The sequence below is a fragment of the Lonchura striata genome, chromosome 2, assembly GCF_050655825.1.
Source record: "Lonchura striata isolate lonStrDom1 chromosome 2, ASM5065582v1, whole genome shotgun sequence".
NCBI classification, from domain to species: Eukaryota; Metazoa; Chordata; class Aves; order Passeriformes; family Estrildidae; genus Lonchura; species Lonchura striata.
The window spans coordinates 86470574-86531521 of NC_140704.1; the positions used below are offsets into that span (position 1 = coordinate 86470574).

Sequence of the window (60948 nt, forward strand, 5' to 3'; positions counted from 1 at the left end):
AAAAAGCATATGACTTCCCATGCAAAGAAATAGGACCAAAAACTATTCCTCTGATGCTCTTCTGCAGAAATATCTCCCACAAGCTAGTGGTTGATTTTAAAATATTTGCTTGCAAAAGATTGCAGTCCTGTTAAGAGCTAAGATGAAGCTCTTACAATGTTACTGAAGACAGACCAAATAGCCATGCCCAACAGGGCAGAGGGATTCAGACTACAATCTCATGCAGATCACACTTCTTTATTACTGAAAATGTGGAAATAGACATTGTGGGTAAATTTGTTCTCCCCTGTGTGGGAACAGGAGAGGTGGCCATGGTTTATTTTTACTAAATGAAGGTCAGTGACTGATGGCTGACTTATTTCCCCCTCTGTTTCTGAAGTAATCACACTGAAAATTATGATCTTGCCAAGTGAAAAGGCTGCACCCCTGTATTCACCTTAGATGAGTCAGGGCAGACTAGTCCAGTACTGAAGGAACTCCAGGCAGTTTTATGCAGAACTTCATGCAGTACATGGCTGACTCTGATAGGGCAGTCTGGAGGAAAATTGATGTATGGCTCCGGAAGCACCTAATGCTGAAGATGGAATAAGTAACATTTTTTGTTCCCTGAAGACTTAATACCAACTCACTGACTCTACATCACAGAGGTTTGATTTTTGCATATATTTGCATACATTTCTATGTATATACATATATTTCTGTGTGACTATGCCTAATGGGCTCCTACTACCTAGGACCCAAAGCAAGTACTTCGTAGAGTAATAATGTTAACAGGTAAGTACTTAATAAGAAGTAAGATTTATACCATCCTTAAACCCCAGCCAAACAAAGATTATCAGAAAACCTGTTTATTTCATTACTTTTTTCTCCTGAAATAACAAAAATAATTAGGCCAATTACCATACAGAATATCTGGTATTTAACTGTTGGTATTTTCCAGTTTACCTAGTGGAATGGTTCAAATTCCAGCCCTCAGGGGCAGTAACAAAATTAGCAATTTTTATGCAAAGGATAAACTTCCCTGGGGTAGAATCTGAGGACACTTTGCTTCAATAACAAAATGAATATTCAGTCTTTTCATTGTTACCTGTGATCTGAAGAGTTGAACACGGGTGCTGACCAGCTTTGCCTTACGCAGTGCCCACTGCACGGGCAGCACCCCAGAGCTGCTTGTCTTCATGCAAAGATAAACAGAAGCTCAGAAGTGAAACACAAAAAATTAGTTGTTTATTCAATTTCATACCTTACATTTTCCCCTCATATTTTTTGTTTCCCAAAGATTAAGACAAAAACCTTGAAAAGCCAGGCAAATTGTCTTCCTCATTTAAAGAAAATTATATTACCAGTTTGTAAGATGGGTTTTATCTACCCAGCTGTGCATCCTTACTGACAGGATTCAAAAAACCAAAGCAACACTTTTTATTATCTCTCACAAAAGAAGCAATAGATGTAGACAAACAGATTTAAGTTTGAGCATTCAAATGCTTTTGTGCAGCAGGTACATGTTTTTTTTTTACTCACAGCTGGTCTCATGCCTGGTTGTTCTGCCTCAGTGCAATCCTGCAAGCACGTATCACACATGATACAGACAGTCTGTAGCTGCCTAATGGCATTCAGGATGCATTCTAGAGTGTATCCAAATTGATTTGCTTTGGTAGTTTGGAATTCCCTACAGGTGATCTGTGAAGAAACAATGCTTGGCTTAGGTAGTAACATATCCACGCTCTTCAGCAAACCATTCTCCTCTTAGTGAAAGAAAAATCATGGCTAATTCCATGTACTTATATCCTGATACAGATCTAAAGTCACCTACATCCTGCTGGTTTTTAGTTGGTTTTTTTTTTTTTTTTTTTGGTTGGTTAGTTTGTTTTTGCTGATCTTAAGTATGAGGCAGTTCCTATTAAGTCCCCCTAATACAGTCATTCCTGAATTAAGTGACCAAAACTGGACACAACATTCTAGATGTGCTCTTAAAAGTGCTGAGTAATGGGTTGCTTCCCTGTCATGGTTTGTCATGGAAAAAAAAAAATTTCCGGAAGGAAGAGGTCAATATGGATATTGACCAATTGAAGGTGGACACGCCTCTGAGAACACAGAGGGGTTAAAAGCAGAATTCCCAGGAGAACTCACTCTCTTTGGTTCCGGTCAGTGCGCAGTGCAAAACTCTCCCCTGCCTGGCCATGGCTGGGTGGGGAGGGGAAGCCCCATGGCCTTACTGAGGTGGGCCCAAGGGTGGAGGGACTGGAACCCCCTGCAGATGGAAGGGTGGAGAATTCTGGGATGTCTCCGTTTCCCCCAAGAGTCTCTCTCTCAAGAGAGGGAGAGAGAAAGAGACAGTGGCAGTTTTATCAGCAATTCACCGCAAGGTGCCCAGTGCGTGGGAGCTAGAGCCGGAGTCTGGGCATCGAGCCATCTAGGGAGTCCAGACTTTTAACCCTTCCTTGAGAAATGAGAGCTTTATGAATTTTTTTTTCCCCTCCTCAGTTTGAAAAAGAAAAAGAGAGACACCTTAGACCCTGAGATGTTAGAAAAAGAAATTCTAGATGGGAGGGGGACAAAGAGTGGCTTTTGGCTGGACTTTTCCATGTTGGCCACAAACTAAACCAATCCTCTCCTTCAAGAGAAACTATATTTTAAGAAGATGCCAGTGAGCCAAAAGACCTGCTTCGGCTGAGAAAAAACAGAAGTAGAGCAAACAAAAAAAAATTAAGGAGTTTATGGTAGTGCCCCCTGTCCTCAGAAAAAGAGAAGAGAAAAAAATCTCTGTTCTTAGACCCTCAGCCCAAAGGAGAAATAGGAGGGAACTGTAGTCCCAAAAAATAAAAAACTGAACTGTTGTTTTCTCCCCTCTTAACAAGACATCCTTAAAAAAAAATTCTAAAAGCAGTCTGTCCATCCATGCATTAGTAGTAAAAGCACTGGGCATAAAAAAGAAAAGGATCATCATAACAAACTTTTTCTATGGGCGGTGCCATGTGTGACATAGAAGCACATGATGTGCCAACTGTGTTTTCCTAAGGGGTCTGTGGCACAAGAGAGACTCTGTCTCCCTCAATAAACTGAATATCAATTATCTGGGGGGTAGAAACCTAATTAAGGTCCAGATTGTGTCTCACTGTAGTTTGTTAAAATTAGGTAGTAAGAAGAAAAATGCTTTGCAAGGTTTTCATTTTGATCTTTGTGTGTATTTTTTTCCTTCCTTTCTTTCTTTCATAAAAGCATTCATTTAAAAAATTACATTTTCATAGAAGCACTGGCATTGTGCCAGTGTCAAACCATAACATTCCCTCAACCTACTGTCTGTTAATACAATCCAGGAAATGGACCTTTGTTACCAGAGTACACTGATATATTCAGCTGGGGTCTAATAAGACCTCTGTGTCTTCCTCTGTAGAGCTGCTCTCCACACACTGAGTTTTCTGAGGCAGCTGTTATTCGGAGGCCTGAGAGACATTGCTGAGCTGGGGGAAGGTGATGAGTAATTGCCTTTGCACCATTGCTGTGGGGATGGTTTACCCACTTCTTTCCTTCACTTGTAAAACTGTTGATCTTAATTGATTAATTTCTTCACTTTTGTTCTTGCTGTTCTCTCTCCAGTCCTGCTGGGGAAGAAGTATTGTGTGGTGCTTAGCAGCTGACCAGGGTCAACTCATAGCAATTAGATACAGAAATACTGTGGATGGCAGTGCCAAAAGCCTTGCTGAACATCTACTGCTCCCTCCTTATCTACAAACTCAATTAGGTTATTCTAAAAGGAAATCACATGCCATACCTTTGTTAAATTCATGCTGACTTTCCCAAGCTTCTGCTCATAAGTGCATGCCAAGGAGACTCACTCCATTATTTTTGCAGAGAGAGGCTGATCAGTCTGTCACTTCTCTAGTTTTTCTTTCAGTTTGAAATGAAGCCAGCTCTCCTTCAGCCCATCTTTCCCACTCTATTCAGTACATCAAAGGCAAGAAAGAGTATCTCAGTATGATGCACGCCAACCAGTTCTCTAAGTACTTTTGCACGCAGCCTGTCCAGTCTTCTGGGTCTGAATGAATTGATCTCAGGCAATTCCTGATCTCATTTGATCTACGCCCACTGTTGGCAGCTCCTTCTCTTTAAGGAGAGAGTCCTGGAAGACATCGCTGCTGAAGACTGAGGCAAAACAGCAACTGAGTAACTGAGTACCTCCCACCAGTGCAGTTCAAATGGCACTAGAGCACCTGCTCTACTCAGCAATGTTTTCTTTGATCAGCCTTTTGCTATTGATTTAGAGTTTCCTCGATGGCCTCACTATCATTTGCAAGTGTTAATTCCTCATGTTCTTTGATGTCCTGTATAGCATTCTTACATGAGTGGGCAAGGTCTCTAAAATCCTCCTTTGTTCTTTGTTTTTGCTGAAAACCAAATCTAGCACATATTTTAACAGATAAAGGCAATGAGAAAGAGTGGGTGGGAAAGGAGAGTGAAAGAAAACCAAATAAGCTCAAATGCTAAAATACTAAGGACAGGTTCAATCTTTTATGTGCATCCAAGAAAATTTGAAGTGTAAATAATTAAGTTGACTTGAAAAATCTTTTGAACTTCTGATATGTATTTATTTTTGGGAGAGCAGAAGGACCAATGTTCATAGAAGTTCCAGCATTCCAGTTCCCAGACTCTTTCACTGCCTAGATTTTGAGTCATTGTCCCCAGTGTTAAATGGCCATTGTTAAACATTACAATTAAGCCATACAAAGAAGCATAAATCCGCATTTGGATAAAAATGACCAGTCTTGGAAAATAAGTTGCTGCTCAAAAACATTTTCAAAATAATTGATTATTTTTTTCACCTTATTAACAGCAGTATCACTACAAAATATTACATCTCTTAAAAAATAAACAGAGCATCAAGATTGATGAATCTTTATAAGATGTGACTTAGTGGCTACATGAGGAATTTGCCTTACCTTCTGTTGGAGATAAGCCACTCATAGATCAATATATAAGACTTCTGCTACAAGGGTTTTAAAGAAGCTATTTCAGGCCTCACCTGAAATACATCATAAATCAAGAAGTCCATCTGTCATTGCTTCTGAAATGAAGCTAATTCTACCAGCCAAAAATGATAAATAGAAATGCTTGAGGTTAAATTTCTTAAATAGTCTCTAGGCTTGCAATCATTTTCAGCTCTTCTAAAATGGTTCCGAACTTAAATCAATGGACAACCTCATTTTGCCTTTGCTCCTACTGTTTCACTTTAAAGCAATCTTTTACTTACTTTTGGACATTGTCATGATACTTTCAACTTTCCTTACAAAAGTCATCCCAATGGATATCTCTTAATTTGCTCTCTCTCTGTATGATACAGATATTACTGAGGCATGTCCACAGGAGCAGAAGAATAAAACAAAAAAAATTAAGAAGAGAAAAACTACCTGTGTTCTTTCTCTGACCCACTCAGGAAAAATAAAACTGTGACAAAAACGTAAAGAGTATAAAGCTAATGACAAGTAAGTAGAACAGATTGAATATAAAAATTTGCAGAAATTAGGTATCAGGTATCAGCTAGAATAGAACATAGACAAAAATGGATCACAGTAATAATTATTCATCGTGACACAATGAGGCTGGCACACTGCAAATAATATATTTAATCATCTGTAATTAAGACACAATGGATTTAGTTTATGCTTCACCCTTAACATTATAATTTTTTCACCAGTGATTTCACAAAAAGACTCAAGTTACGGAGAGGTTGTGCCACCCACTCATGATCTTATTTAGGACATAAGAACTGCATGCTGGTGTCCAAGTACAAATTTCTGCTCGTTGACAGTAGTATTTGTTCAGAGATTCCATATCTGTTCACTTCTTATATTCATATTTTGCCTTATTTTGAGTAACAATTTCCTCTAAAGCAATTAGAATTTCCCCCCCTAGCAAATCTGTGCTTTGCTTAGTTTTTTTTTTTTTCTTTCTACAAAATAAAGTCAGACAACTCATTTTAACATCACACAGGCTGCTATTTCCAGAAGCATTTTTCCCTTTTCATCATTCCCCACCTTAAAGGCAGCAGGCATTATAAATACCATCAAAATATTTTCTCTGGTGCTGAAACTGCCCACGGTCACAGGCAGTTATGCCATGGGCTACAAATACAATGTGTAACATCTTTAGAGTGTTTGAGAAATGCAGGAAGATGTTGATATCCTCAGTAGCATATGACACAGGGACACACTCTCCCGAAGAGGTCACAGAAATCACTGAAGGCAGATGTGCACAGCACTTCCCAAAACAGATCTCACCAGGAACTGTGAAGAAGAAACTGGCCAGAAAGTATGCATCCTTCAAAGCAGGTGACTGACCGTGTTAGTTCAGCACATTTCCCATATTGCTGACTTTGGTGGAATTTTTATCTAACTTCAGCCACAAATTAAAGCTGATTGCAAGACAGCAGAGTCTGCAGCACCTGACAGCAGTGAAAGCATCCTCTGCATCCTCAGAGAGTAAGTCCACCTGTGGCAGAACTGCCTTCATTGTATTCCTCTGCTGCAGTTTGCCAGCAGAGATAAACTGGGCTGTCTGCCTTAGTAAAGCCACTGTATTTACTCTGAACAACCCAGGCAATGAATCACAGGCACCCTGTCAAGGAATCATCTCAGCCCTACCATGCAGTAAGGAGACAAAAATCTGAGAATGAAAACCATGTACACTGAAAACCAATACTCATTACACCTGCTTTAATGATCCTTCTCCTCCTTTCCTAAAAAAAATAAAGACTGATGAAAATGCCAAGGGCAGATTCACAGCAAGAAAAATCTGTGTATGCTACATTGATCATTGATTGCTTATTTTCTGGCTTGCCTGAGGAATGATTTACATACACACTTCCCTGCATGGGTCATGATAAGAGGATGCACAAACGTTTTCCTGTTATCTTCCTCATGACTGGTGCTGGAGTGTGTATATCATGCATGTGTATATTCTGTTTCCCTTGACAGGGCATTATTTGAACCTGGAATTAAACAAAGCCAAAAGATGACATGGCTACCTCCATCATATTCACTTGGTGTTTACCAGTATCAGTGCTAAAGAAAACAATAGTATTCTATCCTTTTATTCTGAATGCTCTGTCAGAGAAAGAGAAGGGCATATCCTCTGCAGAGGTCAACCCAGAGTCCACATAAATTGCCCAGTATGAGTTCAGAAACAAAATAATTAAGAGACAAATAGAATATTCTATTAAAAATAGGATTTTATAGCAATTATTTCTGAAATACACAGAAAAAGGTTTTTTTATTGCTGACTCCTGGCTGCTTGACACTTTATTGCAACGAAAGTGCCAGAAAAGAAAGACAAAATTCCAGCCTTGACGATGCCTTTGGAATTATTGCCATAAAACAGAAAAAAATATTGTCTACCCCGCACATCAATGTTACACGCAAGTATCAACTATTCTCTTCAGATGTCTTAGAAATATAAGTGATCATCTGAAACTCACAATTACCTGGATCTCTTTTCAGACCAAAGCTGACTATTCTCCAGTGCTGCAGAGCCGCAATAAATGACTCAAAAAATAGCAATGTAATCATTCCTTGCACAAGCCCAGCAGTAAAAGTATAAAACAAAATGTGGTTTATTAGGCCAGCTGGCATGTATACTTTGTCTTTCTGAAGCCTGCATGCACCCTTTTTTTTGCAGCCTGACTCACAGTCAACCAGTTTATTTTTAATTTAGCTCTGCTGGGGACGAACTTCCCCAGATGTACTGAATTGCAGAAGTTCATACCATGCCTTGAATATTTTCTTTTAGGAGATTAATCTGGCTTTGGACCAAAACAAAGCAGGAGCACAAATCACATGTAGTCACATACCAGTGCTTAAGATGCTATGCTGAAAATCTTATAATGGAAAAATACTGTTGAATTTCAACCTAGAAGTTTTATTAGGAAAAAAAATTGTAATTTTTAAAGCAAACATCAGGGAAAAGGCTCTACTGGATAGATGGCAGAAGTGGTACATTAAATCCCCTCCCCCAATTCATCTCTTCCAAATATGTGTAATGTCGAACATCTGAGAAAGCACAAAGTGTCAGGAAAGCAAGAGACCACCGACACCACATAATGCTGTAGATACCAGAGGCATAAACAGCTCAGACTCCCCAGTGTGCAAGATTTGGGTAACCTCTACAGGACTCCCTCCTTATTTGCAGATTTCCTGGGGGAGTATCTTCTCCATGTCTGAAGCCTGTGTCCAAAGCCATCTTACACTCCATGTAAGAGAGTTGCTAGCTGATGTAAACTGGAGACAAACACATGCAAAGGTCACTTGCAAGGGAGATTCCTGTTGGCTCTGTGCTCCATTCAGAGCCCCCTACTATATGGCAGCAGACTCCTCTATCAAACAGCACTGCACTCCCAGTTCTCCATCATCTGTCAGCTTCCTGAAACCTGCACTTGCCCCATCGTCCTGAGCATTGAAGGAGGTGCTGAACAGGACTGGACCCAATACTGTCCCCTGGGCCACTTTAGCATGCAGCTAAGCTAATCTCAGAAGATCAGCAGTTCAGCCAGTTTTCAAGCCACACCACTGTTATTTCTTTAGAGCCGATTTCTTCAGTAGGGCAGTGGTAAAATCCATATCACAATTCAGCTCCAAGGCTTTCCACTGTTCTACCCTGAGTCAGGAAGGCTATTAGACCAGTCAGTTGCTATTTCCTCACCATCCATGGAGACTAATCAGATCACCAATATCCCCTTAGAAATGGTTTCCAGGAGGATTTCTTCTATCACCTTCCCAAGGAACAAGGCAAAGCTGACTTTATTCAGATCTTCCTTGTGGTTCATCTTGAAGTGATATTTTCTTTCCTCCAGCCTTCAGGAATCTCTCCTGGTTGTCATGACCTTTCAGAGATAATCTAGAGTAGACTCACAATCTACATGTTGAATACATAAATAGAAACAGTGGATAATAACGTACTCACAGAATACAGATTCCCTCATTCCCCTAAATTTTGACAGCCTTGTCAGTTGATTAAATGAAACTCTACAAAAGTCTTTATAGTTAGTGAGATTAATATGAACAAGATCAGTTGTGTTTCTTCATGTGTTTGAAAGCCCCTAGCATGCCACAGGCACTGTAAGAAATGATGAATGAGAGAAATAAATACCATATCTATACAGCAGTTTACAGATTTATGCCCTCATTCTTATTTACCGTTTGTGCATTCATAAGTTTCTTTTTCTCTAGAAAAAAAAAAAAAAGCCTACATTCTTTTGATGCCAATAAATGGAGGAAACTACCTGGAAGCTATTTTTTCATGGAAGCATTCATTTGACCTTTTCTGAATTAGTTTGCATATATTTTATTAGTATATATAGCTGTGTAAACTGAAGGACAGAGTTATCCAGACAGGCATTTCAAAATATATCTTACCTGTAACGCAAAGACAAAAGCTGTATGCAGATCTTAGCAATGCATAAATAAAAGATATATATTTATATTTGAAGATATATATTTATTTATATTTATTTTATATACTTGGATATACACATGCATGTCTACAAAGACAAAAAAACCATGCTTTATACACCCAATTAAAAAAAGAAAAAGCAAAACAACTACAAACTGCTGAGAGAATTATTATTCCCATGGCCTATGGGAAATGAAAGTTCTGAATGGACTTTGGTAGGAAGCTTTACAAGCCTGAAAAATGTTTGCATTTACCTTAAAATGTAATACTCTCTGTGTGCAAATTTGTAAGAGCCTTAACAAACTTGCCCATGGGTAAATAAATATAGCCATTTCTACTTAGGAATTACCTTTCTGTTCTGGAATTTTTCAAAAACAGCTTTAAAAAATATCCATGTGTTCTGCTTCTCACGGAAACAGATCTTTTAAAAATTAATGTGTGGGAAATTATTGGGCATCAAATAATTTATTTTAAAAATATTACAGTGTTCATCTCTCCCTCTCCCACTTGTGTTTGCCCTAGCTGTTTTAGGCAAGGAAAATATAAAAATTTTACTACCATTAAGCTGTGCCTCTGGGGCATCCATTGCAACACCTACCCTTCCCAACAAGCTTAGGAACTGTAACATGAAAAAAAAGGAGAGATTCTGCCTTTAAAACAGTGTCTTGCAAATCCTACAAGCTGATACTTGACTGCAGTTTTGGTAGCTCATATACTGCTCCTTTCTCCTCCTTGCAGAACAAAAAAAGGGTGACATAAAGAGAGGTTTATCTACAGGAACCTATTCCCACCATAAGGAAGAGAGTGCAGTATTACCTTAGTCTCAAAATAGTGATCTGTAAGAATCACAAGAAGGGAGCTGGCATTAATCTGGAAAACAGAGGAGTTTTTGCAGACACACAGGATGTACAGATGTACACATAAGTGCCTATTTCAACATCTGCCTCCAACCAAAAACAGAGTAGTTACAGGCCCATAATTCTGCTTTGGTCTGGTTTGGTGTTCATAAATCAAGGGCAAGTGACACCACTTTATCACAACATGTGAAAACATTGAGGAGTAAGTACTGGAAGTAGCTCTGCTGATCTTCCTGCAAGTTACCTACAATGCATTAAAAAAGAAAATAAGGAAACTTAATCAATCATCCATGCAACTGAGTTAAAAGCAGATTAGTAATGAATATTCCTGACTGATGGAGCTCTACAAAACTGCTGTTTTCAAACCAACAGTAGAACCTCTTTTAATAAGCACAATTGTCTTGGAGTGCTTTGTCAATGTGACAAACCTTTTCCACCAGAAGTAAAGCATTTATTCAAATGATAATGAAAGTGAATGTAATTTGTAGTAGTGCTGAATCAACTTTTCAAGACTGTAATTTGCATTTCTATAAAACTCTGATTCTTTCAATATGAAATATATTTGAACAGACTTTTCAGACTAAACAAATTGATACAGTGTTTTTTCCATCAATTCAAAAGCATTTTGATTTCTTTATGTGAAGTAATTCTAATAATACTGAGTAGCTTTTTATATTTACATTTTCTTCAACTAGAGAACAGACTCAAAATTAATTGTCTATAACTCTTATATTAAACCATTGTTGTCAAATAGCACCATTTTAGCAAATCAATTTTTCATATTATTCTGCTAATATACATTTATCTCTTATTTACCATAACTGGCAAGGGCCTCTAGATTGTAACTTTCAGTGATGTAATATTCCTCCCATAATCACTAGCAGGCACACAGATGCCAAATTCTCCCATTTTCATTCCTCCATGACACTCCAAAACCCATAGAAGAATATAAAATTATATTGAAAATATTGTTGCTATTTATTATCTTAATAATTTTTTTTTTTATATTTTGCAGACTGCCATGTCTGAAACTGGAGTACTGGATTCAGTGTTGGTATTTCCAATTCAGATGATGCATATTAAAAGGATTAAAAGGATCCAGAGTTGGAGGCATAAATTTTTCCATTTGAGGAGCAGGGATAAATCTGAAGCTGTCAGATTAAGATACAGAATGAGAGCTACTCAGAAAAGAAAAAAAAAGTCCCTTTTATACAAAGGAAATCCAGTGAAACTGAGCCACTAATAAATTGGTTGTGCAAAGCTATCAACACACCAAACTGCTAAATGTATAAATATGCAACGAGAACATAAATTTTTACATTATAGAAAATAAAAGTTGCAAGCATACGACTTTGTGGGAGCCATAAAACTCAAAGTTGAGTTACAAGCAGGTCATCTCATATCTGCTGCTGTAAGTGTTCTTTTATTCTTTTTAAAAACTCAGCTACAGAATAATGGACCAAATCAGTCTATTTAGTACAATTCATCACTACCTAGACCTGAATTTGTCCATTTAAACAGGGTATTTGTGAGTCAGATACATTTAAAATTATCTCTGGCATAGTATTAACCAAGGTTTTAAAAAGCATGAAGTCTTCAGATATAGGCATCTGATATGCTATCTGCTGTAGACACTACTTTAGCCAAGCATGGAGCCTGACAAAGTGTTTCTATCCTCAACAGCACAGAAGTATTATCTTCTGGGAAACAGCATCAGCAAAGGTACAGCATAACAGTCAGAAAAAAATGCAGTGTGCATTTTTTGTACGGTTTACATGACAACACATCCTTGTATAGTAACAGTAATTGTTATTAGGCTGCATAAAATATTAGTGCTGGAAAAGAATTTGCATTACATTCAGTGCAGTTTTCAAAAAGATGGCATTTTCAGAGTATGAAATACAATAAAGTAACTAAGAGCAGTGAGACACTGGTTAATGGAAGAGTTACATCAAACCTGCATCAGTGCCAAAAACTGCAGCATTCCATGCAATCCCCTGCCCTGTGCAGCAATATGAATGAGAGTGAAGAACAAGCAGGAAACTGAAGAACACCTAACAAGCAGATTTTTTTTTTAATATATTGGAATAAATACCCTCCTTAAGTTTAGAAAATTTAGTAAAACCCACCCTGTACGCTTTTCTAAAAGAAACACTGAGTCATAAATCAGCATTATCTAATTACAGAGATAATTACAATTAACAAAAAAACAGCCTTTACTGTAAGCCTTTTCCATCTCCATGATTCCCGTATCTCAGAAGCCCTCCACATTCAGTGTCACCCAAAGAAACTTCCTCCTCAGGTAACACACAGTGATGTTTGCTGGGGTTATTTGAGCTTTGGGCTTTGCACCATGCAGTTATAAATTTAATAACCTGCAATCATTTTTGGTGGTCCTAAGATATCATAATAAAGCTCACATGCTTAACTAAGGATTAACTAAATCATCCAAATATTTTAATTATGGAGATTGATAAAGGAGAGGAGAAATGCATGGATACCAGCTGTATTATTGACCCAAATGCAACACACACAATCAGAAAATGACACTCAGCTATCAGTATCCCAGAGGGTGCCACATAGTAACCTGCAGTATAACCAAAATGCTCACTGCAACTCCTGGACTGTGGGATGTAAGCCTGAAAATGAATACCTGTAAGACATATGGGGAAAGCTGAAACTAGCAGTCAGAAAATCATTGCTTTTCCTGTAATCTCCAAGCATTTTTGAGTGGAACAGAAAACCCTAAGCTGAGAATGCACATGATATAGTAAGTGCTTTTTCCAAACAAACTCCAGCCAACAGAAGGTAGTTAAAGATTTATCTTTACTATTCCAAAACTAGTAGATTTTACTTTCATTAATAGTTTTCAAAAATATGTAAAGCTGATTTATTGATATAAAATATTGACATTTGCATTGTGTTCATCATTTCCATGAGTTTAAAATTTGAGTACTTTTGAAAAAGCAGCATTTCTGTTCTTTTTTTATGTGCTAAAGATTAAAAAATGTAGCTTACAATTACTATAAGCCACCTCTCTCTATGGAGTTTTTTTCTGTAGAGATTACATGACAGAAATTGATATAATCACTCTGCTGAAGAACTCCTGCACAAAATTTCAGTTGGTATCTTCCAAGGTTACTTAAATTTAATTATTGCACAGGTTATATCATAACCTTATTTCCAGGAACTTCACTGGAATGTTTTTTCTTTAAAAATATGATTTTATTCTAACTGATCATCCTAAATTTTCAATTTTTGAAATTTACCTACGAGTTAACTAATAATCACTAGAAAACAACAAAAGTTGCAGCAAGTGATGTGCTCCTGATTATGTGTAAGTCAAAACACAACAATTCCCCCCAGGAAATAATGATTTGTCTAAAACATTCAGTCACGCTTTGTGTTTATTTTAAAGGTCTAAGCATGACTTGGAATTGAGGAGATAACATGGATATTTAAGAAGTTAGAAAAAACAGAGGGAAGATAGTAGAGCTCTGAAGAGAAGCATGAGTGACTTACTTTTACTTTTCCACCTATCTGTACTCCAGATGTCCCTTGTTAGAAAGACAACCAGACACTTCACTAATTTGCTTTCAGCCACTTTATTTTGCAGTGAGTGGCCCTATATAAGGGCAACTAATTCCAAAACACTGTATTTTCTGTCTTTAACTTAAGGAGATTAATTTAGTAATCTGCGAAAGTATTTACCAAGCAATATTCTTCCATCAACCAAATTCAATGCAATTGGTGGGTTTTATCATAAACCACAAACATTTCAGAGATGGGAATGAAAACAATTTCAAAAGAATTATGCAGGAAGATCTAATAAGCATTAGAATGGCGTGTTGCAAATTTTGAGACATGATGTAATGCTGTGATGGAAAAGCTAATTATTTAAAGACAACTTTGGAGCTGAAAATTTTCAGTAACCTTTCTGTGCAACATTGTGGACATTCATTCCTTTTGGCAGTTACTGTCATTGTGCAAGAAGAAAAAATGCCAGCAGTCTCAGCAAGTATCTAGGAAGTGTTCAAGTAAATCTTGGCAAGTCAGTAATGTATTTCAAGATGCACAGATCAGTGTGTAACATATTTACGCTGTAGCTTCTTTATGTATATATTACAGGAAAAGATACATGATGAAATGTCAGCATACAATTATGCTCGTACAAGTGCAGAAGTTTTTAGTTTATACATCAACCTAATCTTAAGATGAGAAAATCAAGCACTGAGACAGTCCATTATGAAACTTCTCCAAAAAAACATACACTTCAAAGGCCAGCCTGGCTTGTTGTCATTTAAAAGGTTTCATGTTCCTGTTGGAAAGGTCAATAGAGAAAGTTAACCTTTGTGTGACTACTGACAGATTTTTTGGCAGTAACTTTTAGTCAAAACAGATGCGTAAAAGGAAGTATTTTGTATTACAAAGATATAAGAAAAGCTAAATATTTAGCTCCAAACATCCTGCAAATATCGTTTTGCTTCTCGAAGCATGGCCAGGATTTTCATTGCTTCCAATTTGTCAGCTTCCATTTCCATGCTTAAAATGTCTACTATGGCTTCACTTACATCATCAGCCATGTGCTTCTTATCTCTGAAAAATAAAAAATAGAGGAGGAAAATTGTGATTGTGTATTTTCCCATTTATCAATAGCTTCAGATGCAGGACAATATAGGAAAGAATCATTAAAAAAATCCCAAACAAAAATACAACTTTTATATTGTACAGCATGATTCTGAGTTTTCCTGTAGCTGAGCATTGACATTAACTAGGGTTTCCCTCAATCAAACACTACATAGTTTTCAGCATGCTATAATTCATAAGTAAAAAACCTTGCAACCCTAGTTGAGCTGGCAGGGAATAATAGTTTCTTTAAGGAAGAATTGGAGCGGCTGAATGAGTTTTGATTCCTATGTCACTACAAAGTTCCAATATTAAAGACAAAAACACCCAAAAATTGGTACCAAACCCCTCACCTATTAATAATGCTATTTTCAATATGAATAGCTGGCATTTATACCTGCAGGAGAGTGCATTAACATTGGGCCCTACAGTCAAAGAGTTTGTCCATTTATCAACAAACTTTCTAAAAATCTTGAACCTCCAGGTAAGTTAGCATCCGCAAACAAAACCTCCCATCATAAAATTTATTACTATGACTAAGCTTTAGCATTCTTGAGCACCTAAACCTGGAACACAGAAGACTGCTATTGTCTCACAGATGAGCAGTTTCTCATCACATCTATGCATATATGTCATTTTTTAAAGAGAAATCTACTGGCTTGAAATATCTTATAATTTAATTGAATACTGAACAAAAAAAGGAAAATAAAATAATAAGCAACTAAAGCAATCCGTGGAACTGTGTGGTTACTAGCTGTATTTCAAGCTTATCCTGGAAAACAGTGGACACAGAGATAACTGTCTAGCCCTCCAGGAAGGCTCTTTCAGCATCATACTGGTCTTTTCCTTCAAACTTTCCAAAGCCTCAAACTTCTGAACAGTCAATTTCCACTCTACTCACCCACATATATAGAAGTAACCTTTCTCTTTCAGCAGGACTCTGGCAACTTCCTTAGCACAAAGCCTAAGGACATCTTGCACATATTTAGGTGGGGCCACTTCCGCAGTTGAAGAGTCTCTTGAGAAACAAACCTTAAGATGAGTTAAGGTTCCATTTTCAAGAAAACATTGGAGCTCATCTCTGAAAGGTAATAAAAGCCTGTTAGCAATGGCTCAGAGATAAGCATTCCCTCATGAACACAAAATGGATGTTAAATAGTGAACTTGCTTGAACAAATAGTCTCGATCCTGATGCCGACAACCAAAGAACAGCCATGTTTCTCCAAATTTCCAGTCTGCATGTTGTTCTCTGAGCTTCTGCCTAAAGAAAAAAAAATCCAATCCTTTTTTATCAACTGCAAAATCAGAAATATACATAACCTAATTTTCATTTAAAGTAATATTTTTAAAAAACTCTGTATCGGCAGAAACGTGAAACAATTTAGGTAAATCAAAGTCAAACCCTCATTTCATTTTCTTGACTACTCACTTTCAGAACAGCTCAAGATCAATCAATTTCAATTTTTTTTTTTTTGCCACAGTTTCATATTGGAATAGTCAAGACTGACACATCCAAACATCTTAAAAAATAATCCAGACTGCTGAATAAGGTAATCACTACCTTTTATCCTTCATTGGAAACTATGTAAAACCACCTGGGAAAACTTAGCAGTTTTAGAAGGCTTTCCATTTAGCTGTAGATACCTGCTAGATATTATGAATAACAATTTATTAACTACCACATCATCAGAAAAATTATTTCATTTTCTTGAAATAATGCTGGAAATATTAGTTTAAAGGGGTTTTAGGTGCCATTTTCTAGTTACACTAAGAAAGAAATATTTCATTTATACTTCAAAAAAATGCAAAATACTTTTGAGAGGTAAAGGTATATTTGAGAATCAAAATTAAGGAGTACACAATGATTTGGCTAAAGCAAAGCATGGAGTTAGAAACATCATATCAAAATTTCAATTTTCTCTCAAATAAAATATTTTGAAAATTCCTATAGGACCCAAGAAACTCCATTACCTTGCTGGAACTAATGAATATGTCACACTAGAATATGTGTTGGTTACCTTTAAAACTTAGAACCATTCCCACCCAAATACTTCACTCCTGCTCTTCCTTTCCTCAGAATGATCAAGGTTTTACATATTCTTGGTGATGTGCTGTCACTTTTTGAACAAGCATCTCTGCCTTGCAAAATGATGCTGCTGTAGTTGGAGAGGGAAAATAAGAGATCCACCTTCCCTCACACACAAAATCCCAAACACCAAGACTACTGCTGAGTTGAAGGCTCTGGTGCCAAGCTCCTTATTTTAAAACACCAAAATGTAAATCACACAGAAATAAGAGAATACGGGAGAAAACTTGACATTCACTATGCCTTTTAATACAGATGTCATTTCTCAAAGAGGTGGATTGAACAACAAATTAAGCCTATCAATACTTCATAAAAACTATCATACTCTTACAGGACTTCCACCAGCAACACAAACAGATAAAGGATTTAATTCCTTATTACTATTTCTGCAATTCACCCAACTTCTCATATATCTGCTATGAACAGTAAATATAGTCAGATGAAAATGTAAGTTTTACACTTTGAAAAACAAATAAATACACAAACAATGCTTGTTCAAAATTATTAAGACTCCTTGTAATCAGACTACCACCATTACAAGAAGAAAAAAAAAATAACTGCATTAATACTAAAACCCTCAGGCTGTATTTCTCCTCAACATAAAGGCTGCTCTCCAGCTAACAACTTCGTACATACCTATGTTGTAAGAAACCAATAAATGGTGCAATTCCTGTTCCTGGACCAACCATAACGAACGGCACAGATGGGTCTGCAGGTAAGTGGAAAGCATTGTTTGGACGAGGAAAAATAGAGATCTAAAATAAAATTAGGTAAAATATGGGTATTCTTAAGCAGTAAAAACACCATGACATTTTTAGAACCTTCAGAATATTTACACAGCATATGTACCCACACACCCTTTTAAATCCTGAGCTTCAGAGTTCATCTTTAATGCCACACAGACATTTAGAATAAAATCTCACAGAAGTCTCTGGAGGAAAAAAAAAACAAAAAACCAAAACAACAAAACCACACCATATTGACAAACATATTAATCCATCTGGAGGACTGATGGAACCACACACACATGAGGTGCTGAATATGAAAATTGATTGCACCACAAAACTGGGGAATAGTGTTACAGAATGCATGGAAAGTTTGGTGTTGGCATTCGAATGGAAGTAAAGCTAGTTTATAGCTATCAAAGCAACTCAACCTTTTTTCACATTTGGGAGGATTTGATTATAGTGAATTGAATTTGTTTATAGTGAATTGAAGCCTACTGATAAAGAGCCTGCTTTCTTAATTTTCATGAAAGTTTTACATGATTTCCAAAAGTATATGGGTGAGGGGAGGGACATAACAGCTCAAAGATCTTGGAAAATGTTTTATATAATCCCAGTGATAAACAGTAATTCTAATTTTCATATCTGTGTCAGAAAGGAAGTAGTATTTTCATAAGAGCTCCATTCCTATCCTCTGAGACACATTCAACGTAATCTATAGAAAATAAGAGATTACTATTTTAATTTTGAAAGATTATTCAAGACTCAGCAGCAGCCATGGCAGAGCTTCATACATTAAAGTCATAGCAAATATCTAATTTGTTTTGCACATTAAATATGAAAGGATTTGAATTTACTTTCAAGTTTAAAAAAGAAGACGGGCACTAGACCAAGTTATTTAAGCACTGCTGTGTAAATCTAAATGGTTTAGCACTGCTAATTTATTTTTTTATACTTTAATTCACTACAGACATAACAATGTTGAAGAGCATTATTTTTCTAGGTCCATGATGATAAAAAAATAGAATAATTCTCGCTGGTGGGGAACAATACTTATATATATACACACACACACATATATATACACTTCACACCACATTTGAGTAAGGCATTTATTTACCCTATTAATGATTCCAAACTGGTCATTCTTTTAAAACAGACTGCAAATGGTAAACACATTTATACTCTAAAGTATATTCAATTAATCTAATATATTTTTGCATAAGATAACATTCATCTGTTTTGTATGGTTATCCCATATATTTCTGCAATCTATTGCTGCCCATTTGTCTATGCTGAATTCTAGTTTGTGCAGTAGACAAAATCATTTCTAAACTTTTTCCACACTCATTTTGTAATAGTATTTTTTTTCTTTTTAGCCACCTCTTTGTCTTGTTTGATCTTTAATTAATTTCAAATCAATTATATTTTAAATAAAGAGCAGACGTGAACACTGGAATAAGATATAGGATGCACATATTAATCTTTGCATTAGTTTTAAAAAATGAAGATTACTTGTATGGTGTTTTCCCCCATTTTGTTTGACTGACACCTTGAATTATTGGCACAGTTTTCTTTCAACCAAATTATATTCTTGTTTCCATTTTTCATAATCAAATATAGATTAGGCTGCCAGTAGTTCTTTTAGAGAAAAGATATGTATATCACACATATCAATTATATAGTAGAATTGCTATTTTTTTAATAATTAGATTAGATCTAGTGACTTTGATATCAATTAATTACACAGAATCTCTGCCACAAAATGAAATGCGGGGAAAAAAAAATAAAGTACCTTCTCTCTGTAATATAAACTGTGGCAAACAATCACTGATACACATCAGAAAAAAGCACAGAGGACTGGCCCCTGTGTGATATTCAATAATTTGGCCTTTGCAAACTCTGCAAGACCTGACAAGAAGTGTGAATTTTACAGTTTGTCCCCTATTACCTGCCACTGTTTCCTGGAAATGACCAAGTGCCTCTCTCTTGTGATGCAAACAGTCATGACCATTTAATTACACAGAAGTAGTTTAGTCCATGTAAACATCCTTCAAGATACACTTAGGACTACAGAGGAGTGGAAAACAATTTTGGCCTTTCCGTAATGGGAAATTTCACAATTTAGGTTTGCATAGATAAAGTAAAATTTAACTTTAGTGTTTAGGAATCAAGTTCAGGACATGTTATACAGAAGTAGGGTAGAACTGCAAAATGAAGGTGCATGTTCCAAAGCACATGCACTGCATCACAGCAGCGAACAAAAAAACCTGCAGTTGTTTCAGACATGCATTGATTTAACAGTTAATGTCTCTAGAACTAATATTCATACCTTTTCAGTTAAAGAGCTTTCTCCTTTTGTATTCTGAGAGTTTTTACTGGGGTGCAGTAGAGGTGCAACTAACTCAGCAAGCCACCCTGTACATACTCCTTTCCGTGAGACTGGTCTACAGGGACTGGCAGGGAAATCCACAACATTAAATACAAAGCACAGCCTTCCTGGTTGATATAAGTTTGAACTGCAAAGACAAAAATATTAAAAACCAACCTCAAACCTGAGAGACAGCTGTACAATCTTGCAGCAGATCTGTCTGCAGCCCAAACTATTTAAACTGAATCAAGATTCTCAATGTTCAGCTAACTGCATAATACTTATATTTAGTTAGAAATTGTTTTAAGGCTGGACTCAAAGGCCAGTGTCTACAGAAGGAAATCCAAATTCCTACCAGATTTACCTGTGTGTGAACTTGTTCTTGAGAGCTTTACCAAAGCCCTGCCATACACCCAAAACAATATTCTTTGAAATAGGCAATGTGTTTTGCAACAGGGTCACAACTACATTTTCTCCTTCACTCCTCTCCTTCTTCCTCAGATTTTAACATACACAAACATATTTGAGAAAAACCCCATATCTAAATAACTAAGATAACACAATTTGAATATTTCATTACCTTGAAACAGAGTAGGATCTGGCTTGTAATTTAGGAAGATGTTCTAAAGAACAGGGAAAAAAAAAGTATCACTTATTTGATTCACTCCAATGAAGATATTGTATAATGAATGTTTACTATGAATGGTACTATTTACTATTAACAGATTACAAGTTATTTTAATTTAACTGCAATTTTATTCTAGTAACATTCAGCAATTGTGGTTTAGAAACAGGCAATTAAGACCTGAACTCTGTTTTGAATGCGTTTTAGACTTTGTGGAACATCAATTAGAAATCCTATACAATGAGACCATAACAGTTAATTTATGGGGTTTTTGGTCAAACAAAAGTGACTGTAAAGTATACAGAAGAGATGCCAGTAGCTAGCAGATGAGGTGAAGCTTGAAATTTAATTTTCCCTACCTTTCCCTATGAGCTCAAAAGCTCTCACAATAGAGATTGCTTTATTGAAAGTTTCCTATATATAATGTCCTAGAAGCAGATGTGTCAGCTCAGTTTCAAACCACTGATTACCTTTGTGAAGTTTTGAAATCTCAGCTGAAAAAACAAGACACAGGGGTTCATGGGGCATTTTTTGAACAAGAACCCCCCTATATATATGACACACACACATTTATATCTACCTATGTATGTACATAAGCAGAACTACTCTTTTTGCCAGGACATGCACATCCTGACATATTTTAAAGGTGCTCTTCTACGTGAGAGGTTTTAAAGCATTTAAAGGTGCTAGTTGCTAGGAGGAGTTAAGAAAAGGTAGTGCAGTGAAATCACTTAAGACACTAAACCCCTTCAGCAATTTTTGGTTAGGGTGGACAAAATGACTACAGGAAGACAGAAAGCAATTTCTTTGACTCATATTATGAAACATATTAAGAAACTCTGGATTTTAATTTGAAAAATACCTGCCAGAAATTTCAGATGTATTTGACATAGTTACAGCTATAGTCCCATCCTTTCAGTATTTTATATCAGGAACCCAGTGAGTGTGTTAAACATAGCATAAATACAGATATACTGGGAAGACCATTCTATTTTAACAGGTAAAAAATGCAAGGAAATACCATGCAGGCAGAGAAATTAGGAGCTGTAAAAATATGTCTTTTTTAATTGCAAGCAATTGATGAACTGATTCATAAAGACCCTAATCCTACAAGCACCTTATGCTTACTTTTTACGTACAGGAGTAATGCAGAGTCAAAGCATTGGTGTGATCCTAAACATTTGCAGAAAGAAAGCCAAAGACTATGAACTATAGAACAGAGATTTGCTCCTCAACAAGAGTTTCAGCTTGATCACTATAGAAACTATATTCTTAAAGCAGTTAACTGAACAGTTACTCCCCTTTCTTTGGAAACGGAACATTTTGTTTGACGCATTTTCAGAAACCAAATCTAATTAGATCTAAATCAGTCTTTTACCAATTAACAGGCTAAGTGAAGGCTTGCAGCTTGGAAAAGCATGAAGTAAATCCAGGAGGCAAACATTAGAATCTCTAATAAAGCGAGTATAATCAGAGGCTCCTTGTCTGCTGCAAAGCTCTTGAAGCCTTCGTTTTTCTCCCGCATCACTCGTACATTCTACAAGAGCTCGCAAAAATGCCTGCAGGGAAGAAAGGAAAGAGTGAAGGGTAAAAAGACTTGTCAATTTGGAAAATCGATCACAAAACTGGGAAAAACTTGGGTTGCCTGGGGACAGGAATTAGTTTAATGGATAATAAACTTTATCAATTTTTTTTATTGCCCTCCTAATGTCTGCAACGAGTTCGCACATCAGAAAATCCTACTTTTCCTACTGAGCAAGGAAGAGACAAAAAAACAGGCACAAGTCATTCCACCCAAGAATTCCAGGTTTTTGAAAGGTGTTCTTATTGCCCCTATTTACACTTTAGTTAGGCAGCTCCATAACACAATTCAAGACAAAACACCATTTGCTAGGGTACAGAAGCCAGAAAATGAATAACAAAAGTCTTAGAAGATATATGACTATAAATAAAGTATGGTATTAAATGAGTCATGTTAATGTTGTTGTGGTGTTTTCTTCTATACTTTATGCCCACACACTGGTAGTGTAAACTTTTCTTAAAGGAAAGTTAAACTGAGCATTGTAAGATAAAGTGAAGACCAGATGTAAATAGTTACAAGTTTTTTTTTTCAAAAAAGGAAATGGAAATAGACATGGTGCATAAAAGAAAAGTGATAGAAAACACCAAATGCAATCAGATGACACATTCTACACAAAGGAATACTTGGAAAATAATGTGTGCTCAGCCATAGAGCTTCCAGACAATAGTTTTGAATATGGAGTCACACAAAGCACATTTTAGGCTGAAGACTTAATACAGCAGACAGGTTATAAAAACTGGCTTTAGTGATATTCCCAAGCCAGTACTCTCTGCCTACCCTTATTCCTAAGACAAATTTTCAAAAACACTAAATGCGGTTTTGAAAAGGTTGAAACAACATGAATATTCTCTTCTGCTGCAAAATCCACTAAATTGATTAAAAAGATCCTCTGAAAAATTGATTTTCCTCAGAGACCTGATAACACAATTGTTTAACTTCATCTTTCACATAAAGTTGTCTTTAAAATATGTTTTGACAATACTAGAAATACAGATGCATTTTCAGTTCAAAACTTTGATTTTTTTACATGCACAAAATGAAAGGAAAATAATATATACATGTTGTGAGAACAAACACTAAAAAAGCAAAAATCTTCCTTTGAATACTGCTATGTTACTGAAATGTTAAAATAAAGATTTAAAATTTCACAGATTTAGCATAATATTGTGAGTTGGAAGGGGCCCACAAGGATCATAACACAAGCTCTTAAGTTAAAGGCCCACACAGGGTTACCAGCACCATGCTCTGACCAACTGAGCTAATGTAAAGGACACTGCAGTACATTTTCATACACCAATATGTGTATTTTAGCAACAGAACTTGACAGGTGTGGCTCCCTCTGACTAAAAAGACTGTTTACTTTAAAATGACTATGGGGCTAGGTTCAGTCAGTCTTCCCAGTTACCTGGCACCAAGTTATCTAATACTTTTCTACTTCCAGACTAGTCATGAATCAAAGATACCACAGAATAGGAATGTCTGCCAGATAAACTACCAGAATTGACTTTTTTCAGAGTAAAGTAGAAACAGTAGCAAACAAACTGACAATCCTTATTCACCAAGAGATACCATAACTACTCACAAAGCAAGGACAGATCTGTAAGAGACCATATAGCATAGAATCACTGATTTCTCTTTAGAAGAAAAAACACATAAACACCTTTTTGGGAATTGCTCTTATTTCCAGACACCAGGTTAGAATGAATCTGAGAGTGCTTCTTTCAGGGATGTGCTGTGGACGAGATGCTCCTAGTTTAGTAGGCGAAAAGAGAACAAAAACAAAGTAAAACATGCATGTATTAATATACAAAAGTGGCATCACACATCTCATACTTAATGGATAACTTGTGCCGCCCACAAAGGTGCACAGAATCTCACAGTGAGAACTGATTTATCTATAAACCAGAACAATAAAGAGCCCCCTACACCACCCTGTGGAAATAAAGACACAACTCAGCAGAACCATTAAGACACCAAATGCAATACAAGAAAAGAATAATTCACACAGGTCCAGCCAGCAATACACAGGCATGCTTTGAACCTGAAGCCACTTCTTCTGAAGTGACTCAGCAGAACACATCCATAGACCTGCAAGTCCATTAAAAGGCACCTTGCAGCAGCACTAAGGTTTGTCCTTGAGGAGTGCAGCCCTCTTGGGATGTAAAACAGATTGACATGCAGTGCTGTGCAAGGAGATTTTACTTTCAAGTGAGGGATTGTAAGGTTATATGATTAAAGCCTTATCTCCACAAACATGAAGAAGCACAGACTAAGAATGAAATGGATGAATGCCAATGCCATGCTGCAGTTCCCAGCCAAGGGCTCATCTACTCATCTACAGTAAAACCAGCAGCAGCATTCTTATACATTCTGGGTTTTAACACATCACTGTGAGTTCCAATATGCCTCCATGAAAGACAGTTGTGTTCCCCCATACTAACAGTAAAAATATTCAAAAGTATGTACACCAACTCATACCAACACAGAAAGGAGCATAGGCCCATGACCAGTCCATCGTGCCATACCTTTCTTTTTAGTGCCCTGCTTAACTTTTATACAAACAAAGCTGTCTCCTTTTTCACAAAGCCCCAAACTGTGCAGAAGCTTTTCCACTTCACTGACATTGTTGGGACATATTACACAGAAGGCATCTCCAGGCTGGTACTCAAAAGATGTATTCTGTTTTAAAACATGAAACATTTCTATTAAATCTTACTACAAACCAAGGCATTCCCATTCCTGACAACAACCTTCCCACTATTGTACTCACAATAAGTCAAGTATTTTTATTTTGCACTAACACTTTGCTGTTTTGAGCACATCAGAAATGATGTAGTCATGTTTTCTTTTCAGGCTTAACCTTACTAATTAGAAATAAGTCTTTCCTTATCTGGTTTAAATATTTGGACACTCTTTAATGAGAACTGCTGAGCGGCCCGAACAGAAGGAAAATAAATACGTATTAAGAGGTTGTGTTATATAATCAGCCCAGATCATTAATTACTGATGTTCTACATTTTCTGGTTTGAGAAGACCAAAGAAATGAAGTCCTCATAATTAATGCAACCTTTTATAGATACATATCATCACTAAAAGAAAATTTCCTAGTTTAACTATTTCATGAATTGTGACAGAAATGACCAGAATTGCTTTTATTTTTTGGAGGAAAGGAAAAAAAATAACCAGACAAGAGCACAGTGAAAATTTAAATCTTAAGACCTAGATTCTACTTAGCTCCTGAGATTCTTGTGTGCAACTGCTCAAACTGTTGTGTGCAACTCAAGCTTCTGCCTATTAAAGGAACACACAGAATTATACTTGCATCATTATGTTCCTCTTATGCATCAGGTGAGTGACCTGCATATACAGACTGGCAAGAATGTTAGGTGAAAAATGCAAGAAAATGCTTAAATTTTCACTGGGTGCTTATGGCAGAATGCATTTACACATATGGCACACACAAATACAGGCAAAAAAACCATGTCACTTAAAGAATCAGTTGCTCAAAACTAAATAGAATATATTTATAACTGAGATTTAGAGATGTCTCACGTATATTGAGACAGATTAGGCTAAGAGTGTCCAACAAAAGGTACTGCCAAAAATCACAATATCCCAAAAGTAATATTCCACCAATCTGGGAAACCACCCAAAAGCAACATCCTTTCCAAGATTACTTGTAAAGTAATATCGAACACTGTCTGCCTGCCTTTCATCTTAAAACCAGAATACAAAATATGATCTTCACTGAATAAACTAAACCATTTTTTAAACCAAGGCTGACAGTTTGAGTAGCATGTTAACAAGTCATATCAAATGAATGTCGAAGGCAGAAACAGTGCTCAAGAGCTAATAATTCCTATTAGTGAAACTGTTTCACTTGTGTAGAATACCCACCATAATAAACAGTCACAATTTACTATACAGTTTCTGAATATTCTTCAACTTGTATAAACTGAAAGATTATTAATTTGCAATATATTCTGTCTGCCTTTCTCCACTGCAAATTCCCTTCATAAAGGTATTTCACGCAATATGATATCCATGGAACAACAAAGACATTAACTTGACACTTTGTTCCTGTTTTGACTTCCACAGAGTCCTATTTTTCAACAAATAAATCAAACTTAACATTTACAAAATGTATCAGCATTTCTTTTTAAACAGTCAAATAAATAATTTTTCCTCCTCAGTTATTATACATAACACACATGGTTTTCACCCTTTATTTTAACCCACTAAAGAAAATGCCATCACCAACTTACTGCAATATCAAGCTCTAAGAGCAATGCAGTCTTTATTGCATCTTCCCTAGTGAGCTGAACTGCTTTCGTAACTGGCACTTCAAAGGTTGTTCCCTCTGAGGTAAGTGAAGACAGATGCGGATTCTGAAAAAGATGACACATAAACTTACACTAAAAATGCAAATCAGCTTTATGACATCCTACTATGACATACAGGAATTGTTGGTGCAGGTTGTTTTTGAAACAATCTTAGAAAACAACTCAAAAAACAATAAGGAAAAACATGAATCTTCTATACACATATGATATTTTGCTCTTTTTAAAATATCACAAAAATCACATCTAAGCAATAACTGGCATATATTCAATTACAACAAGTCAGAAGGCTTGAACAGTCTAATGGGCCTATGTTATTACCAAATGCAGCGAGATGTTTCAGTTTTCAAGAACTGCCTTGAAAATAGCCAAGTAGAGAATGGCATTTATGTTAAACCCCAGAAAACTCCTGCTTAATTAAAGGATTATTAGGTGTATAGGATAGACAAGTAAGAACAGAAGTTACATCATTGCAGCTTTACATCTTAAGGCTTTGTGGTCCGTTTGGGGATTACTATTACAGGCAACTTATAAAAGGTTTTTTAAATTAGAACTAATGAGCAAAACCCACTCTACAAGACAGCATCATGTTATAACATTTCTATACAGGTAAGAATGTGCCCCAAGTATGACAAATGGGCACCAAGAATAATTCCAGATCACATATGTCAAAGGCTGCCACTTGAAGATCACAATACAGCCCTCACTTCTCATCACTATAAAGTTTCTTTTGAGATCAATGCAGACAAAAATAAAAAGAGGCAGGAGGGATACTAAATGCCTTTAACAATACTCTGTCAAATGTAAAGGAATCATCCCACCAATAAATAGGAGAATATTCATTAATCTGAAGATTTAAATTTAAAAAGGAGACAAGAGAATCTCTTGAGACCAACAGTTGGAAGTTTCTTTGTTTTCTTAAGACTTTGACATGGTGATTAATAGCTTGGGCCATATCAAGTCATTGTGCATCAGATGGACTGTTGTAATTGTCTACATTTGTATTCCCTCCAAGTCAAATTAGAGGCATAATGAAATCAAGATTTAAGCTAAATTGTATTATCTCACACTTCCCAGAAATGCTTTAGACCAACTCACTAGTCTGCTCTGCTATTAGTATGCAGAAACTTGCTAATTCAACCCTGAGACTCAACAGCCTAAGACAAAATCATTTAAGTAACTGGAGAGATCATGTACCAGGCCTTCTTTAAATGGCAGGGAGTCTCTGTTTGGAAACATTCAAACCTCACCTTGATGAATTTAAAAACACATCAGCTTCAGCTCTGCTTGGCAAAAAATACCTGCTGTTGCAATGTGAGATACCAAAAAAGGACATGAATTGTGTGATAACTGCAAAACCAAACATGACCCTACATAGAACCTACTCGTTGACAAAATCTATCCAAATATGTCAATAAGAGTTCCAAAGGAAAAAAAAACCCCACAAACATGCATTTGATTCTTTCTAGGGCTCAAGACGACCACCCTGCTTTATACATCTGAAATCTGGACTCTAATCTTTAATCTGTCACCGAGTTCCAGATTAGCTGGTTCAGCTTTTTCCATTTGCTGTTCCAAAGCAAGCTTTTTTTTCTATATAGAGAAAAGGCACCAGTATTAGAACCTGAAAAACTATTTCAGGAATCAGCCTGAATATATGCTGACTTTAAGAATACAGGTTCTTTTAAGGACTGTAGAAGCACATTTAACCCAACTATTACTCTTTAATACAAGAGTACCTCTAAATCATAAACCTGAAGAATTTTAATTATTTTGCTCATTATTATTGAGCAAAACCAACAATATGAGGTTTAAAAGAAAAGCAAAATTATCCGGTGTTTAAATCCATACACCCTTCCATAACTATATTAGCTAGACTATGTGATTCTCTCAGCATTTCCATTAACAGTCTCAACAGAGAGCATCAGAGTCTGAGGATACTAAGGGGCTTTCATGATCATGAGCAGCCACACCAGAGGACTGGGACCAGAAATCCCACCTCAGCTCAGAACTGGTTCTTCAGCCCTGGCCACAGCTACATTACAGCAGCACTGGTCAGCAGCTGTACCACAACCACGCCCATAACTGGACACAGATCCTGTTGATCCAGGCCTGGATCTTGAGACCAGCTTCTTGGCTTGGGCCAAGATTTCCACAGAATTGCCCGATGATCTGCACTCTTGGCTGATCCGGGCTGCAACCTCCTGTTCTGCATTGCTTGGGTAGTGGGTAGCAATGCTGGATTTGTTACTACACACAGCTCCTGGCTCCCTGTCATTTAAAGAGCAGACAGACTTCACTGCTTCCTTGCATGGATAGCTGAAACATCTACCCTCTACAGGCTACTAGAAAAGTTTGAGTCACTCTTGCCAACTGGAGATGACTTCCAGCTCACGCTAATTCTTCTCTTAGGACAGCAGGTCTTTGTTCAATGTGCCTTCAACATGAAAAGTGTATCGGCTTTTGACCTACAGTTCATCTTCCATTTCCCACACTAAAATACCAATCAAGTTTTCACAATGATAAATTTCTCAATTACTAAGTATGCAGTACGATTTTGAGCAATTTTACAGCATCTTAGTGCATTCTGAAAGTACAGCATATTTGAACAGAAACTTTACTGTGCACTTAACTACAGCAAGATGTTTTCACTGTTGTAAGCCACAGAGGACTTTGAATTGTTGCCTTCCTGACAGTGCAATACCGACTTATTATTTAGTTGCATTACATCTTGACATAAGTGTCCATAACCCATATGGTGGCACCTACATTCAATACAAATTGACTTTTTACTTAAAATTCAAAAGCCTCCTGCATTTGGGGACATATATCCATTATGTAAGCATTCACTTGCTCTTCTGAGCCTTATGTAGGAGTATACACTCATATTTCTACAAGTACTAGAGGCTTCCATTACTCAAAGGGAAGTCCTTACCTCGTCCTGGGTGTCCTGAAACTCCACCTCTATATATTCTGGTGGCAAAGCAGGAATATTAAGAGCAGACTGAGAGACAGGAGGGACAGAATGAAGAAGTGAAGGTTCTGCATCTCTAGCTGGAGTCACAAGATTGATGTCATCCAATTTCTGTGACAGATTATCAGAACCCCTTGCTCCCTCATCTTCTATCTTCAAGTTCTGTACTTCAGAGCTTAGCTTTAGCTCTTGCACAACATGTGAAGCTGTAGAGAGAGAGCTGGAAACAGTACTGACAGCACTGTTCATGCCTTCTTTCTCTTTCTGCAATTGTAATGCTTCCTTGAGGGCAAGCCAAAGTCCGTCAATCCAAGGATCAACCACTAATTCCAAACTGGGAATGGAGGGGAAAAAAAAGAAGAAATGCATGGATGAATTATTGTGACTTCCTGGACTGTTAATTTACAAATAATGAAAGACCACAAAAACAAAAAACACTATTTACTTTCCATTTCTAATATATATCTGCAGCTGTTATCAAGATTACTTCTTTGCCAAAAAAAATTATTTAGTTGTTACCACTATGTAAATTTACAGAGTCTAAAATGTATAACAACCTTGCTTTTTTTACAGTTTCTCATTTTTATTTCTTTTATATGGTGAACTTTATGACAGAAAGTTGAAGGAATGGCAGCAGAATATGCAACTTTTCATTGTGCAACAGCAACATCAATAGCTTACACTAATAGCCCATTTTTATTATTTCAGAACACAAGAGGTAAGTTTTATGGCTGTGACAATGTTTGTGTTCAAAATGCCTTGCATCATCATGCACAGAACCAATAAAAGCAGCAGTTCAAAATAACTAAGCCAAGACTGCAGCCTACTGGCCAGAAAGAATAGCAGAACAGGGAGTTGTTTTCTTACATAATTCCTCTACAGCAAAGAGAGAAAAGTTCTTATATAATTATTCTAAAGTGATCCTCTGCCCATCCCCAAAAGAGGAAAAAAAAAAGAAAAAAAAATAGAAAATAAAAAAGAAACTACATTTTCAGACCTCTTTACTTTCTTTGACTTATTTAATTTCTACAACTGCTAAATACTATTTTTCATTACAGATGTTTCCTCACACTTTCAAAATGGAGTTTTACTTAATGGCAATTGAGACTGAAAAGGTGTACTATGCTGAGGCAGAACTCATTTCTATGAGGTGCCGAGTATCCAGCTTCAATGGAATTCAAAGGTTCAGAACATTTAGCTAAATGCCTACACAAATATTGCATCATGAAGAAATAAAATCCAAACCCATTAAGCTCTTACCCTACACAGTCATCTGCTAATCCTGTGTCATAGAAGTGCTGGGCACCAAGTTCTTGAAGTCGTCGGTCTACTGTCCTTCCGCCGTTACAAAAGAACATGTACTCTGAATCTCCCAGACCTAGCAAATTCAAGGCAAGGGGAATTGTGTCAGTCAGGCAGCCTCCCAGGCTACACAAAGCCAGGACAGGCTTTTCTTGCAGGCAAACAGAAGAATCAGGTATGTTGGAGCAAGTCCACAAGAGGGCACCAAGATAATTAGAGGAATGGAGCACTGCTCCTAGGAGGAAAGGCTGAGATAACTGGGTTTGTTCAGCCTTGAAAAGAGAAGGCTTTGGAGCAATTTGAACACCTCGCTGTGGTCTTCCAGTACCTGAAGGGAGCCCGCAAGAAAGACATGGGGGATTTTTACAAGGACATGTGGTGACAGGACAATAAGGAATGGCTTCAAACTGAGAGTAGGTTTAGATTGGATGTTAGCAAGAAATTCTTTATTGTGAAGGTGGTAAGGTACAGGTTGCCCAAAGATGTTAGAGATGCCTCATTCCATGTTCAAGGTCACACTGGATAGGACTTTGAGCAACCTGGTCTGTGGAAGGCATCCCTGCCCATAGCAGGGGGTTAGAACTGGATGATCTTAAAGGCTCTATCCAACAAAGGCCTTCTATGATAAAAATAATTATAATATCTATAAATACTTAAACACTTGCATATGCAAGTATATTATTCAGATGCTACATTGAAATATACATGCATGTATATGAATTTCAAAAAAAATTGTGTTTGCCCCAAAATAGGGTTGAAGAAGTGGCACCTCCTTCCCAAATGTAAGACAGAGAAATACTATGAAAACACTTAGCTTTCAATCTTTCACATGCCAGAAGAATATTGCTTTTAGTTTGAGGCTTTTAAAACATACAAAATTCCTCTAACTGGAAAAATACAAGGAACTGAAAACTGATAAACTACGTGTGAATTACCAAAATAAATTATCTTTCAGGATTAAGTTGTTAATAATATCAGCAACATAAATTGTATTAAAGGAAATTTTAAAATATTAGAAACTTGCAGGAAAAAAAAAAGGATCAAACATAGGAGTGATTCTAAACAAGAAGCTTTCCCCTCTTAACAGCCTTTTCTTCTTTTTTTTTTTTTTCCTTTTAAGAGGATTTTTCTTTCTCTCAAGCACAGTACTTGGAGCAAACATTTCATTGGACCAGTTTAGATGGATACCACGAATGTTTTTTAAGACTAATAACCTGTTAAACTTGAATCACATTGTAATTTAGACACTATAATAATTTCTGCTATAATAAAATTCAGGGTTAATATAATACTTATCTTCACACACACACATATGCATGCAGTCAGCTAAGAAAAACCTGCCCATTTCACAAACTGTTATGTGTAACTAGGCAATAGCATAACAGCTTCTCAAAATGCTACATGATTAGGATGCATATAGTTCAGACTTATTATACATTATATATCCAGTACAAATTTCCTTCTAATGGGTTCCTTCCTTATTAGAAACTTAGAAATTTCCTCACTCCCATCCATCAACTTAAACTTGTCAGGTAAAAATAATGTAGGTTTAAATAGACATTTCTGGAGTTTGTTTATAAATGAAATTTATAAATGAAAGCTGAACAAACTAACCTTACAATCAGCTCAAGATATATCATGTACTTTGCCAAATCAGTATTTTGCTTATCCATCTTTAAGCTGAAGGTATATTCATTCTCTTGATGAGTACAGCGTTCAAAACTAAAGCATTACTGCAAATTTAAAGAGATGAGAAGATTTAAGGTTTTTACTTTTAAGAAGTTTTTATACTGCCTTTCCCTCTGTAGGGAAAAATGCCCAATGACTCACACAGCCAAGTAAACTAATCTAGTTTACTAATCTCTGTAGAGACTTGACATAAAATTTAAACTTCAAACAGTTATATATAGCTTATATCATATAGTTTTTATGCAGAGAGAAAATTAAGCTATAAAAAATTACATTGGTAGCTTACATTCAGATAATTTTTATGATGTTTTTCCTTTATTGCTCATAGAGGACATAATATAAAAATGCTGTTTATAAAAATAAATGTTTTATAAGCACTTAAAAAAGCCCAAATCGCCTATTCAGAAATAAAAGAAATATAAAAATTATTCACTGACAGACAAGTTCTGCAATAACAGAAAACACTAAGTCACCTAGCAATCCATACTGGAGATGTGCGAAATGGTCAGGAGGCAAGGTCTTGTCTTGAATTTTCTTTACAAACTTGCGGGCAGTGTCTGGAGGGTCTCCTGTCCCAGTAGTGGAAATAACAATAACTACAGGATCCTTTTCTGTTTCCAGGTTATACTACAAACAATAGAACAAGTTAGAAGGTGCCATTTGATACATAATTGTGGCCTTAGATACTCTATCTCCCACCTTTCTTCTTCCCAAGTGTACACAAAAACCATTTAATCACATTTTACCTATATTAAGCCACAGAAAATCTTTCAAGTAATTACAAGCAATTTTGGGGATGCAATTTATGATCATATTTGGAGTTTTCAAGACTAGATTTGATAAAGCCCTGAAGAACCTGCTCTGACCTCAACTGACCCTGCTGCAAGAGGACATCATAAAGCCTCTTCCAACCCAAAATATGCTATGATCCCATTACAGATGTCCAAGGGCAGCGTTTTGAAACTAGTACATAAATGAAGAATACTTCACAACTGCACTCAGCTTAACTACACAGTTCTTACAGTATTCTTCAAGTGGAAAAAGTATTTTTATATATATGATCACAGTCACACAGCCATAATCCTCATGATTCTACACAGATAAGTAGGGTGTGGCCATACAAACTGAAGGGATCATTTCTAAATACCGTTAAGTATCATTTGGTTCTGTCTGATAACGTCCATGTTACAGAATCACAGTATCAAAGAATTAACTAGGTTGGAAAAGACCTTTGAGATTATCACACCCCAAAAAAAAACCCAGTCCTTTTGGGGGAACTAAGGTAGCTCTGAAGAGTGATAATCAGACACCGTGCTCTATAGTCTGATTAATTTTGGCCCATCCACCCTGCCCCTAATTCACTTGTCTCTCCTTTGCTAATACTGGGCTCCCACATTTCCCAAAGTTTCATGGGGTTATTCCCATTATACCAACTTGACAAGAACTGCCTGTAGTAGGGACTGTGTGTCAGTTCCATAAATTTGGATCTCATGAAACCATTTATTACTTCTCATGTAAAAAGCACTCAGAACCTCTGACTATCCTATCTTTAGCAGGCTGCAGCACTGTGCCAATCAGTCGGGTCACCCCCACAAATTGCTCTCACAGCACCCTTATGTCTGTAGGTAGTGACCTCTGTGAAACACAGCTCCAGCCCAGTGTTTGGGAGTGACCTCTGGAGACCACCTAGTCCCACCTCATGCCCCAGGTATGACTAACAGACAGCACTGCAGTCAGTCAGCTGGATGAATTTTGAAAACTTCTAAGGGTAGAGATTTCCCTTTTCTGGGCAGCTTCTTCTATGCAGAACTTCTCCACCAGTGTCAAATATGAGTTTATCAGGCAGCACTCAATGGATTTGGCCTCCTGCTGTCTAGTCTGGCTCACATAGGCTGCTATTAGAGCATTCCTTAGCCTCATTTTTGCCATAATAACCTAAGCTCCTTCTACTGCTCCCTGTGGGTTGCAGTTTAAATCATCTCCCAGCACTCTAAGTTTAATAAAAATAACAGGACTATGAGAAAATAGATTGCAAGAGGTGCTGTGTTTCACTCAGAGCAATTTCAAGACTGCAATTCAAAACTCCAGATTTTGAGGAGTTATGTTCTAAACACCTCCCTCAACAATCACTCAAACTTTATCTCCTTGCCAAACCATGTAAAAAATTACCTGACACCTACAACCCAAAAAGGCTAGGAACACATAGAAACAGACTAAAATTATTTTATTTTTAGCAACGTTTCCAAATCTTTCCTGAAAAAGCTAAAAGCAGTTGCATGGTAAACTTAAATTACTACATGTCTTGCCTCTGACAGCGGCCTACAGCAGAGACCTAGAGAAGCAGAAGTAAAGAGAGTAAACATGCAAGGATATTCCCAGGGCACTTTGTCAGACTTCAATGAGTTGTGGCCCAGGAACCTTCCAAACACACCTTTTGTCTTTTACAAGTTCAGGCAAGCTCCAAGTATTCATAAAATCTTGAGACTTTCCAAACAGTTGTACAAAAAAAGGCCTTAAGGGTCCTGTTGCAATAAGGACTCAGATTTTCAAAACTTCCACAGCTGATTTGATAATAGAGACCCACAACTTCTGCAGTGCATTGGCACAGGTGATTACTGCATTTACAAAGAAAGGCAAATTATTGAAGTAAAGAAAGTAAGGGTCTACTGGTATCACATGAGAATATACACTAAAATGAACTCCATTAAAAAAACCAAAAAAGATACAAGCTCAGAAACTAAGAAGTGGCATATTAGAACAAAGGAATGATTAGCTCACTACGTTCTTGCTTACTCCACTGCAGATTTTCATATGCTAAATTAGAGACCTTTTGAAAACTAAACATTTGGTGATACAGGTTCTGCAATAATTTGTGTCAGCTACTGTGAGGATTTCTACATCACCAGACCAGCAAGAACCTAACACAACTACACAGTTTTTTACTCTACCTTCTACTTTCTCCTATATCCTTTGTATTTCAGGTTTGTTTCACTCTTTCTTTTTCCTTCAAACATTCTCCTCAGCTGAAGATAGCAATGTCACTCAAGAACAGTGAGCAGCCTGCTCAAGCTGTGCATAGTTGCTGAAAGAAGAGGATGGGATCAGACAGCCAGGTTTGTCTCATCCAAATTAATACATATCATGACAAATGTACTTATTCAGATAATTCATCCAAGGCTGACTACACACAATGTGACCCAAGACGATCTCCATTTAGCCTCCTATTTTTTACTGCTCCTACCTCACTTCCACTTCATTTCAGTCTTCATAAAACATAATCACCATACCCAACTAAAGATTTATGACCTTATCTTACCCCTTGAGACACAAGTAGTGTCTCTCACTGTAGGTGAGAGACACTAATTGGAAACAGCCAGTGTTCCAGAAACCTGAGCAGTATTGGACCATTCACTTTTGAATGGCAAGAATTACTATTGCTAATGGCAAGAATTACTATTACTGGCTCTGTAACCACCTAGTCCATCCACAGCCCTTCACAAGGTCTGAAAATACCCAAAAGCTACATAAAGTCAGACTTTCTAACTGAAAACCAGGGAAAAAAACGGAAGCTTATATGCAACAAAATTTACAAAGCTGCAGAAGTTGCTTTTTTTCCTCAGTGCTGAATTTTCACATTCTCAATTCATAATTAATTTGCAGCTCTGAATTGTCTTGCCAAATTTGGCAAAATACATTTATTTAAGTGGCAGGCCAATAACACGGCTAGAAATGTTCTATCACCTTCCTGAAACTAATCTCCAAACCTGTCAAATGCAGAAGAAATTAAATGTAAGAATCTAAGAAGAATCTTCACATTCCCTGCTGGCTGCATAAAAGTCTCTTTCTAACATTCAGCTCCATACTTACTGCACATTCATTCAAAATGTCTCACATTTTCAAGTGCATTGGAAAAACTTTTAGATGTTATTTTCTCCTCATCTCATATGAAATTCCAGGCTATCAAGTTCTGATTGTTTGGTTTTTGTGTATTTTTGTTTGAGAGCATACAGTTAAGAGTACTTTGTGAAGGAAATTACAGTCTATAATGCTTTTAGTTACAGAACTAAGTTTTCACATTCTTACTCTTGGATAACAGCAAGTAATAAAAAGCCACTTCCTTGTCCCAGCCAAGCATTTTATTTTGTTTTAGAACATAAATTGAAGTGAGTCCTGTGGGAATTGAAATGAGTGCATATACTAAGCAGCACAAGAAGACCTACAAAAGCACTGGGCCATGCTGGAGACCACAGTTAACACAACACAGAACATCAATGCAACAAAAGAAATTTAAAAAAACCTCAAAAACAAAACAAAACACAACAACAAAAAATCAAAAGCAAACAAAACCAACAAAAAACAAACAACAAGGAAAAAAAGCATCATTTCTTGCCGCGCTCCCGCCCTGGTTCCCTTTGTCTCAGCCCCGGCTAGCTCTTCTCTGGGGCGAGAGTGGGCGATTGAGGCACCCTCCGCCGCTCCCAGCTGGGGTTTGGAGAGTGCCTTTGTGGGTCCCGAGCAGCGCTAGCAAGCCTCGCGGTGGTAAATGAAGAGCGGATCCTGCTGGGGGCTAAGTCCAAGTTTATTGTAGCCCAACGGGGCCAAATATCCTAGAACGATGCCAGCCAACAGGAACAAGCACAAGGTGCTTGCACTGGCTTATAAACTGTAAGGGAGGGGTATCCAACGACCAATGGGGATAGGGATAGGGGGTGGCTCCGGGATGGGGGGATATGGTGGGGTCCAATGGGGGAAGGATATGGGGGGAGCCCCAGGTCCTCGCCCAATCACCCGGTGCCCAAGGTGGAAGCTTCTGGATGGATGGGAAGGGGCACCGAGTGATAGACAAGGCACCCGGGGTGGGTAAAATGCCTCTTTCAGGGTGATGGATAGATACTGGAAAGGTGGGAAGGGAGGACAAGGCAGGAAAACTGGGGATAAACCAAGTTGCACACGGTGGTACAAAGGAATAAACCAATACATAATACAGGGATAATAAAACATACAAATAACGCAACTCCACAATTTCTAGTAACAGCAAACCTGACCTGTAAGTACAGAATTCATTCACTACTGCATACATAAAAAGTTTTCAAGTCACTGAATCATTGTTAGAAGAGAGATAAAGACATATTAATCTACAGTTCTAATAAGAAAAAAATCTGAAGATTTATCTTTGGCAGAAGTTTACTAAGCAGCTGTGAGTATTGGTTGAAATTAATGATTCACAAAGAAGAAAAATTTTACACTAGATGGTGTTTTTCAGGTGGGTGCATCTACTACCCTTCATCAAGAGCCACCTCTCTAGCATGTGAAAAAGAATGCAGTTCTTCAATACATATTTTTCAAAACAGCATGGAGTATCTCACCTTATCCATTTCACTCATACAGTGCATATCAGCTTCAAGTCCATGGGCACCTGCTTGCTGCCATATTTCCTCAGCTATGGCTTTTGCCTGCCCCTTTTGTGTTGCATAGAGGAGCAAAAACCTCCTTTTTGACTCACAGCACATGCTATTTTTTTAGAGAAACTGCAGGGGAAAAAAGAATTTAAAATGAATTTCTTATAAGCAGAAAAGAAAGATTTTACTTTGCTTATGAGATTAAAAAGAGATAAAGATAGCAGAATCAGTGTTTAACTTGGAAATGAGGCAACTGATCTAAAGTGAAGTAATTTCTCACAAGTAAACTTTGTAGATCAGGTTGCAAAGGATGTGTGGTGTTGGTCCTATGTTCTGTACTGCCTTGATGCTCCAGTAATAAAACAATACCTCTAATATCAAGAATTTAGTTTGTAAAGAATACAACATGAAAACATATAGTATTTTTATTATATTATTATATATTTTCCATCTCAAGTTAGTGACTGCTTTGTTCACTTTTCCAAGCTGTCTTTGAAAACAAAACATAGACCTGGTGAAGTCAAACTACCAAGGCTGAAGAAAAAAAAAATTAATTCTCAGTTTCTTCTTTTCTGAAATCAGTATTTTTTGCTGCAATGACTTTACACTTTATTGCCCACTATGTATTTTGGAGCACAAACACTGACTTTAATTTTGTATTTCAAAAGGGAGCTCCTTACACAAGTGCAACCTGACTCTGAGGTTAGCTCAGTTAGCTCCATTCACCTGTCCCATGAAAATTTAAATGCAAGAAGTTTTCTTCCATTATTTTGACACAGAGAACAGCACAGATTTAACTTCAGGCAGAAGTAAATAAGAGAGAGAAGCAGAATGTCTTTAGAGTGAATATTGCAAATTAATTTTTTGACAATATTTTCTCATTGCTGAGGAGGTGCAGTAGAACTCAAATACCTAGAATTAGTATGAGAAACTTTCAGTTCCCAATCTGAGGTACCTCTCCCATACCTGGGCCCAGTTTGCTGCACTTCACTTATTACTTCCACAAAGCATTCAGAAAACATTCAGTGTCCTAGCCAGACACACTGAGTTATGGAAACCTGTGGCTACATAATTTGAAGTATCTGTTTTTTCTCTTTCTCTCAAGAGGAAACAAACATATCTGAATTGTATAAGAAAATTGTACTCCATAGATATGGCAGGATATTTTTCCCCATAGTGCAGAAGGTTTTTCCTACAGGATTTTTAAAAATTATTTTGATAATTATAGATCAAAAGTAGCAAAACTAAGTGACAGGTTCTTAAGAATGCCTGTACTATATATGAATTTCATTAAAAATATAATTACTAGAAAATGTTGAGGTTTTCATTGTATTTTCTTCTACTATGTTTTCCATTTTAGTTTTCATTTTAAATTAATGACATATATTATCTAAAATTATTAGTAATTACTTTAACAGCAACCTTTAAATAAATTCATTTACATAACTGGTTTCATGCACATGTGTGCACAGAAGGCGCATACAACAAAGCAATCCTCAAAATTATTTTTCACCTTCCTTTTCCAAAAGAAAAAAACTGTGCTAATTATGATGATTCATGTAAAATAGTGTAAATACAGTTTAAATACCCTCAGATCCTTGTATTAATACAGATTCATCCTGGTCATGTGCTGTGTTTTCACCTAACACTCTTGTCAGCAGGTGGCATCACCCGACCACAAATGAATAAAACCAATAAAGACAAAGCAGCGCTTCATTACTACACTCATACCTCAGAAAGGGAGAAAGAAAATCAGCTTCCCACAAAGACCACACCATAGTACAGAAACCTTCTATACAAGAAAAGCTGAGGAGTAAGCTGACAACATTATAGACCAGACACTACCAACAAGTCTGCTAGAACAAGAGTTAGCTTGGGAAGCTGTTAATGTCTGAGAAGCACAAAAATTTACAACAGCAGGGGCAATGGAGAGGGCAACAGAAGAAATAGCAGCCAAGATGTAGTCTGACATGGTCAGATGGTGCCCTAATAGTGCTATGACCTCTACCTAGGTCAGGCAGAGCAGCCAGAATTCCTGTAAGACATTGTGAGTTTTCTACTCCAGCTAGTATAGGAACAATAAAGGGTGCAAAAAGTAGCCACACACATTTTTGCTGCATAGATGTGAACTTGGAGAGAAGTTTGTTCACTAGTGAATGGACCAGTAGCTTGCAGGGAGGCACAAAAATCTGGAGCAATCACACCTCTCACAGAGAGCATGTGGAAACAAGAGAACCCACACAGCCAGAAAAGCTGATGATGCTGGAGATGCACATGCAGATCACCTGAGACAAGGTACTGCGTGTGTATGCAACAGTGTGAATGAATCCTTGTAGCAATGGGAGAGAATACAATCAAACAAGTCTTTGGAATTAGATACAGAAAGCTGTTTAAATATTTGTGGCATTTATTAACATTTTCCAGGTGCCTAGTTTTATATGTGTTGCATTGTTGCTATTCATCTTAAATACATAATTCAATTTGACTGACTAGCTTATTGAATTCCCTAGAAGTTAATTATGTCAACAATAGACCAATAAATTCCTTTGATCAGTTGATCTAAACTGCTCAAGTTGAAGAGTTTCACCTTGGGAACACATCTTCTCTCTGTCATCAACCGTAAGATCTTTGTGTACAGACTGCCAAGTATCATTGCCCAAAAGGAGAAAAATCATTCATGCCCACCTGCAGATGAACAACCATAAACCAGGAACACACTTGCTCTCAGATGAGGATGCTGCGCACACTGCTCTTGCTTTGCTGCTCTATACACACTTCAAAGATGCTACGCCACTTCCACCTACGTGATACAAGTGCAACTGGAATAAATAGGGGGAAAAAAGGTAATTGTTGAGCTATCAAGCTTTCCTAAGAATCCCTGTAACTTTAATAATACTACCACGCCAGCAGCCTTTAAACACGTTGTCGTGCTGGAAGATACACATCAAAACACAATGTTTAAGATGGGAGCACAACCTGTGATTTGCTGGATCACACTCAGAGCTTTACAGGCAACTAAGGATGAAATTCCAAACTACAGCTCTCCTGATCCAATACTTGGAAAAGTCAGGGAGCTAGCAGTCCACGGAAGATTAGCAGGGAGTCCAGCAGCTCCCTAAGGCACCAGAGTGTAGGCCAATCCAGGCAGGAATGCCGCTGGACGACACATGCCGCTCCAGCTGTGCCGCAGCTGCACGGCAAGGCCAGACCGCGCATGTCACGGACCAGCTCTGTCAAACATGAACTGCGCGGCCACGGACCGGAAACAAAAAAGAAACTTCAGTGCACACACTACTAACTATGTCATCAGTAGATGGATAAACTCCTTAGATCCTCATTCAACCTGAACTGCACACATGCAGGAGTTTCACCCTTCTGAAACTTAGAAGAACGTCTTCTTTCTGTCAGCAACCAGAAGAGCTTCACGCACTGCTCTGTGGCTTTAACCCAGGTTGCGGGACCGTGCCTTGAGCAACAATGCCATTCCCAAGCCGCTTTTAAAACAGCCTGCGACTCGCTCAGAACCATTCCAGGGCCAAGACAAATACAAAAGGAAACACAAACCCTCCGCCCCGCCCACCTGCTCCGCCCGGCCCCGGTGCCCCTCCAGCAGGGAGCGGGAGTACTTGCGCTGCAGGACGCAGTGCACACGGACGCGGATCCCAGCTCCAAGCAAAGCGCCGGCCCGCGTCCCGCGGCTGCCCGGGAGGAGGCCGGGGCGGGGCGGGGCGGGGCGGGCGGAGGCGCCGGAAGGTCCCGGCAGGTCCCGGCAGGCGGCGCGGTGCCCGTGATGGCCGCCGAGGCCGGGCGGCTGCGGCGGCCGCGGCACGGCCGGCTGCCCGCCCGGCTGCCCGCCCGGGCGGAGCGGCGCGGCCCCGGCCCGCGGCGGCGGCAGTAGCAGCGCAGGTGCGGAGGGGATGGAGGGGCCGCGCCGGTGCGGGCAGAGTCTCCTGTTCGCCCGCCGGAGTGTCCTTGCGGAAGGCGGGGCAGCCCGTCTCACAGGGATCGCCGCTCCCGGCATTTCTGCTCTCGCGGGGTCGCGGTAAAGGGGTCGTACCCGTCTTTCCAGCCACCAAAAGGATTGGGGTTGTGGTTATTTTTTTTGCATTTTAGTGACCCTGGTGGTGTTTTCCAGACTACATATCTACATTTCCTCCCTTAGGTATCATTTCAGAACTCGCCTGATTCAAAATGGCTTTGATTAGCCGAAAAAGCTTCCAGTTGTATTCATCCAGCACACCAGCAAGCAGGTGTGCTTTGATGACCCTAAGCAAAAGGTTGGACTTCGTTCGTGGGCAGCGAAAACCCCAAGACTGTAGCTCCGTGGCCATGAGGATGCTGTGTGTCAAAGATAAATCTCAGTATACCTTTTGTAGGAAAAAACATGTACAAAACATACAGATGCAGCCACTTTCTGTTACTGAAGCTGTGCATCTTTGTGGAGATATGAGGAACTGTACTAAATCAAATACTGTGTGGATGGATGAAGAGTTATTTTTCAAGAAGTTGAACAACTTTTGTACATCAAAAGAGATTTTTTATTTTCTTAGCTCTCTAGAGGTCATGTCTGATATAATGGCCTCGGGAGCTCTACAGAAGATTTCTGAAGTTGAGGTGGATGAGAATGGTCTTAAAAACCCTGGACTGTTAGAGAATGAAGTTTTCAGGGCATTATGCTTCCAGTTTGAATTTGAATCCTCAAAACTGTCAAACAGGGGGCTGCTGAATGCATTGCAGGCTTTGATAAAGCTACGTATAGATCCGCAGAGCACGCTGATGACAAGTCTGCTTTCGGAGAGCGAGGAGCGGCTTGGCAGGGGACAGCTGACTGCTGAAAATCTGTGTGCTCTCGGAGAAAGTTTGCTTGAGTTAGAAGGCCCAAGTTGTGCGACGCTGGAACAAATTGTGAACCACATGCAAGAAAGAGACATTAAGAGTTGGAGTCCCAGGGAAATAGTGGTGGTTTATAAGATACTGCAAGTGACTGTGAGGGAAGAGAAACGATGCCAAAACTTGCTAAACAGACTGAACAGTGTCACTTTACACACAGTTTCCCAGCTGAGCCCAAACTTTATAAGTGTAATACTGAATTCACTGGTGGTTCTTCGTCAGACTCAAGCAGTTCCCTTAGTCACTGCACTGTGCAAATATTCAGTGAAGCATGTTCCCTATTTCACAGACCATGAACTGGCAAATGTACTGGAAGCTTTCCTATACTTCGGGCAAAAAGTGCAAATGTTTACAGAGGCACTGGAAAGACATGTCCCCAAGTCCATCTGCACTATGCATCCTCAAACAGTCAGCAAGATCATGCAGTATTGCTGCAAAAAGAGGATCCTTTCAAAGCTCATCTTTGATGCAGTGGCAGAAGGTTTCATTTACAGTGCTGACAGACTGACCACTGACCAGATTGCTGCATATATTATCCCATTTGGGACCCTTAATTACCTGCCTCCAAGAGCTTCTTCCTTGTTTAGGAAGCTTGAAGCTGTGCTGCATACCCGCCTGAGGCACTTTCAGCCTCACACCTTGCTGAACCTGCTATATTCGTGTGTTCTTATTCAACGTTATCCAATAAATTTCCTGCCAAAAATATTTAGTCCCTATTTTCTGCAAAAGCTTCAAGGTAAAGAGCCGAATTTCTCCTCGGATGTTCCAAATTTCTTTCTATTATGTTGTTTGTCTCTTGTCAAGCATCTATTTTTTATCGATTTAATTTGTCAAGTCAATAGTGACCTAATTGAAGTGACGGGAAAATAGCAATCAGGAGGCCAAAAGGTGATGCTTCCTTGTCACAGTTACTGTTGTCTTACATGTATGTCATTTAGTTGAGTTTGAAAATTGCACTGTATAGTTTTAAAACACAGACTTGAATTCCCTTAAAATAATTATTTCAGTTAATCCTTCTGGTTTTCTAAAAAAACAGTGACCTGGTATTCCCTATGTTTGTCTTTTGTCTTATACATTATGCTAAAACATCCCCATGTCAGAGTCTGTTCTTGGCTCTAATTATAATATATTTCAATGTTTTTGGACACAAATCTATTATGAATAACACTTCATTTTGAGTTATTCTCTGTTTGATACTAAAGCATTTTTAGAATCATGGTAGAGAGATGTAAGCTATGCCAGAAAGATGACAGACTTAATAAGATATCAGCTAAGATTGCTCCACTAATAGAACTAAGCTTAAGTTTTCAAAGTGATTAGAAATTTTGGTCACTTAATTTTTCAACAACGTGAAATACCTGAAGGAGTTAATTTTTACAAAGCAGACTCCAGAAATTATTTGGTTTTATTCACAACTTGCAGATTAAAAAAAAAAAAAAAAAGAGATTGAAACAATGAGATCCTGGGATTATAACTTGGGGAAAAGTGGTTATAAAAAGGAGATATTTATTGAAGACCTCAACTCAAATTTATTCTTCTGTGTAGAATGCCATGCATCTTTTGGATTCTCATTTTTTGGTGAAAGAATATGACAGTTTTAATTAAGATATTGCTAGTTTTGTATTTTTGTGTTGCTCTTTCCATAATTAATTTTCTCGTTTTTCTACCTGTGTAATTTCATACTGATCTTTCTGTTAACTTAAACAAATGCTGATAATTTTAATGATTAAGTAGCTTTCCTGCATATCATACTGAATAGGTTTTCCTAACTTCTGCATATGGTTTGTGTAAAGATACTTTACCTGAAAACCTGAATGTTGTTGTTTCAGCTCAGCCACCTGGTTTGAACAGAGTTGTTATGTCCCAGCTAACCCAGCTTTTTCTGACTGTCACCCTGGAGTGCCCATTTTATGAGGTACAGTACATGTGAAACCAGAAGTGATGTTAACAAGAGGTGATAAGGTCATTGGGGCCCTGTTTATACTTAGTTGGGTGTATTTCCCATAAAAAGCATTGGAATTGGACAAACCAGTTTTCCTTGATGAAAATATGGAGCATTTCTACCTGATTGAATGACTTGATATATTTGTATGAATGGAAACTGATGGAAAATGGAAAATGTGTGAAAGGAAAGCTGTGCATTTCTCATGCACATGATAGCGTTGAAGCTTCCTGAGGATGTTCTGGTGGTTGTTTGGGTGATTTTAAGATCCCAGCAGATCACACCTCAGACTGTAGGTCTCTCAATAGACTTGGCTATGAAATGCACAGAGTACATTTTGCTATGTTTATATGAGGTAACTACAACAATGTTATCTCCCCTTTTTGATTTGGTTTTCTGTCCCTTTCTAGGGTCCGAAACTCCTTTCTAAGTACCAAGTAAAGGCCTTTCCCATGCCTCAGAGTTCTCTTGATGTTCACCTCTTTAAAAGGGTGAAGACAGGATTACTTTATTTACTGAAAAAAAGAATATATTTTGCATCAGAGGTATCAACACCATATTTCTATATAGTTGGTAAGTATAATTTCTTTAGATTAGTAATTAAATATGTGTGTATGGTGTCAAAGCTATCATTTCATTTGTAGGCAGTCTAAATTCTGCAAATACAGGAAAAGTAAATTGGGATACCAATTTCTGTAAAAGATCTGAAATTTGGGAACTTTAAGTAAATAATCTTTACTCAGAGAAAGGAAAATGGAGAGAAAAGCAATTTTCACAGCCATTCTGCATTGAAAACAGCTGCTAACAGCTGCTTGTGTTCTGTGTATTATCAGCCCCTTATCCGTTAAACAATTTGTATAATGTAAAGCAAAATGAGGGAATGCCATTTTCCTGATCTCCCTGCTTTAGTGGTGAGTAGAGAAGGGAAGGTGGTCAGCTGTGTGCTGTGCTCAGGTGGGCTCCTCTCCCCTCAGCAAGAGCTGCTGACAACACAGTCGGTGGGGTTTGTGGGTTGTAAGACAGCAGTGAGCAAAACACAGTGTTGTGTGCAGCAGGAAACAGAAGGCAGTGATGGGGAAAGGCACGTGCCCAGGAGGGGGTGCAGGATAATGAGATGTTGAGGGAAGAGAGTCTTGGACACAATGGATGTCAGAGGGATTTTAAAAAATAAAAAAGGGGGATGAGTAACAGAGTTACTCTATGTGTCAGTTTTCATCAGGATGTTGAAGTTAGCAGAGGGAGAGAGTGTATCTCTCCCTAAAGCCCTCAAAATTCCAGAGACCCCAGCTAGCACAGCAAAGCACCACTTAACTGTGTTACAGTTTTGAGTGGACTTGGAATACTACTTTGTTTGTTAGCATCATGAAAGGCTGAACTGTTACTAATTATCACTCATTTGTGTTAAGTCTATACAACTTTGCCAGCCTCTGTGATTAAAAAAAAAAAAGTGATAGTATTATAGTTGTTTAAAAAAACAACTGTGAGAAGATACAGTAGAAAGTTTGTTATAAGAAATGGTGTTTAATGTCATTTGTCTTTTTTCGTCTACACAAGATATTGAGATTAAATTAGATGAAGAAGGTTTTGTATTGCCTGCGGCCCAACTTGAAGAGGTACACAGACGGTAAGAGAATAAAAGAAACCACTAGTAAAATGTTGATTTATACCAGGAAAGAGCATCCAGGGTGAAAACATAGCAAAATGTAAGCTATTTGCAGTTTTGCCATTGACTTCAACAAAGTTCAGGTCTCACACTGAAACCACTGGCAGAAGGACAAGATTAACAATCTGCTTTTTGCTCATTGCTTTGTCACCTGACTATGCAGTGTCAGACAGTTGGTTTCTTTACTCAGTGACAGTAAGAATCAAGTCATCCTTATTTGAATTATAGTAATCCATTTTGATATTCTGTAATTAAGTTTCAAATTAAAACTAAGTTCTGAGTATATTTGCACAGATTTAACAGAGTTTGAGTTCACAAATTTACTTCCGCAAGGAATCCTGAATAATAAGGATACTGAGAAATGCATAGGTGTTTAAAAGTATATTAAGGGATACTGTGGGAAGCCTTGGATACAAAGTTAAGCAACCTGCCTGCATGATAATGGCAATGCACTGTGAACAAAGCAAAAGTCTTTGAAGTTAGGCTTTCTCCAGTGTAACTTTCTGTTGTGGTTTAAGCTGAAACCAGGACACATTTAATTCACAAGACTCCGAGACTAATACAGGATCTTTCCAAGACCCCATGCTTAAATGCTTAAGAATGAGCTTCAATGGTTTTTTTTGTTAAGTAGCAGCTTTCATAAAGTGAATAAAGTCACAGTATACTTAACATACTGAAAATTTAAGCAAGTTTTTAACAGTAGATATAAAAACCTTGGATTAAATTGATGGGATTTTTATCACCCAGAAGAAAAAATATTGTTATAATCCATGCTGCCAACCATATGTACTGGTTTAACTTAAAACAGATGTAGCTTAAACTCAATTTGAACTCTAATGGATTTAACAGGTAAATTAGTAAGTTAAATACATTTAGCTGCTGAAATGTTTTCTAGCTGAGGCAAGTTTTTTTCATTTTTCTTTCTAGAAGAATTCAAACAGGTTACTAATCATAGCATTAAAAATACCTCTCATTAATGTGCATGGTAATTTTTGTTCAGAGCAAATAAAAAAGCTTTTCAGATCACTAAGTTTCAGGGTTTCACCACCTACCCTTAAATTGAGTGATTTAAATTATTCTGAACTAGGAAACTCCCATCCTACATCTGATTCAACAGGTGTAAGAGGGAGGTATTGTCTCCTGATTCTTAGGAACTGCACTAGTTGTGGTGATTAAAATAACTGATTGTTGTGGGTTTGTTGGTTTTTTTTTTTTTTTTGATATTACACTTATGCTTAATTTTAGAATTGCCCTGTGTGTTGATGGTCAAAATAGATTTTGTGCTCATAGCCACAATCTGTTGGGAGAAGAAGCTATTAAACAGAGACACCTTCAGTTACTTGGTTATGAAGTTGTGCAGGTAAAGTCCAAAGACAGTGGTTTACTTTTGCTCTAAGAAAACTAGTAAAAAATTATTTTACAATACTTAAAACTGTAGTTTAAATTAATTCCTAAAGCAGATGTAGTCTTGATTTTTCTATATTAGATTCTCTCTGCCTAGTTTTTGCCTTTTTGAGGGTGTACAGAACTACCTTTTTCTTCCTTGGATAAATTAGTGTAGTCTGTCTGTGTTTTTTGCTGCATAGTTGCTGTTTGGAAGAGTACTTCCTTCAGTAATTAAGATTCAAATCTTGAATTAAAGGGAAATGTTATCTAAGAGTTCATTAGAATTGGAATTTTTAATTAAATACTTTTTTCAAAGGTTTGGAGTTTAAAAAGAGGAGTTAAAAAAATAAGCTGATTTCTATTGTAAATAATATTTTCACAGCAGAGTATAACCTTTATTTTGACTGTCGAATTAATAGAGGTATATTTTTCTTGAAACATACTTTGAATGAAAACTTAGTTTCTTGAGATATTTTCCACTTATCATCACTTATTCTATAAGCCTAACTCCATAATATTTAGCTTTGTCTAAGTAATAAATATCACTCTTTTTTTAATAGTAATCTCTCTTCAGGTCATTTATAGATCAATAGTACATTTAGGATCAAATCTTTAGTTTTAAAACAAAATAAGTATTTGATGTGTAGTTTTGCATCTGCTTAATGAACATCAGTCTTACCCTGTTGTTTATTAAAAGGTATTTTCAGCAATCATTTCTGTTTTGTTTCTAGATTCCATTTTTTGAGATAGAAAGTCTACAAAACACCAGAAAAATAGCAGATTATTTACAAAAAAAAATCTTTCCTTGTACATACGGACTCAGCAACTGACACTGGAGAATACTACTGGATAACAGGCTGACCTTCTATACTACAAAGCGTAAATTGTGTGCATGGAAGAAAAATTATTTTTTCTAAGTAACTGCACCTCAGAAAATGTGAGCTTCTGAGTGTGAAACCTTCCAATATTTGGAACATTTGACATGTAGATACTAATAAAGAGAATCATATTTTCTTAAGATTTGTGTCTTTATTTATTACAAGTTTACAGATATATGTGTCAGACAGTTAGTGCTGCTTTTCCCTTGTATTTTAACTGGTACTAATTCACAGCTGCAAACAGCCACATGTGACTTGAAGGATACTGGCCAGTCTGGATATACAGCTTATACCTATTCTGTAGGTATATGCCTACAGAATACCTACTAATCAGGACTTTTCTTGACAGTAAAAGAAGAAATTGTGCAATTTACTTACAGCTGCTCATGTAATTTCCCAAGTGTTTCATAAAACTAAAATTTGAAGTAATTGCAGAAGCAGTATTGGTTTATTGGTTTTACTGAAGAGATGCAGAGTGCTGTTCAATAAATAGCAATGCCTTACAGAAAATGAGAGCATTTTTAATAAAAAGTATTTGCTTTACTTTGTAAAGTAACAGCTGCCACAGGATAATGGACTTGTACAACTGTCTCTATGGGGCTGCCCAATGTTCCAGATGTATTCTATTTGTAGTTTTGCCTTTGGTGGCAGTTTTAGCTAAACTGTCTAAATGGGGTCATGTATGCACTCCAGGGTTCCTCTGGGTTACATAAACTATGCTCTGAAGCTCAGAAGAACCATGTCCCATGACAGCCCTTTTTTATTTATGAACAGAAATTCTGGAACTGAGAACCAGAACCAATACCCATTTCAGCCAGAACAAGTGCCCTAACTTGGGTCAGTTCATTGCTTTGCAAATGATGAAGGGAAAACAGGAGAGTTTTAGTTCTGATTACATCATGTATTCTTGATGAACGGCCATGTAACACATGCTCATTAGCTTGTGCTTCCTCTCGGTGTGGAATTACTATTTATGAGTAGCAAAGCAGAATTCCCAGGATAACCTAGTTTGATTTTCGCTGTTGTTTTGATACAAAAAGGGTAAACTTTCACATCATTGGCATTATGTATATTTCACCAGTAGATAGAGAATGTGGCCAGTTTTTCCTTCCAATAATTTGTGAGTTGCAGGTGTCTGTCAATTGCCCCAAAAATCTCTGGAGATTACTTGATGCAAAATCCAGATCCAGAATATGCTTTACATTGTATACACTGTCCATTCTGTTTGTGTTAATTTGTTGCATGTATAAAACTCTTCCTCAAAGTAGTATGTCAACATTCACAGGTGAGAGAATGCCAAAAGTTGCTTTCCAATGTGTAATAGTAAGCTCAGAACATCAATAACCTAAGAATTTGTCATTCTTGCAAGTGAGAAATTGAAGGAGAGTTGTAATGGCTTTGCAAACGTTTATAAGGAATTTACCACTAATACAGAAGAAATTGTCAGGGTGTTCTTCTGACACTGAGCACTGAAGGAAGAAGTGAACCATTCAGAACTGAACGAGAAACAAGTAGTGGGAGGAACAACCTGTGAAAGACCTTAAAAAGTGAGTACAGATGATAAGGGTGTGACATCACAAAGAAACGAGATAGGAAAACTCAAACTGGTCTTTTGATGTTGGACTTCCTCTGCGGTGGAAGTGATGCTATTTCTCACATAGACCAGAAGGTGGTGGTATTCTCAAATAAATTTGATTTCAAATAATTTTTCAAACACAGATGGTTTGTAAATATAGTAAGGCTACTTAAAAAAAGCAATTTGTACTGACTGTCCCAAAGTAAAAATAACCTGCTAAGAATATAGCCACATTCCATCTCATTCTTCACTAATAATAACTTCAATACTGATTTTTGGAAAAGCATTGTGGTATTAGAAAACAGTTCCTTCTCCCTTTGTTCTTACTATGATTCCTTTCATTTAATGCTACTAAGTTTGTTTAGTGAAGTGTTTATTTTGAAAAGGAATGTAGCCATTAATGTCATTTTGTCCATAGTGTATTGAGTGTAGAAGAGCTGCAGGTCATGAATAATGAAAGTAACAAACACCTCTCAGAATGGGCTGCTCTGTGTGCTCTGCTTCTCACATCATAGCCAAACAAGGGCTATTGACTGCCTAATTTACTACTTTTTCAGGTCCCAGATTTAGAAGGTTTTGTTTCTCTTTTTTTTTCACTAGGTGTCTCACTGTATTTACAAATGACACAGTTTTCCTGTGTCTAAATACCTGACAAAAACAGTGTCAGTCACAGCTGTGGACTTACAGTCCTTTTTCTGGTATGATCACTCAGGCTGTTCCTTCTGAACAATACTGTCTCAGCTTTAAACAAGAACAGGATGAACAGCTCTTGAGAACCAAACAGATGCATACTCTGCAGGAGAAACTCCTCCTGAAGTTACCTTAAAATTTTAGTACTGGTATCAAATGTTTATGTACAAGGTATCAAGTATTTATGAAAGTACAAGGTATCAAATATTTAATCAGATTTAGACATTTGTGCTAAACATTCTTTTTAAATGGCTACTGCTCAAATCCTTATATTTTTTTCACCCTTTCTACCAAATTATTTGGTGCTTGTACTGCTAGTAATACTTAAATCTTTTTTCCCATTTTTGTCAGATTGGATACAGAACCAATGATGATTTTTCTTGTTAAATCAGTAAGATGCCATTCCTGGAATGAAATGAATGTATGAATTCAGCTAAACCCAGATTTTGTCTGTTCCAAATACTAAGTGCTCAGAAGCTCCTTTTAACTCAAGTTCCACGTGAAGTCTAGTGAAACTGCTAAGCACGTAAGCCTATACATTTTTGAAAATTCTGAGTTGAATATCCATTTCAGCTGTTGTGTACATAAAACAATGTCTCACAATTCTCTAGAAACTCTGTAAGGATTGAAAAATCTGTGACTACTGATACCTTGATGGACAAACTTGTTTAAAATGATATGTCTGTGAATGGTTAGGTAGATGCAGTTCCCAGAATTGCAGACAGAGCCTTTGACCCAATAGTTCTTATTCCCAGCGTTGCTGCCTAAAATGTTCTAAAATGTTCTTCTTGAGATTTTAATGAGAATGTAAGAAGGCATGCATTTTAATTAGCATGAGAAAAAAAGTGCAGCTGCTATTTCACCCTATTTTTAATCCATATCATTCTCATTAAATAAAATGTAGAGGAAAAGGCAAAAAGCACCATATTGCTCTTCAAAGTGTTATGTTTTTTCCCCAGATAAATGTTGCTGGCAGTGACAGATACAAGAGATTTCCCATGGATGCAGGCCTGTAGAAGGCTTTTTCACTGAGCAGGGCGGCTGCCTTCCCCATAGATTGCTGCGTAAACGCTATAAACCCTCGCATGCTCTCCGGTTGCTGGGTCTAAGGGCTCATGGATGCGCTTCCCATACTCTGAAGATGTCAGCACAGGAACAGTTCTTGCCATTTCCTGTGAAAACACAAAAATCCCCTTAGAAGAAAATCACAGGGTGAACAGAAAACATGGCAGTTTTCTATTGCTAAATGTGCTGTGGCTGGGGTGAAATAACTGAAAGAACTGTACAGCATCTGCAATATGCATGTGTATTTGTTTAGCTTACTATTCTATCCCTGCCCTAGTTTTTAATGTTATTTTTATCTTAGTAAAACATGAATGTGTCACTAGATGACAAGATGATAAGATATGGAGCTGTGGACTGGTATTTTTTTTTTTACACAAATACATACATACACATGTGATTACCGTGTGATTACTGGGTAACTAAATGATAGAAAAGCACAGATTTTATTTTTATTTTTCTTGTGCACTGAATTGCATGATTCTTCTGAAAAATAGAAGAGAGATTTGTGCCCCCTATTACAGGAACACCTACCCTGCTTGCACAATTCAGTGAAAGCACAGCATGTAAAAAATCAAAGGCTAAAGAAAAACCCTGAGCAACCACTAGCCCATGCAAGCTTTTCCTGAAGGAAATAAAGCATATACTACTTTATTTCTGCACAATGAAAGGTTTTACTAAAAATACTTGTAGCTGTAAGATTACAGAAATAACAGCTTCACCATGATTGAAAGTGGACTTGATGCAAAACTACCTGTCCAAGAAAAGATTTTAAGCTTGTTCTCAGTAAGCTGCACTTTAAGTGGCTGTGCAATCACTATCTGCAATCTGCAGTTCCTTCCTATGTTAGAGCAACAGGGAGCTAGAGAGTCAGAAGGGAAAGACTGAATTTGTTTGTTTTTCTTTCCCTAGCCAAAGGTCTCAGATTTATCAGGCTGCTTGTATGTTTGTACACTGACTAACACAGTAAGCCTTGATCTGAAATGTGTTTTTCTAGTCTTATAATATACATAGTATCTAAAAGGCGAATCAAAATGTAGATGCCACACCATAGTTCAAGTGCAAGCAAATTACTACTTTGCTACAACAGACACAAGTCTGAGCAAATCAGCACTTATGTCCTGCAAGGATACTGGTGGGAGCACAGATTGGCAGGATTTCACAGCACGGCAGTCAGCTAGGAGACATTTCCAGCCTCATGGATAGAACCTGAGGTTCTTGGAAAGATGCTGTAAACACTTTTAAAAACTAACTAACTAACCAACCTACTCAATACAAAAGCTAATTTCAAAACAACCATTTATCTCCCAATTCTCCTGCCCACCTTACTCCACCCTGTTAAAAAATATTGAGTTCACCAACTTTTAACCCTAGCTGAATGAAAATCAAGTCAAGAAGACTGGCAGGCAAAATTAAGATCATTTCTTCCCCTGCCCTAGTTGTGGATAAATGCTGAAAAATGAGAAACTAAAAAATCTTTGTACCATCAAGAAAGACTTTGCTAGAAATTCAGGGTGTACAGTGCTAATGACAGACAGCAGTATGTAACTCCAATAGTTTGAGTTCCTTCTAAATAAGTTTATTTAAAATCAGTTTTCAGCATCCTTGGTAGCACAGCACTGACTGTGCACACTGGCATTTCATCTTTGTGGATTTGGTATTCAGTGGGTTTCAGATTTTCCAACAGTTGGTTGGGAAGCATCCTGCTACCCGCCCTCGCAGTGCGTAATTCTAGCACTGTTAGCACTTGCAATCAGCAATGGCAGCCCTAAGCACACACTCCACTGCAGTTACTCAGCTGCATGTAGCTAATCAAGTTGCTGTAACTGTACTCCTGAATTCCCTGCATCCAGGTTACCTGCAGGAAATGAGGGCGTTACTAGCAGTGGTTTGCTTTTTTCCAGCTCAAGTAAAGCTGTGCTGGGTTCAGTCTGTCTGTGTTCAGTGTTGAACTAGAAAGATGTCAATTGTGGTATTTTTATTTATTATATTTTATAAGTTAGTTATTATTACATAAAGCCTAAGAAGGTCACTGTGATAAAGATGAATTGAGTATGTGATATGCACTTGATTATGGTTACAGCCAGTGCTGGGAGTCATGACATGCAGGAGGATCATGTTGCAGAAATAACTGTGAGTTTGATGTGTATCCATGCTAATTAAAGGGCTGGATTAAAGGACACCTGTTTGGACAGTCCCTTGTGTGCACTGCCCAGCACAGTTGGTATGAATTCTGGCCCATACAAGTTTGGTCTAGAAAGAAAGCCAATAGCAAAATGAGTTTTGTTGATACAAGAGCTCAGTAAAAAGCTGTAACTTTATATTGATGAACTTTCTACACAAATTTCCTGCTTGGTACTGGGGGAGGGAGGTTGTCTTTGTTTTGTTTAAATAAAAAAATTAATTTCTACTTGGAGTAGTCATTTACATAGATAGATTAGCAGTTGAGTTATTAGGCATGAGCAGGTGATGTTGATGGGCACTCCTGGGATTCCTTTGGGAGCATCTAATGCTTCCTGCATTAGATAGAGTTAAAGGGCATTATGGCTACACACTTGCACTGAAATGTCTGGCATATATAACTGCTAGTAAGATGAATCCCAAACAGTGGGCTTTGTCAGAAAAAAACCCCCAATTTTATTGCACAGAAATTAGAGTAATTTGGACTCTTGTGTCACTCTTCCTTCTTCCTTCTCTATAATATATAACCATCAAAGCAGGCAGCCATCCCTAGCCTACCCATCACTTTTACATCCATGAACCAGTTGGGATTTTGAGGTCATTAGTACACAGAGGTTACACTTCATTTGGTTTTTGACAGCCTCTGCCTCTATGTGCAGTTTTGTGTATGTATGCATAAATATAATTATAGACAGAGACGGTTGTATATATGTGTATTATTCAGATGCTGCATGCAAGAATACATCCACATTCATTTATGCATATGTATTATAGTATTTCTGTTTCCAGAGGAGTATTTACCTATCAGGCTGCACATCAAACCCAGATTCTGTTGGCCTCAAATGCTTGCCCATCCTTTCCCAGGCATGTCCATGTGTTCTGACTGAATACACCTGTGCACTAGCTCCCTATGAATTTCCTTCCTGCAGGGGAATCTGGTGTAGGTTTTCCTAACAAATTCATCAGCTTCAGAGACTTGGACATTGACAGCAAATGCTGGCATAGACACAGTGGGTGTCAGAGGATAGTAGGGAAGTCATAGCCTCTGAATCCAGTCCTCTCAGGGAAAAGAGTTTTTAAACATCACTGAAATAACTGCAGAACCACCTGAAGTACAACTCTTGAGGGGCACAGATGGTTCAGAATACACCCTGCACTCTGCAAGAGAGGATTTGCCTCTTCCCCTTAGCTTTAACTTGCATATGTCTTGTCATCTGTAAATCTTCAGGAAATGAAAGAGCTAATTTGGGTGTCTTCATGGGATAATGCTTTCTCCTAAACCTGCAGGCTGATTTCCTCCTTCCAATTTTTTTCTTATCATATGACCTAGATTATTAAGGGTAAAACGATGCCTAGAGTCCCCAGTCATGTCAAAAGGTACAAAACATCTTAAACAAAGATAATTATGAATTTATCAAATGGTTACCTCCTCATTAATTTTAAGGCCACGAGCCTTTGCGTGTTTTCTGTCACATCGTGGAAGATACTGGTCGTAATCTTCTGGTATTCTAAAAACAGCATCATAGGTGAAAAAATCTCCTGTCTTGAGAAAAGGGGAAAAATGGCTAATTCACATAATTGCTTTACTTTACAGATTACAGAATACATGTAGTCAAATCATAATGCATATATTTCATTAGATGATGACAACTGTAATATTACTGACCTCATTAGGAAGTTTGGGCCAGTCCTTTTGAATGATTTGCAAAATTACCTAATGACATATGTTATCATTTATTAAGTTTGTTCAGCTCTGAAATTTCCCTTGTGGCAATTTAGTTCTTTTCCCCCACCCTGTAATCTGTTGTAATTTTGGAAATTATCTGATCTGTTTGAATTTTCTGCACTTAATATTCTCCTTCCTAAATTTGTGTATTTGTCAAATGATCTGGGCACAATTATGTAAAAGCAAAACAGGAACTTTCAAACACACAAAGGTACCCTGCACTGTAAACATAATTTAATTTCTGATTAGAGCATAATTGAGAAATGTGCCACAGAGGTAATCCTGTGATCCAGTGGTATGAATGACAAACATATGTCAGGCATTAAAATAAAGCACACCCCAAGCCATAATATTGTTGTTCAACTGTTGACATAGTTTGCATCCAAATAAGCAACATAAAGATCTGCTGTTCTAACAAAAGTGTTTGTGAAATCCAGTCAAGAAGTTCTCATAAATGGAATCAAAGCAATTTCAAAACAAAAAGAAAACTTTTCAAAAAAGCCACCAAAAAGAATACCCCCTACTGAAATATGCCGCCAGTTGTTACTGAACTTCATCAAGGGTCGATATTCTGTTAAAAATTTCAATCATCATTGGCTTTGTGCATGGCTGACTAAAAGAATGGTGCATTTTGTTGGGCTTTTTTTTTGTCCTCTAATTTTACAGTGTGTCCAATTTAACATTTGAAAATCTCATGTACTTTGGTATTCTCCAAATATAGTCAAATCATGGCAGGTCAAGAAGGTTATAATGGTTCCATTAAAAGGAAACCATAGTTAAGAGTACTAGTGAAATACTGCTGTAATTTCAGGCCTTATTTATACAGGTATCTCCAATACTTGCTTCTGCCAAGAGGAGAAATTATTCTGTATTTAACCTATCTATCCCTTCACTTCTCAGAAATCATCGAGCTTCAGAGGATTTCAGGCACATTCAAGAGCACCCTGCACATGATTTGTCATCTCCATGATTATTTCTGTGCTTCCTTTCTTCTCCTCTCCTCCCCACGCTACCAGTTTCATTCAGTGGGTATTTAATTTGTACTCACCATCAGAAATGTTGTTTGCTCTTTGCTGGTATTCATGTGGCATTATTTGTTACTTGTTTCAGAGTAAGAAAGAGTAAGTGTCATTTGTTGGTCATGTCAGAGCAGATAATTCATCCTTTCTGGAACTCACAGACAGCCAGTCTGTTATATCAAAAACTAGCTCTGTCTCAGATACCTCTTCAAGATTTTCTGCTAGATTTGTAGAGACAACACTTCTTTGCTCAATACACTGATAACTTTCTGCTGCTGTTTCTCTCTGTTGTAAATGATAACTTGGTTGATCTGGGTGTGGTGGTGGTGGTGGCAAGCTGTTTCTTAAACCCATCAGAGCAAGTGAGTTACACAGAGCCGATGATAAATGTGCACTCAGGGTAGGCATCCTCTGTGTACTGCTGCTAAAGCTAAATGTTTTGCAAGCATTCATTAGTATTCCAGACACACATAAAATAGGTAATTGCTTTCTCCACATCTCAGAAGAGGAAATGCTAGGCACACTGCCTACAGTAACTTACGTAAAGCAATCCAGGGAGCAATTGTTGGCCAAGGGAATAAAAAGCAGGAATTTCTGGCTTCTGGCCATGCAATAAGCCCATCTTCTTCCTACTTCTCTCTGCTTCACTCTCTGATACATGGTTGATTTTAGGTATTTAAGCTGCAAAAAGGAATGAGATTCCTTTTGCTCTATAAATAAAAATATTCAAACTATCCAATTCCTAAATTTTGCAGAATGGGTTGAATCTGCTTTCTCCCCTGGAGAAAGGCTTGGGCTGTGAAGAAACCTATTAAACAGCTGTTATCACTTTTTGTTTCTATGCCACTGGAGCAGCTTTTTTGACAAACCAGGCCATTGTGAGTGTAAGATCAGACTATATTGTACAGAAAAGCTCTACCATATGGCTGCTAATTCTGTGCAGACTGGTGACTCACCTTTGGCTCATATCACCTTGCCAAAGTAATGCTGGAATCAACACAAAAGAGTCACAAGAGAAATCTTCTCGTCTTTTAGCAGGGCCACCTGGTCAATGCAGGAAATTTGCTGTTCAATACCCAGCACAGTGCTCTGGTCTGTACCCTGCCCACATGCCAGCGACACAGGACCTGCAAACTCTCACAAACGACCAGTCATTGCTGCCTGGTGCTTGGTGCATTCAGCAGCTTGCCACTTGGGTGAGGAGAGGACTCATGGGTTGTATTTATTGTTATAAATTGCCATAGCATTGCTATGTTACACTGACATAATAGGCATTTCAAAACTTTTTTTATAATGTTATTTTCTTTTTGGGAAAAAAGCCTGTTAACTTCAGTAGATCATATGTCACTTCATAGAAAAGTTCACCACCCAGGAACTGTAGCTCATCTGAGGCAGAAGGAGTAAGATTGCTTTCATTTCTGATTTTAAATACGAAGACAGAATGAGGAACAATGGTGACATAATGCAGCAGAGCGAGGAGTGTGGATCCCTGTCAGCGCACTTGAGTTACCACATGCTGAGTGGCAGTGTACCACCTTCAGAAGCATCCAGTTACAGAGGCATATATTGATGTTATTGTTTTGAGTAGCTCTACTGATTTTATTAAAGCTGACCACGTGGAAAATTTATGCAATGCACATGGAAAATATTTTCCCTCAAATGAAAACGGAGAAGTTTCTTATTAAAGGGTTCCCAAGAGTGTGTGTTACGACAAAATCCACTGGTGCTGCATCAAACCCTAGTGACAGAGATGCCTTTCCCAGTTTTTCTCCTAAAAATGCCTTACATTTCATTGATTAAAGTGGCCTGTTCATCCTCAATAACTGGCAAACAATATCTCTGCCTTCTCTTGTTATCCAGTATGAAAGATGTTGCCCTCATTTGCCATCCACCAGTAGCAAACACACTTTGCAAAGGCCTCTGATGGTGAAACCTGTTATTTTAGCATTAGGTAGTCAGTGATAGAGATGTGCCACATTTCTGTATCAGAAAAAAATTCTTCACTGTGAGTGTGGTGAGGAACTAGAACAGGTTGCCCAGAGAACCTGTGGATGCCTAATCCCTGGAGCTGTTCAAGGCCAGGCTGGAGGGGACTTTGAACAGCCTGGTATAGAGAAAGGTATCCCCGCCCACGGCAGGCAGTTGGAACTGGATTGTCTTTAAGGTCCCTTCCAACCCAACCCATTCTATGATGCTATGACGACTTTTGGTACCTGTCTGGGCAGGGTATGAGGGCCGAGCTGTGCCCCGGGGCCAAGCAGAGGGTCTGCCCTGCGCAGAGACCCGCGGGGAGAGCTTGACCCTTCCCCCTGCGCTGCTCCCCGCCGTCCCCCCCCGCTCCCTTCACGCCCTCACCTTGTGCTCCCGGCCGAAGTAGCTGAGCTCTGGAGGCCCCTCCCGTTTGGGCGGGACGAAGCTGAAGGCGGAGAAGGAAGCGAGGGCCGGCCGCCTCCTGCCCGGCGCGTTGCCGAGCGCCTCCCGCGCCAGGCGCGTGCCGGCGGCCGCCATGCTGCCGTGGCGCCGTTACCCGCAGCGCGCGGGAGCCGCCCGGCCGGGCGCGTGCCGGCGGCCGCCATGCTGCCGTGGCGCCGTTACCCGCAGCGCGCGGGCGGCGCCCGGCCGGGCGCGTGCCGGCGGCCGCCATGCTGCCGTGGCGCCGTTACCCGCAGCGCGCGGGCGGCGCCCGGCCGGGCGCGGGGGCGCGGGCGCTCCGCTGAGCTCTGCCGCGCCTCGGCTGTGAGTTCCCACGCACCCCGTAGCTGCGGATTGGTGTCAGCCGTGTGCAGCGGCTCCAGCTCCCTGCTCCTTTGTGTTCTTGGAAGCTGGGGACGAAGGTTAGAGCAAAGCCTAGCCGCATAGGACTGACTTTTTTCCTGTGACAGCTTGCACTAGCCCTAAATCCCTCTCTTAAGAGGTTAAGCTGAATGAAGCCACACCACAGCATGGAATTTCCAACAGAATAAGGAGCCAGTGTTGTGAGGACCTTGGGCTTCTCTCTTTGGATCGTAGCTCAGCCACTCGGGCACAGGCGTTCGCACGCTTCTCGAACTCGGTCAGGCTTGATGCTGTGACCGCTTCCTTGGGGAGCTTGTTCCAGTGCCCAGACGCGCTCTGCGTGAAGAATCTCGTTCTAATATCCAGCCTAAACCTCCCCAGACTCAGTTTCAGGTCCTGTCACTGGTCACCAGAGAAAAGATCAGTGTCTGCTCCTCCTCTTCCCCTCATGAGGAAGCTGTAACTGCAATGAGGTCTCCCTTCAGTCTCCTCCAGGCTGAACAGACCAAGTGACCTCAGCTGCTCCTCATACGGCTTCCCCTCCAGACCTTTCACCATCTTTGTTGCCATCCTCTGAAATTACCGTCCTTCTGAAATTGTGGCACCCAAACCTAAACACAGGACTCAAGGCGAGGCTGCCCCAGCTCAGAGCAGAGCAGGACAATCCCCTCCCTTGCCCAGCTGGTGATGCTGTGCCTGATGCACCCCAGGACAGGACTGGCCCTCCTGGCTGCCAGGGCACTGATTACTCACATTCAACTTGACATCCACCAGGACCCCCAGGTCCCTTTCCATGGCACTGCTTTCCAACATCTTATTCCCTGGGTTGTATGTATATCCAGCATTGAACCATCCCAGGTGCAGAATCCAGCACAGGATGCCTAGCCATTTCAGGCAGTTGGAAAATTCTCTCATATACTTACTTGTGTTGGGAACACTGAAAATAAGTCTTCTGGGTATAAATCTCAGACTGACTGTAAAACTGCTCTTCCCTAGTAGCACCTGGCTCCTAGTTTTGATATTCACCCCACGGTTATCCTGGTTTAATACATATATCTAACTATGCCCGTGCTACTTCTGTGGTCCTTAGGGATCTGTGAGTGGCTTGGTTTAGTGTACCTTTGCTGTCTGTAACCACAGGTG

General features: G+C 38.3%; 3 protein-coding genes across 26 annotated transcripts; 1 reads left to right on the forward strand and 2 right to left on the reverse strand.

Annotated features, from left to right (window-relative positions):
- Positions 1-13887: 13887 nt before the first annotated feature.
- Positions 13888-41742, reverse strand: MTRR (5-methyltetrahydrofolate-homocysteine methyltransferase reductase). Of its 23 annotated transcripts, none has more exons than XM_085573642.1 (17): positions 41598-41742; positions 40703-40817; positions 37985-38146; positions 33092-33245; positions 32544-32662; positions 30888-31005; positions 29589-29961; positions 26579-26701; positions 24839-24992; positions 23974-24062; positions 22110-22290; positions 20687-20729; positions 20068-20254; positions 17647-17765; positions 16093-16185; positions 15826-16005; positions 13888-14894 (listed from the first exon to the last, which is right to left on the reverse strand). In XM_085573642.1, exons 6-17 carry the CDS (start codon positions 30983-30985, stop codon positions 14750-14752), a joined length of 1785 nt encoding a protein of 594 aa, XP_085429768.1. In that variant the 5' UTR covers positions 30986-31005; positions 32544-32662; positions 33092-33245; positions 37985-38146; positions 40703-40817; positions 41598-41742; the 3' UTR covers positions 13888-14749. The 23 variants fall into 23 exon arrangements, with proteins under 23 accessions (XP_085429768.1, XP_085429765.1, XP_085429763.1 ...); XM_085573639.1 differs by lacking the exon at positions 32544-32662 and adding an exon at positions 35050-35233; XM_085573637.1 differs by lacking the exon at positions 32544-32662 and adding an exon at positions 35050-35233 and having other exon boundaries at positions 40703-40836.
- Positions 41743-42001: 259 nt separating this feature from the next.
- FASTKD3 (FAST kinase domains 3) lies at positions 42002-48916 on the forward strand. The gene is made up of 6 exons (XM_077785160.2): positions 42002-43643; positions 44737-44822; positions 45260-45422; positions 46404-46473; positions 47758-47872; positions 48630-48916. The coding sequence occupies exons 1-6, from the start codon at positions 42209-42211 to the stop codon at positions 48726-48728; spliced, it is 1968 nt and encodes a 655-aa protein (XP_077641286.2). The 5' UTR covers positions 42002-42208; the 3' UTR covers positions 48729-48916.
- CFAP90 (cilia and flagella associated protein 90) lies at positions 48908-59573 on the reverse strand. 2 transcript variants are annotated; one of them, XM_085573651.1, is made up of 4 exons: positions 59386-59573; positions 57572-57711; positions 55712-55828; positions 48908-52214 (listed from the first exon to the last, which is right to left on the reverse strand). In XM_085573651.1, the coding sequence occupies exons 1-4, from the start codon at positions 59536-59538 to the stop codon at positions 52187-52189; spliced, it is 438 nt and encodes a 145-aa protein (XP_085429777.1). In that variant the 5' UTR covers positions 59539-59573; the 3' UTR covers positions 48908-52186. The 2 variants fall into 2 exon arrangements, with proteins under 2 accessions (XP_085429777.1, XP_021402547.3); XM_021546872.4 differs by lacking the exon at positions 57572-57711.
- Positions 59574-60948: the final 1375 nt, after the last annotated feature.

Bases quoted from the DNA above. Each gene is read 5' to 3' on its own strand.
- MTRR (XM_085573630.1), bottom strand. From the start codon at position 38,128: ATGTGCTGTGAGTCAAAAAGGAGGTTTTTGCTCCTCTATGCAACACAA. The intron at 33,246-37,984 runs GTGAGATACTCC...TATTGTTTGTAG, and splicing joins GTATGAGTGAAATGGATAAG to TATAACCTGGAAACAGAAAA. The intron at 24,993-26,578 runs GTAAGTTGGTGA...GTTTTAAAACAG, and splicing joins TCTTAGAGCTTGATATTGCA to AATACATCTTTTGAGTACCA.
- FASTKD3 (XM_077785160.2), top strand. From the start codon at position 42,209: ATGGCTTTGATTAGCCGAAAAAGCTTCCAGTTGTATTCATCCAGCACA. The intron at 44,823-45,259 runs GTACAGTACATG...GTCCCTTTCTAG, and splicing joins TGGAGTGCCCATTTTATGAG to GGTCCGAAACTCCTTTCTAA. The intron at 47,873-48,629 runs GTAAAGTCCAAA...TTTTGTTTCTAG, and splicing joins TTGGTTATGAAGTTGTGCAG to ATTCCATTTTTTGAGATAGA.
- CFAP90 (XM_085573651.1), bottom strand. From the start codon at position 59,538: ATGGCGGCCGCCGGCACGCGCCTGGCGCGGGAGGCGCTCGGCAACGCG. The intron at 57,712-59,385 runs GTGAGGGCGTGA...TCCTTTTTGCAG, and splicing joins ACTTCGGCCGGGAGCACAAG to CTTAAATACCTAAAATCAAC. The intron at 55,829-57,571 runs GTAAGTTACTGT...CCTTTTCTCAAG, and splicing joins TGCTCCCTGGATTGCTTTAC to ACAGGAGATTTTTTCACCTA.